General features: G+C 40.7%; 1 protein-coding gene across 3 annotated transcripts; it reads right to left on the bottom strand.

Moving 5' to 3' along the window:
* Positions 1-26,453: 26,453 nt before the first annotated feature.
* NREP (neuronal regeneration related protein) lies at positions 26,454-58,114 on the bottom strand. 3 transcript variants are annotated; one of them, XM_029217937.1, is made up of 5 exons: positions 58,059-58,114; positions 54,982-55,023; positions 53,614-53,682; positions 32,491-32,568; positions 26,454-28,203 (listed from the first exon to the last, which is right to left on the bottom strand). In XM_029217937.1, the coding sequence occupies exons 3-5, from the start codon at positions 53,614-53,616 to the stop codon at positions 28,078-28,080; spliced, it is 207 nt and encodes a 68-aa protein (XP_029073770.1). In that variant the 5' UTR covers positions 53,617-53,682; positions 54,982-55,023; positions 58,059-58,114; the 3' UTR covers positions 26,454-28,077. The 3 variants fall into 3 exon arrangements, with proteins under 3 accessions (XP_029073770.1, XP_029073769.1, XP_029073768.1); XM_029217936.1 differs by lacking the exon at positions 58,059-58,114 and adding an exon at positions 55,422-55,470; XM_029217935.1 differs by lacking the exon at positions 58,059-58,114 and having other exon boundaries at positions 54,982-55,092.
* Positions 58,115-72,089: the final 13,975 nt, after the last annotated feature.

Genomic DNA, 72,089 nt, shown 5'->3' with positions numbered 1-72,089 from the left:
GCTCGTTTAGGCGGTTCTCCGAATCTCCTCTCCTCGCACACCCCAAAACAATTGTCTCTTGCCTCTTAGGCAGGTCCAGAGTTTTTCCCGGACTCCCTCCCGGCTAGCTGTGGCACACTAGCCCCCTTCAGGCTGTGTTCACGCAGCCAACCCCAGTCCTCTCCCTGGGATCTAAGCTCCGAAGCCCGAGCCTCAGCTCCCAGCCCCCACCCGCCCCGGCGGGTGAGCAGACAAGCCTCTCGCGCTGGTGAGTGCCGGTCGGCATCCATCCTCTGTGCGGGAATCTCTCCGCTTTGCCCTCCACACCCTTGCTGCGATCTCCTCCGTGGCTCCGAAGCTTCCCCCGCGCTGTCCCCACCAGTGAAGGGGCTTCCTAGTGTGTGGAAACATTTCCTCTTTCACAGCTCCCTCCCAGAGGTGCAAGTCCCGTCCCTATTCTTTTGTCTCTTTTTTCTTCTGCCCTACCCAGGTACATGGGGAGTTTCTTGCCTTTTGGGAGGTCTGAGGTCTTCTGCAGGCATTCAGTAGGTGTTCTGTAGGAGTTGTTCCACATGTAGATGTACTTTTGATGTATTTGTGGGGAGGAAGGTGATCTCCACGTCTTACTCCTCTGCCATCTTGAAGGTCTCCCCAAACTTATTTTGAGCCAGTGTTTCTCAAACACCAGTGTGCATCAGAATCACCTGGTGAGTTTGTTACAGCACAGCTGGCAGGGCCCAACCCCCAGAGTTTCTGATTCAGTAGGTCAGGAGTGGGGATGAGAATTTGCCTTTCTAACACGTTGCCGGTGAGGCTGATCTGCGGCCTACAAATTGAGAACTACTGCTTTGCACTGCTTCTTGGACTTTGCTGCATCTACCGTAACCTGAGGATCTTGTTAAATGCGGAGCCTGATTCAGTACATCTGGGGTGGAACCCAAGGTTCTGCTTTTCTAACAAGCTCCCACTTTTAGCAGCATGACTGTGGGACTCAGCTCCGAATACCCCTAATTTTTTTTAGAAGAAGAGGGCCACCCCCCTCCTCTATATCAGTGGTGGCCAAACTTGTCTGCACATTAGAATCACACAGAGATCTTCAAAATATACTGGTGCCTATGTCTCATCCCAGAGATTATGGCTGGTCTGAGGTACAGCCTGGCCTTTGGGAGTTTTAAAAGATCCTCAGGTGACTTTAATAATGCCAACAAGCTTCGGAACCGCTGCTCTAAAAACTCAAGCTACTTTCCATCCTCCATTGTATTTTCATCACAGCTATTGTCAGTCTGTTGGCTTCTTTTGTCTTTGCTTTCATCTAATCTGCCCTACCAGCTCATTCACCCCCCTGAAGGCAGAAACAGAGTCTGTTTCCCTAACAGTGTTTGACACACACTAGCGGTGAATAAATATTTGTTGAATAAATAAATGAGTGACAAAAATAGAAATAAAAATGAATTTTAAACGATATTACCCAAGTCACCAGCTCCCAGTAGAGTAGGGTCTGCCAAAAAGCCATTTACCTAAAATAAATTGTCTGACTTTCTCATAATAGACTTACAGGGACTACTGCTCTTCACATGTTCAACCGTCTGACTCGTTTGCGTTATGAATTCCATCAAGAAACTTTTCTGGGGCTACCCTGGTGGCGCAGTGGTTGAGAGTCCGCCTGCCGATGCAGGGGACACGGGTTCGTGCCCCAGTCCGGGAAGATCCCACATGCCGCGGAGCGGCTGGGCCCGTGAGCCATGGCCACTGAGCCTGCACGTCCGGAGCCTGTGCTCCGCAACGGGAAAGGCCACAACAGTGAGAGGCCCCCGTACCGCAAAAAAAAAAAAAAAAAAAAAAAAGAAAGAAACTTTTCTGATACAGCTTTTATCAATATGTCACACAGTTGATTTTTCACTTGCTACTGCAGGCTTGCTAAGGAATCCAGCTCAGCCCTGGGATCTAGAAACTGTCCTGCCTGCTCCTCAGATTTCAAAAGAACAGGAACAGAGCCCACCCCAAGTTTGTGCACTTACCTTCTCCCGCAGGGGAACTCTGTCCCTCTTCTGCACAGGACATGGAGCCTTTTACCCCATCATCAAGGGGTCCTATACAGCAGCCAAATGTCTCTGAAAAGATGGAGTCCATTCTCTTTCCCATCATACTCTTCCCTTTCAGACCTCTCCACAACTGCAAACGTAGAGAAATCAGCTGAGTGGAGGCAGCTGAAGCCTGGATCCCAAGCTCCTGTGTCTCATGATGAAGTGAAGACTCCTGTGGGTTTGTGGAATGAGCATAGTTTCTTAGAGTCCATTGGCTTTGTAGTCACACCTGGAAAGGGCAAAACTTCACTCTGTATTTATTCTCAGAGAACTATTAAGTCTTAAGTCACTCACTGTGCCAGTGGCTCCTATACACGTTTCCAAGTCCTCAGGCTGCTTCTTGATGTTTGGAACAGATTTGTGTCAAGTCCTGACATTGTACCAAAGAACAGTACTGAGGCCCTGCAGCATTACATGAACTAGGAGAGAAGTTAGCTGCTCATATCAAAAAACCAAATCTCCACTAGCTTAAATATGTAGGATTTATCTTCCCCCCCCCACCTTATCTAACAAGACTTTTAACTAATGCTGCAACTCAAAATACAATTAGAGGCAAGCTTCCTCTATTGTCCTTAATAAGAAGACATTATCACCTCCCAGTTACAATATGGCTGCTGTGTCTATTAAGGGTTTTGTGTCCTTAATTCTAGGCAGCAAGAACAAAGAAGAGGGAAGCATCGCCCCTTCCAAAATTTCCAAGAAACTTTGAGCTGATGTCACAAGGCTGCCCTTAGTTGCAAGAGAGTCAGGTAAAGAGTATTTTCAGTTGAGCACAGGGCTGATCAATCCATTAGGCACAGTGCCTAGAGCCCCCCATACTTTTAGGAGCCTACAAAAATGTCTTCAATTTACTTTCTTTTAAAATCAGAAGGGAAAAAGAATATACTGAATATGAATATATAACAATGCATCTAGTCTGGATTACATTTGTCTTTACACCAATGCAGTTGTAAAATTTAATTTTAACTTTTAAACAGAGAAGGGGCCCACAAAGGCCAAAGCATCTAAGGACTATGAAAGTCATAAACCAGCACTGACTGGGATGAACCCACTGGATTCCAGACTGGAATGAAGCCACCCTAGCATGCTACTGTCTTTGTTCCCTCACCCGGAAAGCAGGCCTCATAAGACTAGGAGCATTAAAAAACTAATACACATAAATAATAGCATTGTTCCCACCCGAGAGATAGTGCCCACCACAAGTATTCACTAGTGATTATTAGTTTTTCTGAATGGTATATGAGTATTTTTTTCTCTTTTGAAAAAAAGAGCTATTGTGAAATGCTACATTTCTTGACATCATTTTCCAACCCAAGAAATTTTAGTAGCTTCAACATTTAGCTGCCCGTGGTTTATCATTGCCCAATCCGCTAATTCTTTGCCTCAGTTTTTGCCAGTAAGTTGGGTGTTACTTAGACCAGTGACTGCCACAAGGTATGTGCTTTCTAATTACCTGACTACATGATAGCCTGTCACCTTGGCCCTTCCCCGAAAGACTATTTAAGGAGGAGTCAGGCTTTAGCAGTTACTGTATTTTCATCTGTGGTTAGAAAAGAGTGGGTTTTCCTCTCCTCCACAAATATTTGGCCACCAAGTGCCAAGAGTATCACTTATGAGCCATCTGGAAGAGCTGTTGGTCCTTAATTGTTTCCAGATGACATTTCAAATGGATCATGTGGTGGAATTCGATTCCTACTCTCAGAGTACCAAGGATAAGCTTAGCACCTCAAAGCATGCTACTTGAAGCATTTTACAGAGAGCATGTGCAAACAGCACATGTATAGAGAACTTGTCCCTAAAGAGGAGGCTTTAGTTGACAATGCTAATGTAAAATCCTTGAAGCGGGGATAGCCTCTTGTTCAACTTGGTCCTCTCATGGCTCAGTGGCCACAGTGGCCTTTCTAGCCTCTCACTGAATCTTGGTCCAAATGAATTAAATTACCAACCTAAAAGAAGCTGACCTTAAAACCATTTTCTGTTTCCAAAATCAATTCAGGATATTAGGCTTTCCCAGAAAAAACAAACTGTCATGTATGATCCTGGCTAAGCGGAATGCCAGTATCCAATTAAGTAAGATATCATCAACATCATGTTCTCTTAGACAAAAGGATAACCCTGGAATCAGCTTAGGAAGAACTAAGTAAAGAGAGTAAAGGTTAAAAAAAAAAAAATCTTTCTGAGAGCTGAGATTAATGGGTAACTTGTTTTACTTTCTAAACCCAGTTTCTCCATCTAGAAAACAAGGGTAATATTGCCTACTTCAGAATAAGTTGTGATGAAGATCAATAAAGGTAATGTTTGAAAAGCAATAAGGCAACGCCTCTCACATTTTAAGACCCAAATAGATGGTGTCTGTATTATTATTACTCTTATTGTTGCTGCTATTGTTATTTTTACAGTCAAGTGCAATTACCAGTCTAGCTCAGGAAGTCTATTTCATGGTTGTCATCATTATGGTAGAGGTGTTACGAGATTACAGCTGGGAAAGAAGAATATGAGAAAAGCATATACTTTTGAGTGATGTCTCTCCTTATCCCTAAATGTTCTTCTTTCATGGGGAAAGATTTTTTCTTATTTGTTCACAACTATCAGCCACCATAAAGAAACCCTTTGGGAAAGCAATAATCTGAGGCATGATTCTTTTGCTCTCTACTAAATGCAGAAATGGAATCTCTTACACATCACAGACATCTTGTGATGTTTTAAAATTACTTTTTAATTAATGACTCTCATAAACTGTCTCCTGTGTAACTATTCCCTTTAGTTACACAACTGTGTGCCAGACTTGAGCACAGAATCATGGGATTGCCCTGCTGCATACCCACCCCCTGGGAGTGGGTGTGGGGATGTCCTCTGGAAGGTGAGATTTTCTTCCTCAACCATAGATCCAGGAAGAAACTAAGTCATGCCTTGATCCCACCTTCATAAAGGGGGACTGTTCTCTTTTCTTGGGATTGAGCTGAGGTTGGAGCCCTCAATGCTGGCTAGAGGAGAACAAGCTCAGTTCCATGCACAGAGGTCAGGGGATCCCTTCGTGGCAGGGTATAGGGAGCTCAGGACCAAGGCAGCCTGCAGAAGCCCCTAGGAGGAGATTCCAGGAGACATCCTATCTAGAAGCCAGTTTTAAATTTTCTCTTTCTGTGTTATTATTCCCTCCTCTTACACCTAATACTTCACTAAGCCTATGTTAAACATTGCTGCAGACTCTCTGGTAGTTGGAGGAATTATCCATGTCCATATGGGAGGGTCCAATGTCAGTACTTCAGGAGGAAGCAAGTTATGAGATGGCAAAAGATGAATGACTAGTAGTAGACAAGGAATATCAGTCAGAGGAAGAAAGCCAGCTGAGGGGTGCAGGGGAGAACAAGGTTGTTTAATGGAACATAAAATCATCCCTAAGCAAATTTTCAAAAGTTTACTAGGGGTGATGGGAGGGTAGAGAAGAATGTGAGAAGACCAGATTTCCACATGGCATGGTATAGGATTCCAGACTATCATTGTGTTTGTTTTTCTACTGTCATTGTTTGAATTAAAAGGAAAAATTACCCAAAAAGCTGGAGAGTTTGCGACATTGGGGTTGTCCTCGTTTGCTAGGGCCATCATAACAATATACTACAGACTGCATGACTTAAACAAAATGCATTTTCTAACAGTCTGGAGGCTAGAAGTCTGAAATCAAAGGGTCAGCAGAACTGGTTTCTTCTGAGGCCTCTCTCCTTGGCTTGCAGACGGCCACTTCCCCGCTGTGTCCTCACGAGGCCCTTTCTCGGGCACACACATCCCTGGTGTTTCTCCCTCTCTTATAAGGACACCAGTCCTGTAACTCCTATAAGGACACCCTAACAACCTCACAATCACCTCTTTAAAGACCTCGTGTCCAAATACCGTCATGTTCTGAGGTCCTGGGGGCTAGGGCTTCAACATATGAATTTGGGAGGGACACAATTCAGGGGTTAATACAGATGTCAAAAAGCAATAACATCTAGGCCCTAAAGTCTAGAAAAATAAAAGAAGGAGAGGCAGGTGGCTATCAACGTCAGGGTGACAGCCTTTCTTCTCTTCATTCTGATCCTCTCTTTTGTCTGCAAAACATGGCGTTGTTTTTAACGGATCATCCTTCTGAAAACCCTAGGCTGTCTCCTCGATGCTTTCTCGAAGATTTTAATAAAGAGGTCTCCATTAGGGGTGAGTGGAACGGTGTGGTGGGAAGGACTGCAGGGTAAAAATCAGGAAATGAAGGAAGCCTCCGGTCTCTCGGCCCAGCAGGAAGAGCGTTGGCTGAGACGTGACAGGTTTGCTGCACACAGATCTGCTTTCAGCACTTGACTTCCCCACTGCCTCTGGGGCATCCAGCACTTCATTCAAACACACTCAAGGCAGGGCACTCCAACATTGCTGAACGTTTCTCTGGCAGGTTTCCTGTGCTTCATTCTTTGAGTTAATGGTGGCCGAGAAAATTACACAAGGTGTCCAGGATGTTGACATGCTACTTGCTTCACCGTCTACTTCAAAGTCCCTCAGGGTTCTCTGAATTTTGTTTTCTAGAACAAATATTCTTGACATAAGCATCAAGGATGCCCATGCAGTTATTCTTAATGGTGGCAGAAAGCAAGTTCCGGATTTTCAGGTCAGAAGCAATCTGTCTTTTAGCAATTAAAAATTAATGGCTTCGTAGTAATAAGTTTGGTTGGCACAGGCTTATTTCTTCAATTCACTGATACAATAACAACCATGCATTAAAAATGAACTTATTTCTATTGAGTGATATCACTTTGCTCTTTTACTTGCTCTTATGCTGTAACTTACCTGGCATTGCCCGAGGTTCTCCTTCAGTTTCCTTGATTGAAGATGCCATCTAAGGAGATGAATTTGATTCACCAAATCATAAAGCTAGACGAGACCACAAGAAATTGTTCAGTTAAATCTGCCAGGAAAACTCCAATGCAACAAAACCATCAACACTTTCCAGGGCAGAAAGGCAGTGCTTCCTGTATATTTCACTGTCAGAAGGATTTTCCTATATCAGGTCACTCCCCTAACAGTGTCTGAACTTGAATTAATTCTGTATTACCGAATCCTCTGCCCCATATCTAGTCTCAGGAAGAGGCCTGGTATCCAACGTTTCCAAGAAAATACACAAACTGAATTCTGAAAATGGTGACCCTGGGTTCCCCTTGAAATCTTGATTTCCAGTGTTAGTTACGGCTACAGCTAGAAGAGCACTTAGCCTGTGGCTAATTCAAGAATTTTTGCCCAATGGATGACTTGTATGGTCAACTCCCTTGAAATCTGGAGAGTCATGCTGGTCATAAATGCAAATTTCCAGGGGGAACCCTCTGCAATTTTTTTGAAGCAATTTTTCTTTTTCTTACGATACGTTAGAAATTTGGCTGGTTGCTTATCTTATGCTATTGGCTTATGACTTTGCTGTACTTTTACATGGATGATCAAAGCATACTTTGCTGTGTCCCCCTCCTTCTGTGGTCTCCTATTCTGCTCTCCTTCCCTCAGTCTTCAGCAAGGATTCGCACCTTTGAGAAGACCATCCACCCAACAGTGCCCTCTCCGTTCCATCTGGCAACTTGGCAGTGGGATCAGTCAGGGCTGGCTCTGAACTCCTGCCTTGTGCTATTGGCCAAATAGGAAGGGAGATTTGCTCAGTGACCTGCTATTTGCAAATAAAGAGCCCAAGACACGGTCATTGAGTGACAAGTGGCTGAGGAAAGACTTGGGTTGTCCAATGCTGCATGTTAAAAGCACCTTCACCAGCCCAGAAACCCAGGGTTTCTGGACAAAGAGTCAAAGTGGAAATGCTTCAGGGGTCATCAGCATAGCTGCACTGTATCCCCTACCGCTGCCAAACAGCCCAGCTCATGCCTTTATTTCAAGGGTGAGGAAACTGAGTCCCTGAGACATACGGTCATTTGCCCAAGTTCGTGTAGCTAGCTCATTGCTGTAAAGCTGAGCTCATAACTCAGGTCCCCTGATTTCTAGCTCAGGGTTCATGCTGTTATAGCATGTGGCCCGCAAGGGCTTCTGCACCATCCCATCTATCCCACAGTGCCACCCTAGCCTCCAACCGATAAAATCAGCTCTCTGCATGCCAGACAAAATAAGAGGTCTGAGAACGTGAGCTGTGCAGCCAAAAATCCCGAAGCTACTCTTGTCTCCCTGCCTCAAGAATTGTCCATTTCCCTTACCAGCCAGCCCCTGGAGCAGCTAAAGGGCATGATGTGGCTTTGCACGCTCATTCTGCAGGGAACAAAGGCATACAAAAAGCAACTCATATTACTGGTGTCCTCAAATTCTTTCAGTGTTTCCCTACAGAAGGTCACAATCCTCACTCGGTATTAGAGGCATCCCTTAGCCTGCCCCGAACCTCCCCACTTCCTTTCTCCCCAGCAGCTCCTTACCCTGCCCGTTCTTGTCAGTGCTGGATTCTTGCCTCTTGCTATCCCATTGCCCTCCACCAGAGCACCCCTCCTGCACCCTTCACCTAATGCTAGCCGAGCCGCCAGACCCAAATTCTTTTTCCTAGGCGTTGCTCGAGAGGGATCCCCTCCACCTTTTCTCTGAGGTCATCCAAGTACTTCCTGCACACGGAGCATGTGAGTTCAGGTATTGTTTTCTGTGTGTCTCCCAGGCTCTCCTTCCCTAATGGCTCCCGTGCTTTTTAATATCTATTGGATACACCTTGTACTTTCTCACCTCTGTACCTTTGCCCATGCTGTTCTCTTGCTGAGAATTCCATTTCTCATTTCTGCCTATTAGAATCCTACCTATGCATCAAAGTTCAGCCGAAATATTACCTTCCATTAAACTGTCTCTACTCTGTATTCTAATGCCGTTGTAACAAATTACCACAAACTTAATGGCTGAAAACAACACAGATTTATACCTTTATAATCCTGGAAGTCAGAAGTCTGCAATGGCTTTCACTGGGCTACCATCAAACTATTGGCAGGTCTATGTTCCTTTTGCAGGTTCTAGAGGAGGTTTCCTTGGCTTTCCCAGCTTCTAGAGGCTACCCACACTCCTTGGCTTGTGGCCCCTCTTTCGTCTTCAAAGTCAGCAGGGTCGCATATTTAAATCTCTCTCTGCTTCTGCCATAACTCTGCCTCCTCTCTGTCCCTCCTCTTATAAGAATTCTGTGATTTTATTGGGTCCACCTGAATCCTCCAAGAAACCTCATCTCAAGATCCTTAATCACATTTACAAAGTCGTTTTTACCATGTAAAGTAACATATTCACAGGTTCTGGAGATTCCCCTAATGGAGAATCTATCTTTTTCATTTCTATAACCTCATAACATTGTGTTTGAGTACCTGTAATTCAGAGTTCATCAGAGACTGTCTGTATCCTTATAGCAGGATAAATGTTTTTTTTTTTTTAATTCCAATAAAAGTTTATTTTTGGACACTGGTATTTGAATTTCATATTATTTTCACATGTCACAAAGATTATTTTTTCTTTTTGTATTGAAGTACAGTTGATATATATTACATCAGTTTCACATAGTAAAATCACATAGTGATTCAACATTTATGTACATTATGAGTTGATCACCATGATAAGCCTAGTAGATATCTGTCACCATACAAAGTTATTCCAACATTACTGACTATAGTCCCTGTGCTGCACACTACATCCCCATGACATATATTTTAATTGGAAGTTTGTACCTCTTAATCCCCTTCACCTGTTATGCCCAATCCATACCCCCACTCCCATCTGGTAATCACTAGTTTGTTCTCTGTATCTGTGAGCCTGTTTCTGTTCTGTGTTGGTTTGCTTTGTTCTTTATATTCCACATATGAGTGAAATCATACAGTATTTTTCTTTCTCTGACTTATTTCACTTAGCATAATTCCCTCTAGGCCCATCCATGTTGTCACAAATGGCAAGATTTCATTCTTTTTTATGGCTGAATAATATTCCATTATATATATTTCTCATGAAGACTTCATTTCTTGGAACAGTCTAACCTCCCTTCCCTACTGCAATGTCCACCTATAGGCACAAAGATAATTTACATAAGTATGATCACTGCAGAAATATCTATAGTAATGAATAATTGGAAACAACTTAAAAGTCTATCAGTATGGTACTAGTTAATTAAATTGTGATGTAGTAAAAAAACAGAATATTAAGCAGACATTCAAAACAAGACGAAGATGCATAAACTGGCATGGAAAATGTTCACAATATGTTGTTACGTGAAAAAAAAGCAAGTTGCATGCAGTACGTCTAAAACAATTTGGCTTTTGAAAGCAAATCATAACATATGTGTAATAAGTTATATATGCAAACAAAAGGATCTGGAAAATAAAGAGGTTATCACTTGTCTATGTGATTTTGGAACATTTTCACCCTCTTTGAACATTTGAACTTGATTTTACAGTTATGTTTTGCTTTCATAATTGGAAGAAGGGAAAGAAACCTATTCTGAAAATACAGCAACAGATGTTATGTGAATTCTGGAAACAAGGGAGGTCAGTAATGGGCATTTGGTAAGAGACTAAAACAGAAGACATTCTTCTTTCACAGGAAACTGAAAGCTAACAAGGAGGTCCTACCCTCTTGTTAACCTTTTTGAAATTAACTGCTTTGCATTCACTTTCTTTCCCACAAAGTGACAGCACTCACATAAAAATGTCTCTCAATGACATTAGGATGTCATGATTCCACAGCTCTCTACATCTGACTCTTCCGGTGCTTCTGCAGCTTGACAATAAGCTTAAGGAAATCTCCCAGAATTCCCAGGGTGAAAAGTGAGAAAAAAGCACCCCTTTGTTATTGAATTGGATACAGGATTCCAGGCAATATTAACAAAGGAATATTTTTAAAGTGGATTTAATTAGACTGTTCATGGTATAAATTTCTTTTTATATCGCTCCATTTGTGAATTGAGGAAGACTTTTAAATGTCATCTCTTTTTTCCTTACATTTCTGTGTCACTGTATGTATTTTTTTTCTCCTATACTCCAGAATCTAATCAATTTAGAATCCTTTACATGTGACAATTCTTTGAATTGAGTTTGGCCACCAAAATAGCAGGACGCTATCAAACTTATTTTTGTATATATGATTCCATATGTTTAAAAGTCAACATGCAAATATATGCAAAAATTCTAGAATTAAAAAAAAAAAAAAAAACAACTCCCTGAACTTAAAACCAGGCCTTATGGGTGGTTCCAGGTGTTTCAAAATCGGGTGCCTTGCATGTGTGGGTGGGTGGTGGATGGTGAACACCAACCTTACTTTCTTCCTTGAAGTTGCTAAAAATGAAATTCTCCAGGAGACAAAGGAGATGCATTCAGTGAGTGTTCAACGATGATTTTCTAATTGACAGTTTTTTTGTAGATACTTTTTAAATGAACATAATTCCATTTACGTTAGTCAACGATACTGCCACTGTTATCCCTGGAATGAGAACCACAAGATTATGCCTTTATACTCTGTCTAGTACCATGATTCCTCTATTACAGAATAATAAATCCAGTTATCTGTTTATTCAAAATTTCAACTTAACTCAATAGTATTCAAAAACACAGCAATTATTTTTTCTGAGTCTCATTTCCATTATTGGCAATCTTCTCTGCATAAAATGTCTTCTGCTATGATGAGGCTAGAATTTCAAAACCTTGAAAAATGCCTTGCTTAGTGTCAAAATAAGAATTACGAATTTACAAAAACTTGGCGCTGTTTATTTCTACTTAGAATCACCTCCTTCTCTCTGGAATCATAGAACTCTTATGAGGAATCTGTGTACCAAGCAAAGATTGCAAGCACATGGAAGAAAAGAAAGAAGAAAGGAATTCAAGTGGTTGGGTTATAAGATATAATGGACAAGAGAATTCTAAGAGGTTTGGAGTGCTGCAAATATCTTCCCAGCTCTAGGCAAGCCCAAGCTTGCAGAGTACCACCCACACTCCCACCTCCTAGTCTCCAGCCTCCCACCTCCTATCCACGTACTCTCCTTCCCCCGACCCAGGACCTTCCCTCCTCCTGCCCACTCACCCTCTTACCACCTATCTGGATACTCACCTATAAGGGTGAGCTGGTGACATATAATTCAGGATATGAATGAACATGTTTTGGGGATAATATCTCAACCCATTCTTAATTTCTTGGCGCATTCTAAGATACAAAGTGACCTTCCCCAGGATGGAACACAAATGTGCCCTGTTCATCCCTGGCAGTGCATCAAGTAATTGTGTTTCTGAGGATTAAAATTGCCTTACATTGGGGAAGTAAAGCCAGTTTTTTTGATGTTGAAGATTTGGGCTCATGTTTAAAGTAGAGTCAAGTTTCTTACTGATTGGGCCATTAAAGTCTTTTGTGAGAGGAAATAAAGAAATCTGAGCTTTTGGATAAAGCAGAAGTTGGCATGAAGTTAAGGAGGTTGGGAAGAAAGGGGAGGGAGGGGAGAATGGAGCCCTGAGCCAGGAGGATGTTCCACCATCGCCAAGGCCATACTAGGAAAGGGACCAAGAAAAAGCCCTCCATGAGGAGGTTATCATAGGCATGTTAGCAAATATTTTTCCCAGCTGGAATAAGAGATTTTCAAGGTAGATGGTTGGCCAGGGAGATTTAGAGATGCACACTTCGGACTGGTCAGTCACAGTCACAGTGGGGATTTGGAAAGGATATTCACACAAGAGGTCATGTTCTAGTGACATATATTTTTCCATAAGATAAAATGCATTTCTATTATGAATGTTTAGAATAACTAGAAAAAAATGGATAGTGAGAGTAGATAGTGGCAGGATGGGGCAGAGGGGTGGGTAGCAGTTGTGGGGAAAGGGCCAGGCTTTTGGGAATACCAGAAAATAAGAACACAAAGAGAACAGTAAAATCAACAAAGTTATTTTCAACCATAAGTGCAGAAAGATCATTTTGCCAAAGTGCAATTCAGATAAAAACCAGACAAGTTAGTTTTAAGTAATCAACACAACTAGAGTCATTGTTCTAGAGCCTATTTTTTATGTCTTCATCTTGGAATTCTTTTTGGTATGTTTTTATTTTTTTAAATATATAGCTAGGGCTTCCCTGGTGGCACAGTGGTTGAGAATTTGCCTGCTAATGCAGGGGACATGGGTTCGAGCCCTGGTCTGGGAAGATCCCACATGCCGTGGAGCAACTAGGCTAGGCCTGTGAGCCACAACTACTGAGCCTGCATGTCTGGAGCCTGTGCTCCACAACAAGAGGGGCCACGATAGTGAGAGGCCCGCGCACCACGATGAAGAGTGGCCCCCGCTCAATGCAACTAAAGAAAGCCCTCGCACAGAAACGAAGACCCAACACAGCCAAAACTAAATAAATAAAGCTTATATATATATATATATATATATATATATATATATATATATATATATATATATAGTTTCTTCAGACCTGGAAAATTTACACTCGTGGGTAAAAGAAAGATGACGATAATGTCAGTGATTCATCACAGATAAGTATTGAGAAACTAACAATGTAGACCAAGGACAGAGCTGGAGGATTTGGTGGGCGGGGGGGGGTGGGGCGTGCGTGGTACAGAGAGGGGAAACGACCTAACTTTTTAAAAGGGAGAATAAGGTAGATGCTGAAGACTATTAAATTTAACACCATTCTCGGGATTTTTCCTGAGCACACGATGATGTTGGAGTTAATCTTTTAGAGCCAATCTGTGTTACAAAGGAAAAGTCATGCCAGGCTATGGTTTCCTTGGTGGCTATGATTACTCTACAGGTAGATGGGGGTGCTTTAAATCGAGTGAGTCTAGACTTAAGCAAGTCACTTGACAAGCCTAAGTTCTGTCCTTGTAATCAAGTCAGGGAAAAAGAGGCAGCAGTGATGAAAGCTAATCCTTGGACTACTGCCAAAACAGTTGCTTAAGAGTAGCCTGGGGAGCTTGTTAAATGGTCCAAGATAGTCGACTGTGCCATAGCTCTTTAGGCTCTGGAGTGAATTCCAGAAGTCAGGTTTTGGTAATCTCCCCAGATGACTCCCATGAGCAGACAGGCATAACATCTCTGAAGGAAGCTGACTTACAGACCAAAGACAAGCTGAAGGGAGACACCCCAAAATGCCATGCGGTGTTCCGTTCCAGCCAACACTTTCCTCAGCGTCTCAGATAAGGAGGAGAAGTTTATCACGTTCAAGGATGACATGAAACTGGACAAGATGGCAGAGTTAGCATCTGAAATGATCTCAGCCTAAGTCTGACCAGATAAAAACCAAAGATTAGGTAAAAAAAAAAAGCCCGTCTGTAAAATTTTCACATCACCTATGACTTCAAGTCACAGGGGAGACATCTAATATTCATTTTATAATTTGTAATATTAGAAAGTCAATGAAAAAGAATGCAGGGATCTGGCCATGGTCAAAGGTCTTTCGGCCTGGGCAGGAAGATGATTATGTATAGACCTTGCAAGACAAAGAATCAATCATGTGGTCACTTTGGCACATGAATGGGGAGTTACAGATTTCTGTGAGTAGACTTCAGGAAAAAATAGATAATGTGTATGTCTTGAATCCAAAAATGTAGATCACATGGCATACCTTTCTTAAAGTTATGGAATCAAGTATTAAAAAAGTGTACTGCATCTCATCAAGGTCCAGGCCAAAAACGTTAGTCATCAGTTAACAACGATGGTACTTGCCCTCCTTGAAAGGTAAGCATTTTTCAATCTCAGAATTGAAAATTGAGTAGAGGAATATCTTAGAAAATTAAAACCCAATAATATCAACATTTTTGCATCAAGGAAACTTAAAATTCAATATTTTGCATACTTGTAATGTTTGAGAATTGCATTTGAATGACAGCTTTGTAACTTCAATGTAAAATATTTAAGTAACTGATTCAGACTTCTGGTTTGCAGTGGAATTCTTACTAACTATATGATACAACAGTACCACTTAAGCTAACTCAGGGTTCACAATATTTATAAACTTAATTTATTAGATTTATATGAATTACTTAGTACTTGGGAAAGTTTGCCAATCAGGCAAACAAATTACTCTAAATGGAAATAAAATATATTAAAATTATTAATGCAATGTAAAATATGTGAAAGTGTTTAATTAACTAGTTTTAAATGTGATCAAATGTTGTTCAAAGGCCATTAGAGTGATTGCTAAAATTGCTAAGCATAACTAGAATAACAGGATTTATACATTGAATTTACAGCCTAAGGAAGAATGAGGTTATTAAAAAGCAGTGACTTTAACTAAGTGAGTATCGATTTTTGAGAACAAAATCAACACCTGAATAGTCTTTTCTACATAGACAAGCTATCCTTGAGTGAATCAAAACCTCACATTAGCTTGTCCAAAGTTGGGATGGACCAGCAGCAAGTGTGAAAATGACGAAGGCTGGAGTTTGAGTCCTTAAAGCTCCAGTGGAGGTCTCGTGATGTTGAACATGCCAAGAGCCGCCACGATCTTGGACTGAGCAGAGAGGTCAGTGTCCAGAGAGAGGGAGCCCATCACCTCTCTCCACTCTACACTGATCAGATCCCTTGACATACCATGCTCACTCCTGGAAAACCTGTCTTTAAGACCAATTGTTGCTAACTGTCCTGAGCCAGTTTGATCATTCACTGAGGTTCTTTTTAGTTTGTTTTTGTGAATAATGGCAGATGTTTTAGTAGATAATAGAAATGGGTGAGATTAGTTACCTCCCCACAAAGTCACTACCAAGTTATAATGAAAGCAGGTCTCCAAACAAATTCTGCCACACATCTATCAGACGTTTATTAAGCAAACATCTATTAACAAATAGGCACAAGGGGCTTCCCTGGTGGCACAGTGGTTGAGAGTCCACCTGCCAATGCAGGGGACATGGGTTCATGCCCTGGTCCGGGAAGATCCCACATGCCGCGGAGCGGCTGGGCCCGTGAGCCATGGCCACTGAGCCTGCGCGTCCTGAGCCTGTACTCCGCGAAGGGAGAGGCCACAACAGTGAGAGGCCCACGTACCGCAAAAAAATAAATAAATAGGCACAAAACAGTTCATACAATCTGAAATGCCAGTTCTCTGTCCTTTTATGTCATCTGACCATACTTTTCATGGAGATGTTTCTAGAAGCAGATGTAACAATATTTTGATGGCAGAAATCTGTACCTCTTATGGAGGAGCTGGTTTCCAAAACTTAACAGGGCTCTCACGAGGGCACAGGCTTAGACCTGTAAGGCAGCTTAGCAGAACCTAAAAAAATACTTTAGAAAAAAAGCCTGAATTCAAATATTGGCTGTTCTCATACGTCAACTTGGGAATTTTACATAATCTCTTTTGCCTTCCATTTCTTCATCTGTAAGGCAGGTATGATAAAAATTACCTATTTTTAAGGTTGTTGTGGGAACTAAAGGAAAGAATGCATGTAATGTACATAGTGTCAAATAGCCAGCACTCAGTAAATATAAACTGTTATTGTCATTGTTTTGTGTGATTCCAGAGAGAGAACTACAGTTTATGGGTGAGAGTGAGAAATGGGAAAATAGTGAGTCAACTCAAAGAAGTAATCTTCTGGCAATTAGAGCATTACAAAAATAGATGAAGGTATCTTTTGTTGAAATAAATTCCTATCAAGGTCGGTATCCAAGATGAAACTGTCCTTGGTCTTACCAGGAGTTTATCTAAGGTTTCAGAGGAGATTCCTGCTGAGGGTAGAAGATTAGATGTAGAGAGGTCTCTTTACTTCTCTCCAGCACAGATTCTACAATATTGGCTCCTTTTCTTTCCTGTCAGGTGTAATTTAGATGTGATTATCCATGTGTGGTCACAGGAGGGTCCACTAGTCTTGTACTTTTACAGATTGAGAAGGTTGGTCTAGAGAGATCACTGTTTTCTTCATTTCTAAGTCTGTGTCCTTTTCCTGGAAAACAGTCACAAGGTCTCTGCTACCTCTTTATTCCTGTTATAAGTAGTGTAGATGATTTTCTGCTTTCACGTTTTTTTCAGGTGAGTCCACGATCACCAGTCTGACATTTCCCATTCCCCACTTTACATGCACAGTCACACACATCTTCAAGCAACCCTCACCCCATATTTGTTTTAAAGAATAGACTAGGACCTTGTTTCTGGGATTAAAATTGTACCCTGGGCTACCTCTCTAGCTTTCTGCCATTTGTATTTCTATGCCATTTGATTCTTGCACAATTTTTGTATATTTACCCACCTCTGTGCTCCTTTTCTCCACCGGGAAAGGCTACAAGCAACTCTTTATCTGTGAAGTTCTTGATGTAATACCTCTATCTATACAGAAATCACCTCCTGACTTCTCCTAGGCTTAAATGATGTCTAGACCCCAACTCTGACCTTGCCCTGGTTATGTCTGCTCATCTCCCCATTTCTTGGTTATATTTCACCTGAGGATTTCCTTAACACCCAAACCTGTTACTTTTACTGTATCTTTTAATAAATGGCAATCAATTTTTAACCAGCTCATAATGTTTTCCTGTGCTCATTGCTTCATGCATGAAGAGTCAGAGGAATCCCTTGGTCCTTGATGAACAGACTAATCATAAAATGATATAAATGATTTATAAACATTTTTAAATGTTCATCCTCATTAATATGAAAAAAGAAAAGAAAAGAGACCCAAATAGGAGCAATGAGGTACTATTTTACTCTTACAAAATTAGCAGATTGGAAACCAGGTGAGCACTGCAAGTCTGGTGAGGATGTCGGAGGACAGGTATCTGTGCCTACCCTGTGGATAAGAGTGTAAGTTGGTACAAGCTCTTGGGAAAGCAGTTTGGCAAAATATAATAAGGAAACATGACATACATATATAGCCTTGGCGTCAAAGAGTTTCATCATAGATAAGGTAGTAGGTAAGAAAGTTTGCCATAATTGAATATTTGGCAGCCATTCAATGTTTTTTTCTTCCTCTATTTTAAAAATTAAACTTTCTATTTTGAGATCATTGTAATCTCACATGCAGTTGTAAGAACTAATGCAGAGGGATCTCATGTACTCTTTACGCAGTTTTCCCGGTCATAACATCTTGCAAAACTGTACCACAGTATCACAATCAGAACGCTGACACTGAGACTGTTAAGATGCAGAACGTTTCCATCACTACAAGGATCCTTCATGTTGTGCTTTTTTTTTCTTGTAATAAACTTATTTATTTATTTATGGCTATGTTGGGTCTTTGTTGCCGCGCGTGGGCTTTCTCTAGTTGCGGCGAGCGGGGCCTACTCTTCGTTGTGGTGTGTGTGCGGGCTTCTCATTGTGGTGGCTTCTCTTGTTGTGGAGCATGGGGTCTAGGCATCCGGGCTTCAGTAGTTGTGGCGCACGGGCTTAGTTGCTCCGCAGCATATAGGATCTTCCTGCGTCAGGGCTTGAACCCGTGTCTCTTACATAGGCAGGCAGATTCTTAACCACTGTGCCACCAGGGAAGTGCCATGTTGTGCTTTTAATCACTTGATCCTGCCCACACCCTCTCTTTGGCCCCTAATCTGTTATTTGTACACTTTTGTCATTTAAAAAAAGTTATATAAATGGAATCATACAGTATGTAAGCATTTGGGGATTGGCTTTTTCTCACTCAGCCTAATTCTCTGGAGATTCATCCAGGTTGTTGCATGTATCGATAATTCATTTCTTTTTATTGCTGAGTAGTATTCCATGATATGGGTGTACACAGTTTGTTTAACCAGCCCATTGAAAGACATCTGGGTTGTTTCCAGTTTGAGGGTATTATGAATAAAGCTGCCATAAACATTCAGGCCTAGGCTTTTCCATGAACAGAACTTTTCATTTCTCAGGGATAAATGGCCAGATGTGCAATAGCTGGGTCATACATTAGTTGCATGTTGAATTTTTAAAGAAACTACCGAACTGTTTTCCAAAGGGGCTGAACTTTTTACCTTCCAGCAATGTATGAGCAATGCAGTCTTTCCTCATCCACAGCAGCCCTTGGTGTTGGCGCTATTTTTATTCTAGTTATTCTGATAGGTGTGTAGTAGTATCTCTTTGTGGTTTTCATTTGCATTTCTCTAATGGCTAATGATGTTGAACAATCTTCAAATCTTACTTGCCACATCTGTATATTCTCTAGGTTGAAATGTCTTTTCATGTCTTTTGCCATTTTCTGATTGGATTGGTTTTTTACTGTTGAATTTTTAAAAATTGAGACATAATTAATATATCATAAAACTCATCCTTTTAAGATGTACAATTCAGTAGTTTTAAGTATATTCAAAAGATTGTGTAACCATGACATTTTATGTAAATCCAGAACATGGTAATCACCCATATTCGTTAGCAGTCACTCTCCATTCTCTCCTTCCTCAGCCCCTGGCAACTTCTAATCTACTTTCTATTTCTATGGATTTGCCTATTTTGGACATTTAATATAAATAAGATCATGCGATATATAACTTCATGTGACTGGCTTCTTTCACTAGGCATAAGGTTTTCAAGGTTCATCCACGTTGCAGATGTATCAGTGTTTCATTGCTTTTTTATTGCTGCACAGTATTACATTGTGTGGCTATATCACATTTGTTTAGCTGTTTATCAGTTGATGGACATTTAAGCCATTTCTTCTTTTTGGCTAATATGAATAATGCTGCCATATACATGTGTTTTGTGTACACATATTTTCAGTTCTTTGGCTGTACACCTAGGCATGGAATTGATGAGCAACACGCTAAGTCTACGTTTAACACCGTGTTGCATCCCCAAAAGCCACGTAAGAGTGTGTAGGAAATGTAAAGGTTAAGGAAAAGGCTCTGCCATCTTAGACAAGCTATTCCACTCCGGGCAACTAATTATCCCTCAGCCGAGCTAATGATTCTGACCTGTATCACTGCAGAGGGGCCATATGTGAAGTGATATAAGTGGCAGCTCCTCAAGTGTCCTACACAGACAATGAGCAAGCGGCTATTTTTCACACTTCCCAGGAGCTGCTACCACACTTTTTAAATGTCCCTCTGAGCTAGCCCTCCTCAAGAACTCACATCAACTGCTCCTTCATTATCACATCTGACAAAGCAGATCCTAGCTGTTAATGACAAATTAGAGTATCCCAGTCACCCCTCTCTCCAAGAAAGCCGTGCCCCTTAGCTCTGCAGGGAACATTTGCTTTTCAGAAGCTAGCTTTGGGATTTGAAGGAGCGAGCCAGGGAAGCAGCCTCTGAAGAAGCCTGAGTGGCTACCCTTGCTTGCTCCCCTCTCCCAGTTCTCCAGAACCTTAGGTACAAACAGCCCAGGGAGGCGAGGGAGGAGGAGGTCTAGGGCCTCTGAGAAAAGACGTGACTGTCTTCCTCCTTCTCAGGGGCACTGGGAACGACACTATGGTGAGGGGCGTACGGAGACTTGGCTCGGGACTGGGGCTGCCCCAAGTGTCAGGGAGCAGAGGGCAAGGGGCTCTACAGCAGCTGTAGGGACAGTAACGGGACCCCTGCTCCCTCAGCTTAGCTACGTCACAGGACACCCTGATGGCCAGCGAGCCATATAATGTGTCCCTGGTGTAAGCCTCCGCCCTTGATCCTTCCCAGACCTCGGCTATCATTTTTAAAAAAGAGCTGGGTCAGCCACAAACAAGGGTTCTTGTAAAAGGGCAATAGGGGGTTGAAAGCTCCAGAAAACAGATAACAGGGGAACTGGCTAAAGGAACTAAGGCAGTTCTGCCTGGAGGAGAAAAAGGTGAGGGAGCAGGACACGAAAGGCTGTTGTGTGGAAGAAAGAGCCCACTTAACCTCTGTAGCTCTGAGAACTCAGCTAGGACCAAAGGGTGGGTGGAAAGTAATACAAGTGTTAGGCTCAGAAAGGTTCCAAGTAATAATTAAAGCTGCCCAACTTGAAGGATCAGCAAATTAATGCATTCTTAAGATTCTCTATTCCATGAGGCTTTCACGTTAGCTGCATGGGTCTCCCAGGGAAATAGCTAAGCTATGTGTTAATGGCACTGTGTACTGTGAGAGGGCATAGATCAATTTCACATTATTTCTATGTAGTTATGCTCAGAGGTAAGCCTAATGGACACACACACAATAAAAGAAGATGACCCCCTTTTTCTGCCCTGATGCCCATGCTGCCTGCCGCTCTATGGGCTTTTCTTCAGCAGTGCTGGGGTCCCAAGGACTCAAGGATTGGGAGCCTGCTGTATAACCCCACCCCTCACTGACCTGGGCCCCCTTCTCCTGTGACCACTGACCACCACCCCCACCTTTTGGATATGCTAGATAGAGCTATAACGAAGTGTTTAAAAGAATTTGGAAGAAAAGGATTAGCAGTAAAGAGATTTGACCTTGTAAGGAAATGAAGTAAAGGCTCTGAGAAGAATTACCGACTTACTGAATTCGAAGCCCAGGAAGACTGATCTCTGAGATCTTCCTCCTGCCATTTCCCTGTGCAGTAGGGCCTCGGTGGACCATCCACTGACAGGTAGTCTGGATCTTTCTTTCCCTTCGCCATCAAAATTCATTCCTGCTGTGTTCCCTGGGAGTCTTGTTCCCTGCAGTGCACTAAGTTCATGGCCAGCAAACTTCAAGGCTTCTTCATTCAGAAGAATAATGGGGGAATTCAGGCACCGGGGCTGGGTGAGAAGTATTTCTGGCCAAGAGTGAGTTCCTCAAAGCCCAGTGGATAGGTGGTTATCTAGCTCAGAGATCTTAAAACATTTTTATTCTAAAAAAAGAGAATCTTAATAGAGTATTTCCATCATGCAATTTTTAAGTTAATAGTAAAGTTTTTCATCGTAAATTTAAATACTTTCAAAGGTTATAATTTGGAGTATATTGTAAATGTTTCTGTTTTAACATAAAAGTTGAATTTCTTTCATAAATGTATACAATAAAATCCAAACACCGTGCAATTGATAATCCATAATTTTATTTTTAAAAACAATTCTTTAACTTGCAGAAATTTGACGTTTTCTTTCATGAACTTAAATTTTTATTCCAGTTCCCTCTAAGAATCTTATATTAATAAATATTGATTACCCTATCACATTTATCTGCAATAAAAAATGTATTTAAATTTTAAAACTTTTATCTTCTGTGACCATAAAACTGTAAGCATTAAAGAAATCTGTGTGGATGAATTAGCATTATTAGCAATTCACTACTAATTAAAACTACATGCATATATTATATTAATTATTAAACACAAAAATTGAAATTATAATGAAAATGCACCTCAATGAGACGATGAATTTTTTCGGTTAGTTCTAGTATCCGTGGATGAATGTTACTTATTGCTAAAATGAGACAGGGGTTGTCATCAATTCTATTTCTTTTGTTTGTTTGTTTTTAAGCTATGAACTGTAGGAATTGAAAGTGTTTTATTATAGCAATGTAATTCAACTCTTTGATCTCCTTCCATGTTATATGCCAAAATTCATATAATGATCTATTATAAAAAAATATTTCTAATCTCCTGTCACCTGACAACTTGATTAGGTCCTTCTGCATTTTTCTTACAAGCAACGAATTGGAAAGCACCCTGACTTGCAAAGAGATTTCTTCTCGTCATTAGAATCTAATTCACTTTCTCAATTTCTGGGAAGAAAGATCCTTGCTACGATTTACCAAATGATTGTTAATTATGCTGTAACGCTTTCACCTAGACCCACCTTTTTAAATCCCATGTCTTCAGAAATGAAAGGAAAACCAGATATATTACTAATTTCATTATACTTTTGCCAAAATAATGCTTTTGGATAAAATATTTTGATCTTATTTCTTCCCTTAACCATATTACTGTTACCTTGGAGTTGCAGATTCAGCCCATTTACGGAACATGTCCATCACAAACCTCATTGGCAGAGCCAGTCTTCACTGTTAAACCAATTAGTCAAATCAGATTCACTTTCTGTCAGAAAAAAAAACTTTGACTTCATTTTTCAATTCAAATAGCTATTTTGAGGATTATTATAAAAATCAATGAGCATTAAAAGCATATCTTGTGAAATTGATCACTAAAACCAATCAGAATGAAAATGACATAGAGCTAATATAATTTATTGCATGCTTAAATAAGTTATAAAAACAAAATGATCCATACACTTTCTCAATCAAGAAGAACGATGAAAGGCATGATGTATCTCTAGTAAAACTGTGTGAGGCTACTGAATGCTGCTGACTGACTTTGGAGAATAAGTAAGAAATAGTGTAAAAATCAGAAACACCACAAGTAATAGAAAGGTTCTAGGCTGCTAAGCAGTCTAGCAGCACGTAATATTTTTTGTTGCTATGAAAAAGATATTAAACATTTAATAAGACAGAATATGATGAGAATTGACTATAATTGAAACAAATATTTCATGCTATGCTTTGATACCACAGGTTTTTGATAATTTTATTAACTAATGCACATCAAGTCTGAAAGAATCCATATGAAAAGTTTTTATTCTTGAGTTTTATCCATTTTATCGTGTAAAATTTGAGTATTTTCAAAAGGCATCCTAATTGCATTGAAAATAATCAGCATTGCAAACCTATACTGCTTTAGCTGTTCTAAATTACTTTCCTCCCAGGTAAGAAATATCCTAGGGATAAGTATGGAGAATAGTGGAAAAAAATTGCTTACAATTACATGAACAAGCCATTTTGGGTAGTTGATGTCTCCTACTGATTTTCTCTTTGCTTCACTCTCTCAGGACTCTCCCTCAAGTGCAAGGCATTCTTTGACAAGAGTCAGGAGGAGAAAGAGGAAAAAGCATTAAATAAAAATTGTCATTATTTCCATCACTCCACTTCACCAGTATTATCTGAGTTCTGAAAATCCAAATGAGTCCAAACACCTCACTTCCGTATTTTCTAATCTATCAGTTTGTGTGTGTAAGAAGGGAAAGCCCAGAGCACTATGGATTTATGATTAATCATTAAAGGAACCTTTCTCTTTGTTTGCCACATCTGGGGTTTTTGTGTCATATTAAGGCAATCTGTTATATTAAGAGTTGGGATGTATGAGAGCTGTATCTTTTTTATATAAAGTGGGGAGAGGACTATTGTGAATATAGACTCATTCTCAGCAGAACAATCTTAGGAACACGTCTAGTTTGCCTAGAGGATCTAGAAATGAGTTCCTTAAAACTATCCATGAGCATGTATGTACTCCCTGGAAAGACTTCACATGCTCTGAGTTACACATACCCCGGCTTGAAAACCATGCATTTATCAGACCCGTATGTAGCCTAACCTAACCCAGTCCAAGATGTTATAGCCTGGGGATCTCAGTCACTGGAGGAGAGTAACCGAAAAGTTGAAAAGAGGGCCCAGAGGTGCAGAGGGAACTGCAGCAGCCCCTGTTTGGGGACCAGTAATGAGGAGCCTCTGTTTCCAGTCTGGTGTTCACAGACATGCACGTGCTCCAGCTATCAAACAAAAATTAGAAGATCCCCTGGCTCTTTGTTGGTGCAAATAAGCACATCACTATCTTCTGAAACTAGAAGTTTCATGTTGCAAACTCACAGGCCAACAGAGGGAGGCAGGTGATGTAAACGAACAAAGCAGACGGGGTCTGAGATTAGCGGTGTGAGACTGGGTAATGGAGGGGCCAGGCCTCACCAGAGATGGAGGCTGCTACTCAGCTTCCATTTTTCAAGGGAAGCCAAAAACCTGAATTTTCATGTGAAATCTTCCAATTTGTAAATGTTGGCAATTAAATCAACATTTTTATAAAACACATTGCAGGCCAAACAGAACAAGTCTACAGGTCATATCTGGTCCGTGGTTGTTAGTTACCAATCTCTGTCCGCCCAAAGGCAACTGGGTGATATTTTTACCTCTAGAGAGAGAACAAAGCAGTCTTTAACTAAAGTTTGGGTCTCCCGCTCTGACTCCAGCTACTGCTCCAGTTTCTTAGCTCCAGATCCGCTTCAGCAGTTTATTAACCCTGAACAAGTCGTAGCTGATTCACACGTGGGTCCTGCAAGTTTAGAGTGAAGTGCATGGTCAATTATCTAGTATTTCAAGCTTCATGGGGACAGAGGGAGTTGTCATCATCAAACCCAAGCCATTTAGTTGGATGGACTTTTAAACATCATTTATTTCAGCTTCCCTGTTTTTACAGCTTCCATTAACATTTTCTAAATATTCCTTTCAGGTCTGATAGCACTTGTATTAGTAAATAGTATTATAGTTCCTGGATGCTCTCCTCATTTGCCTTCAGTCTCTGGAGCTTCAAGGACTGTAAAACCTTCTTCAATCAAAGAAATAGCTATAGGTCTGCTCTCATCCGTTCTCACTTCCAGCCCCTGGCCTACAATTACCCTGAGGCTTTAACTTCAGATGGTGTGCTGGTTTTCCAATGTGTCCACAAATTCTTTGATACTCCTCCCTTCAGGAGGTAGAGCTTAATTCCCTCCCTGTGAATGTGAGCTATACTTAGTGACTTGTTTCTAATGAATAGAATATGATGGATGATAGTGATTCTGAGAATAGGTCACAGGCATTATGGCTTGCTCCCAGCTCTCTCTTGAATTACTCACTGCGGGGGAAGCCAGAGGTCATAAGGACACTTAAGTGGCCCTGTGGAGAAGCCCATGCATGGGGGAACTGAGTTCTCCTGCCAAGAGCCATGTGAGCAAGCCATACTGGGAGCAGATTCTCCAGCCCTGTTTAAGCCTTCAGATGACTGCAGCCTGCTCACCTCTTGACTGCAAACCCAGGACAGATCCTGTGCCATAAACACCAGCTCAACTGCTCCTGAATTCCTGACCAATGGAATCTGTGAGACAAGCAAATTTTGTTGTTCCAAGATGTCAAGTATGGCTGTAATTTGCTATGTGGCAATAGATTAACACAGAGGGGCATAAAGCAACCCAGCCTACCGTCCTCCTGGCCTGGCCTCATCACCTTTCCTGTTCCAGTTTAACCAGGGCAAGAAGACAAGATGTAACTCCTCTCAGCTGTGATGTTAGCTTATCATTTGCTAGATTCCAGGTAGCTGGCTATATATGAATTCATAATTTAAAATCCTATCTCAAATTTTTATCCACTTACAAGTGGATAAAGCCTTTTGTCTTATACATTTGTACACTTTTGTGTGTGTGTGTAAATATTCCATGAAGCAGCAAGGTCAGGTATCTTTTGAGATGGGTAAAGAATACCACAGAGTAGGTCTTTATGGCAAGGGGTAAAAAAGAATGTTTTGAGGTGTGTGGGAGTGCCCTGAAAGAGAAAAAATATAGAAATAAAAGGGTCTCGGTTTAATTCTCCTTTGTACCCAGAGGCAGCTCTGCAAATACCATCCTAATGAGCCACTGCCTAGCCCCTAATCTCATAAAACCCTCAGAAGGGAAAATGCATGAAAGGCAGAGCTGATTCTATCTCTTTTGATATTTGTCCTTGGGTCTACTTTTGGGGCTCTGAGAGCACATGAATTAACATGAACAAGTGAAAGCATTCAAAAGTAGGCCTTTCCAATGACGAGCCAAGCCAGTTACCATACAGCTTGCATATTTATTGAATACTACTAAAATAGCTAAAATACATTGGGTACTTGTTGTGAGTGCATCAGTAAAGATCACATTGCTACAAAAGCCTGCATATTCAGCAGTACACAACTGCAACTCTACGGAAATGCCACAGATGCAAAATACTGTTTTCTTGCTCTATTTACACAGCGGATATACCTATTCTAACAAAGGAGGGAGGGGGGTAAATGCACAGGAAACTCAGGCCAATGGGGGAGCGAGAAGAGAACGAAGAAGTGCAGTGCATGCGTCGGTTGATGTGTAACAGTCAGAAGCGGGACAGTTCAGAACAAAGCCTGCCCTGTCAAAGGAAGAGCTAAAAGACAGTTATATAAAAATTAAGGTGGGCTTTCAGACTGGCTAACACAACAACATTCCATGAGTGGATGGTATTGTCTGATTGTATTTTTGTTTATCCATTTCATTGGGAGCAAGGACAAAAATGTAAAATCTACACCTTGCTTATCAGAACTGCCGAAAGAGAGTGCTCTGCCTTTAAAAAAAAAAAAAAAATTTGTAAAAACATTTTTTTCCCACCTAATTTTTGGGAAAGGTCTAATTTTCATGTTCCTACTGAGATGTCAGTTTTTTAGATTTTTTTCAGAGGGCATTTGTTAAAAAAAAAAAGTTTGCCCTTTCTTCCCCAAATATTCTTTCAAATGAAAAGAACCAAAAGAGACACCTAAAAATGCCTGTCAAATTATTGCTTTTCGTTCTCTAAGTGAGGCAGGCGAGGCTATGGAAAGGAAGAGATTTGGTAAGGAAATTACAGTTTTGTGATTGCTCCCGCTACAGTGACTGCGTGTCCAGGAGTGCCAGTCCATGAGACATGGGTCTCTACCGCTCTGTGGTGGCACTCACTCAACCTACAACGCTGAAGAAGAAAGCCACACTGAAGACACAAGGAGAACAAGTCAATCCAGTCTAGAGAACAACATTCGGGGAAACAGAGTACCAACACCTTCTTAGAACATGAAAATAAAAAATAACTCCATCAGAGCTACCTTGCCAAGGAGCATGTTGAAAGTCCAAAATAGCACCATTCATCAGTGTCTCAGGTCCTGTGGCAGCATCTCGGTCACTTACCACAAGGAAACAATGAGTTTCAAACTACTTCTATACATCGAAAGAGTACATGGATAAAATATAGAGATATACAGACAATTGATGAACATAAACTACTAGGCTTGTTACATCTAAATGAAAAAAAAAAAAAAATGGGGACTCTCAGCCTCTGCAAGAAGCAGTCGGGAGCTGTGTGAGTGAAAAGGCAGAAGTGGACCGGTTGTGTGAGAGCAGAGGGGGTTTGAGTTGTGGAAGACATCGTCGTAGCAAACCAGGCCTGAAGGCCCACCTGTAAGGGTTGTAAACGTGGATTCACAGTGTGAAATTCTGAGCGTTTTCACTTGAGTCAGAATGATTAAAAACTGGTTTGATGATACCTATTTGTCCACTGTAAATTCTCTAAAGCAAGGCTCAGAGTCCCATAGTTTCTTCTTATACTTGATGATTTACACAGAAAAAAATCCCATATATGATACCATGACCTCATCAATACCCATACACCATGTGTAATACAAATGGAGGTGATTAAAAAGAGAGGAGGTAACTGATTCCCGGGGAGTGGAGCTCACTGCTGCCAAGTGGATGCAGGGAGGCAGCCTCGGTCTGGCCATCCTTCTTGCGGCTCACTTCCTTTGGGACAGGAAGTCTTCCCTGAAGAGCACACAGACAGACACACACAGAAAAGAGACACACTGAGTCACGCTCCTAAAACCATTTGAAAACTTTTGCTTCTCTCTCCTGCCTTTTATCCCTGAACTCCTGGTGTTTTGCAGAGTTTACATATTAAGCACAGTTCACCTGAATGTAAATATTAGGTCTGTCGGGGCATGAAGTAATTAAACACTAGCCGCCGTGGCTGCAGTGCCATCAAGTGCGTCCCTAATGGCTGGGCCCAGCCATGTAGGAGACAGCATTCCCCGGAGTCAGGTTCCTGAAGACAGTTTCCAGGATCCGATAGGACCCCCGACAAAAGACTGGGTGAGAGGTGTTCCTAGGAGTGCTAACACTTTTTTTAAAAAGAGTTCGGCGGCCGTGGTGGGGATACTTGTTTTCTAATACATAATAAAAATATTTAAAGCATGCCACAACTGCACAAATGTAATTTATGTACAGTTTATTCTAGAAGCAACTGGGACAGTCCCTATGCGCCTTACAGTAAGAACCAGAAGTGGGTACCAAAGGCAGGGGAATGTTTGGGAGGGAAATCATGTGGGCTGGGGGTGGGAAGGTGGCGGCTGCAGAAAAGAGGAGGCTAGTGGGAAACCAAGGCCAGAAGAGAGTGAGATTCAGCTAGATTGGACTGACTGGGGCTTTTCTAGTCTCTCCTCACGATCCTGATGAGTGAGGGTTTCGTGTTTCTGACTAGGAGAATCCAAACGCACTGTGACTGATGATCCTTTGAGTACCCACGGGGAGAAGCTCCCTATCACAACCAAACAGCAAGAGGACAGGACAATGAAGCCCATTTGCCCAAACGATGATGCAAAATAAAGGTCTTATCACAACTAGACTTTATGCCTCATTCAGAAATGAATACAGTGAACATTTGACAAGAGTCTCTTTTAGCCTAACACTTAATTACTGGAGTTGTCTTAAAAAAAATTATCCACTATGGTTTTAAAAGATCTGTTTTTTGTTTTCTTTTCCTTTTTGTTCAGGTCGCATGTTCTAACAGGATAGTTATAATAAGCCAATTTGACTGGATATAAGTACTTGGGTTAAAGTGATAATCTTGCTTTGTGATCTGCAAATTACTTTATTCGAATTTTTTAAATTCAGAAGTCAGGGACTTCCAAGCCAACTTGAAACCAAATAAATGTTTTCAGCAGCCGCCAGAGTGAACTAAATGTAACAGATAATTCAACTTTAAGAAGTCTTATTTACTGTATAGGGTTCCCATATTAAACATCTGTTATACCTAAATATGCTTTAAAAATCTCAGACTTTGAGAGCATGTGACATTGTTAGAATGTATATGAAATCCAGTCAGTACGTACTTTAATGCTCCAGTCTTAGTTTGTGATTTAGAGGTTGTTTTGGTATTATTAAATACCAACAGGACCAAACCAGAAAATTAAATTAAAATATAATTCATCATTTACACACACTTAAGGATCTAGATAAATATCCAAAAGCATTGTATCGGGCAGTTCCCTTCACTTGTGAAAATAATTTCAATCTTGAAATGTTGGCATGCAATCCCACTACTTAAAAGAAGAAATCCACTGTAATCCTGATGTCTTTAATGTCTGTTTCTCCTCCCCTATCAACCAGTTAGCATCATGGTTCAGGATATGACAAGCTTAAGTTTTGGACAAATGAAGAATTCAATGGCTGTTAACTGTCATAGGCCTAGAAAGGGAAATCAAAAGTTCATAACACATTTCACTCAACAGCTATACTCTTTGCATGGCTGGCCTTAACACTGCCTCCTTCAGACTTACTGTGAAGTGAATATATAGAACATCAGTTGGTCCTTATATAAGTCTCAGTTTTACTAATCTCTTATCTCCACAAAAAATATACAACAAAATGAAATAAAGAGCTGGGTGGGATCTGGGTAATGGGTAATTGGGAAAGAAGTCCTTTCAGGAAAAAAAATGTGAAGGAGATTATTTCAGATTTGAATTTATCATGTTTACTATTTTTTTCTCTTTCAAGGACCCAAAATGTTCACGCATGTCTTCCCTTCATTATTCATGTTTTGTGTGCCTACTATATGGATTGAGCACTCTATTGGATTTTAAGTCAACGGAGACAAAAGCAGTCCCTCCAGCCTGAGCTTAATTAACTTGCTGTATGGGAGACACCTAAATAACTGGAGGATAACAAGGCAGTGGTGGTAAACCATGCAGGGAGTTCTGCTATGAGGCACCCTGGGGAGCTCCTGGGGAGATAAAGTTCTGTGTATACTCTCTTTGGAGGCTGGAATTTACTAGATTTCAGTCCCTACCTCCTGTCCTTCATTAACAACAAAAAAAGATATTTCTGCCCCCATTAAAGGAATTTCAAGCTTCTGCAGCAAGGGGAGGAGGTATTTTGAAGAGGAGACACAAAGATGTCTTACTCCCCACAAGTAAGGCCTTGTAAGAATTCATACACACAGTGTCATATCTTCTTCCTCTATCATCCACCATATAATGGTCCCTATAGGACTGAGGAACTTGAGTAATCCAGAAGGCTGGAGGAGGGGATGTGCTCCTAGACGTCCCTTCGCTGATGTACCTCAGGTAGGATGGCCCTCTCTGCTGATGACTGTTAGTACATGAATCCCCCAGTTACTCAATAATGTGCTTTGGGCCAAGTAAGCCAAGATTGTTTTCCATATGATTATGCAAAGACGTGCTTTTCCAGAAGGCAACAGCTAGGAAAAGGACAAATATATTATGCTTGAAATACTACTCATATATTTAGAGAGGAAAGAACTCAAAATAACAGAAGACCTGAATTCCAGGATCCACTATGCCAGCCCGCTGGAGCATACCTCAATGCAGGGAAGGCCTAGGACACAGACTGGCCTTCCAAGAGGAAAGGGAGGCACTGTTGACCTCACTGAGGAACTTGCCCAGTCTTGCCCCTCTGGTCGATGCCACCAGTGTCAAAGAGAGGACCTTTGGATGCCTCAATGGGGCAGGAACTAATGAAAAGACTATACTCTCCCCCTGCTCTTCCATAATCACATCTTCCCCTCAGCTACTCAGGGGAATTATGCCTTGAGGTGGCCCAGTAAAGAATGTCTAGACTATACGGCACCCCCGGTGGTGTGGTCCTGCTGAGGAGGTGGGGTGTGGGTGTGTTTTAAGTAAAGCTCCAGTATTTTAGCGCGGCTCCACTCCAACTCTACAAGATCAGAACAACTCTAGGTCAGGCAGGGCCCAAATCATTTGGTCCACCTACTTTGCTGCCAATGATTTCGACCTTGACCTTCAGAAATTCTCTGGAAGATTAAAAGTGATTTAGAATTGTTTTCTTCCAGTGCAAACTGCCAGTAGACATAATCTCTTTAACTAATGTCTGCCTGTTAATAAAAGATAAGAAATTGCTGAAACCATTAAGGGTAAGGAAGATAGTTTCCCAAAGTTGAAATGACAGTAGTAGCTGGGGAGTCCTCTCCATTGGTCAATTACACTTAAGAAATTTTTAAATGGAAATTTTATTTTCAACGGACTCTATTTTTTTTTTTTAATTGCAAAATCAATAGGTCAGTGGTAAAAAGTACAGTCCTCCTTGCTTAAGGTCAAATTGATATTTACCCTAACAGGAAAGTCCAAAGGTATCTACAGTAAAAACTGGTAAATGTTTTTGTTGTTGTTGTTGCTGTTTTGAAATGCTGCTAAAATCTAAAATGTAAATTTTACAAATTTTCTTAAGGCAGAGAATTGTCACGCCTTAAGATGTCTGAACGATGAAAGCATGTTTATAGAAAATATTTTTAGGCTAAAAATTAGAAGAAAAAATATAACATCTTTTTTATATTCTTTCTGTTTTGTTTCATGGGTAATCTTATCAGATAGTCAGGTATTATTACCAGACAAAACTGTCACCATCTTATACTCTTAAGATACCTTTTAGTTAGATATCTTCATATTTGAGTTTATCCACCCAGGAATGGAACGAACAAATTAAAAACCTGTAAAAGGTACATTTGACAAATTGGTTCCATGATTCTTAAATGAAAATTTGCTTTGGACTTTGGACTTGGCAAGAAAGAAAGATACTATGAACTGTAAGAGTCACAGGACTTTAGGATATTCTTTTTCTTTTTGTAGTATATGTTATTTCCAAGGTCATAATAGTATCAGGTTAATGGATTATTACAGTAGACAATAATGAGTATTAAAATTAGAAATAATTGGGTTTTGAAATTGTTTCTAAATGGAAAAAAACCAAAAACCAAAAACCAAAAAACCTTAACAAAATGTCAGCTAGAGATCTTACCTTAGGAAGCCTTCCCTCCATTTCCTTGTTTGGAAATGGTTCTTGACTGACCCAGACAGAAAGCTCTGGGTAATAAACCTAGAGAGACATAAAAGTACACACATTCAGATTAAAAACTGGATCCGCTCTGAAACCACTTGGGAACAGCTTAATGAGCTCAGTTTTCCTCAATGGTCACTTATTTGCCAATTGCAACTTAGAGTGCTGGGGAAGCCTGTCAGTTCTTCAGACTGTCAGTGTGCTTCTGAATGTACACTGCACTCAGGAGAGTTTTAGCTCAATGTCTTCCAAGACCAAGTCCAGCAGAGCAGAGATATCAATCAGTGCTATCTTTTAGCATGCAAAGTGGTAGCTTCATGGCTTACTGCCTGAGCAAACTAAGGCACTGGGGAGGCCTAATTTTCAAAGCAACCTGTGATAAGCATCCTTGCAAAACTCCATGTTTATGAGATAAATGTATCATGTACCCACCAAACACTGTTAAATCCTGATTCATTTATTAGAAGGCTCAATTATGCACAAAACATATGGAGGAAAGGAAGAAGCAGCCTGCATCCTCCCCAGATCCACACGTCCGCTGACAACATACTCTGCCCAGCTGCCTGAAAGTAGCCAAGTGTCTCAGAGGGGCAGGGCAGGTGGCGTCGCCATGAATGATTCAGAGAACGCTAGCTGTTGCATATGGGGGTGGGGCAGGGGTGGGACGAGGTGGAGAGAGTGAGTCCCACTGAGCAACTCTTCTTTTAATATTAAAAAGGGTTATGACCATCCTAAGAAGGTTGCTGACTAGCTGTTCTCCATCTCTGGTAAAGGCAGGAGAGGGGATAAGGACTTAAATTACAACTACAGATTTAGGTCAGCTGTAAGGAAGAACTTGGCATAAGAATTGTTAAATTACTAAAAGAACTTAGAGAGGAAAACTGTGAAATCTTCTTTAAGAAATTTAGAAACCGAATCCAACAACCATCTGTCAGGGCTAATTTACATTTGATACAGCCCTGCTTGAAGGGAGGGGAGAAAATTAGGTAAGATTCCCTCCAGATCTGATTCTCTAGATGCTGTAAATGAGCTTCACATTTAATAAATAATATTAAGAATTACACCTCATTAATTGGTTAACAGACTTGTATGTCTTTTTTTGTTTATTTTTGAAAGCACTAGATGTGGTAGCCTAATCATCGGGCTGACTGCAATGTTTTCAATGTCCCCATCAGTCACTTTGGTCAGGGGATCTGAGGCACAAAATGTGACGGCTGTGCCTGTTTTGTGGGAGAGTCTAACAGAAACTATCTTTGCTCAACCCCAGGGACGTTTATGGCACATCCCACTGTACGAAGCAATCTTACATGCATTACCTAATTTATCCTGAAGGTAGGTTGCAAATAGGTCTTATCATTACAGAGAAGAGGAAACTGAAACTCAGAAAGGTCACATGACTTGCCCAAAGTCACACAGTGTAGGATAGGACTCAAACTCAAGCCAGGCTCCCAGGTTCTGAAGCTGGGTTCTTTCCGCCATCCTGATGCCCTCGAATTATCCCAGAATGCAAATTGCCTACCACCTCTCTTTCAAAATTACACCAGTCCACAGCCACCACACACATTTAGGTCTTAAATATTTGAGAGCTCATGCTGCAAGAACTGGGCCTGTTTTCTGACTTTGGACTGGGTCTGCTTTCTGGGCCATGCGGTTCCCCCAACCCCAAACTCCTGCCTCTTGCTCAGCTTTCCCTGCTCTGCTCAGCTCCTTCTAGGAGAACACCACCATCTGCCTTGTCTGGGACAAACAGCCACCACTGACATTCCCCTGAACCAGGAATGGGTGAAAAGAACAAAATTGCAATCTTAGATACACAAGCTTTGTTTAAGGCTTAAAAGAAAGTCACAGCACACAGAATCCCACTTTGGGAAATTATAGGAGATCTCAAATTGGGACCTACTGTAAATTCACTTAAATAAATAGATAAAAGACGATGACATCTCTACATTACTGCTTTTCAAGGCATGCTTTAAGTATAATTAAAAACATGACACATATCAGCAAGAAATAATATTCTACTGTAAACCAAAAACATTGATAGAAATACATGTAGAAACATAGTAGGCACATGGATGCAATGAAAAGCAAAATCAAGTAAATGTTGTATCTGTTTTCTTATGCTTTTTTATGATATTCTACTTTAACAAAATGACACTACATTAGCATTTAACTTCTAGGTCTAAAACATGAATACTGAAGCCACCCAAGTCTGATCTGTAGGGAAAAATAGCTTACCCCTCAGAAATTATTATACTTACTGTTACAATACTTATTACAAGTTTTTTTCCAAGAACTTTCCTTTTTTTAAAGAAAAACAGCCAGCAACTGTATGCCAATGAGTATCTGCCGGCAAATCCATGACTAAGGAAACTTCCTTCCCTACTTCAAATTTGTTCTTTTGAAACATATTAATTTAGCTACAGATTGACCAAGGGCATTTCTAATTAGGCATTTTCTTGGTGTGTGAATCATAAAGTAATCAGTGTATATGTTAGGAAAAATAAATGTCACTTTGGCCTTGTGGTAAATTCATCTTGTCTCCTTCTGAGTCAGAATTTTAAGCCAAAAATGGCAGGGACATATAAGAATCTCAATTACATTCTTAACACCTGTCTGGCTGGTCTCTAAGAACTCAGTATATCCCTGGACACAGAATCTAAAGGGGAGTAGTTAAACTTTTATTTTTTGGTTTGGGGAAAAGGTGGTAGATTATTAGAAATATATGCTACCTACATTACAGCTTTGTTCATTCCTATACCTGTGGTGTTTTGAAGACTCTTAACATGAAGGGCCTAAGAGGAAAAAAATCAATGACAATCATTATTCTTACTCTCAAATAACTTAGAATACCTTTGTCCATGTGGGCATTCACCATGAGTTTGTGAAATACCCGCAGCGTGCTGCACACAGATAGACTCTGGATATCACAAGAAGAGAAATACAGTTCCTGACTCCTAGGAACTCAAATCAAGGGGCAGGGGAGGCAAACAGCAGGGGCGATAGATCCTCTAAAAGATCATTTTAAAGCATGTGCTATGGGCTGAACTGTGTTTCCCCCAAAATCCATACGTTGAAGTCCTAACCCCCAATACTTCAGAATGTAACTGTATTTGGAGATAGGGTAATAAAGAGGTAATTAAGTTAAAATGTGGTCATATGGGTGGGCCCTAATCCATTATGACTGGTGTACCTATAAGAGGAGGAAATCAGGACACATCTACACAGAGGGAAGACCATGTGAAGACACAGGGAGAAGACAGCCATCTACAAGTCAAGGTGAGAGGCCTCAGAAGAAACCAACCCTGCTGACACCTTGACCTCAGATCTCGAGACTCCAGAATTGTGAGAAAATAAATTTCTGTTGTTTAAGCCACCTAGTCTGGGGTACTCTGTTTTGACAGCCCTAGGAAACTAACACAGTGTGTTTTAAGTGCAATTTTAAAAAATGTATAGGTTATGTCAACTGTAATAGCGGTTGGAGTATCCATCAACAGATTTAAAAAAACAAACAAAACCAACATTTAGCAAGACATCCACTAGTGCTGTCAAGAAAGGAAGTAAGGGTGGCAGCGAGGGATCTCGGAGGGTATGTGATGGCTGCCAGATGCAAGCCAAGGAAGACAGAAGGCTGAGGGGTAAGGATGTAATGAACTCTGTGGGGGGAGGCGCCTCCACGGCCAGATCTCGCTACAGCTCTCAGTGGCCACAATAGTAACGACACAGATGCAACCCCACAGGCCGCTTCTTACCTAGTTCAGAATATCAGAAGCTGACAATGATCCTGTGATAGAGGCTTCTGAGTGCTGATAATATGTGGGTCAGAAAAGAGGGTAAGTTGATCTATCTTTCCGGAGAGCATCTGTTCTTGCTGGACCCCAAAGCTGTTCATTCTTCTTGGTATTAGTCAACTGATGCTCCGAAAGTGGACACATGGTTTAAATTGTATCCCTTGCATTCAGGTTTCTGGATTCAAGGTTGTGTTTTTCATGAAGACCGGTTAAACTAACTTTTCCTCTCTTAAACTTCACCAAGTTCTCTCTTGGTGGTGGTGGTGTGAGCACCTCAGAAATGTAAGCACATGGGAATCCCTCACAACTGTTGTTTTATTAAACAAGTAAACCAAAGTTTGTCTCAGTCTTCACAAGAGAAGTGTGTTCTCTTAAAACTGTCTTCCATATATAAAATAAACAACTGTTTGTTTTTGCTCAAGGAAAATCCTCAAACCCTCTCGAATACTGCTCTTCCAGATGTCAGGAATCAGAGAAGCAAGCTATAGCCTCAGCAATTAAGAAAACATCAGTATTTGTGAAAATACAGAGGGGATGAAATATTTTAATGTTTTAAATTGGAGAACATGCAAAGGTTTTGCTTGAATTCGGGGGAAGGTTGAGTGTTTATGCTCATTGAATATGTTAGTCAATGCGTCTTTTTTTATAATGCCACATTTATCTCATTGATGACTATGTTTAGAAACAACAGAACATGAAGAATCATGTTGGTTTAAATACACTAATCATGATAGATATGTATTTAGATATCCATGAGCAATTCTTAGTTAAAACCAATATTTTTTGCTTTCAAGTATACTTAATATATTTTAACCCACTAATACAGTTTTATGGAGAAAAGGTACTATTTCTTCCTGATTCCCTTAAATGTATTTGATGGTTGGGCATTTAAGTTTCAATTGTCTATCACTGCATACAAGTTTAGAAGAAAATGCTCATGGTTTTTGCCTTTTGTAATCTTTATTTCCTTCTTTCTTTCCAGGCTTGTTCTATTCTCAGGGCAATGCATAGTGAAAAATAACTTCATTTTTTAAAGTCTATAAGACAATTAGCTTGCAATGATTATTGCCAAATTAGAATTTGTCCAAATTAGAAAAATAAAATGTGGAGGAATCAGAGACCACTCAGGCAAGGTACCCCGGCCCCTCAAAATGCCAACTAGATTATCATTCAAATTATTTTTTCTAACCTCTCAAGCTTTTCATGGCAAAACTTGCTATTTATTTTCCAACAGTATAGTCCGCATACAGAATCAATCTAATTGACATGCTTCCTATCACTTCTACCAAACTGCATGTAAATTTTGAACTATATCTATTTAGTACCTGTTTCTAAATTCGTATTTTCCTCTGCTCATTTACTGTCTTTATCAATATTTCTTTGGGGAGACTGTTATATGAGAACAATCTTCAAAGCAGGGTCATGGCTTTATTCGGAGCCTAAATATACCACAGACATATATGCTGCTTATTTTGCTGGTTAACGTAACTTCTCAGAAACCTGCTATGAAGATGTTGCATGGCTTGCTTGTTAATGACCATAATTATAATATTATTTTCTACCCTTAGTGGGATTCTATGTGCTTAAACAATGGCCTTTTTATGACTCACCAAGGATAGGTGCCCACCCCCAGCAATTAGGAGAGGGAACTAGAGCGGCAGATGTCCAACCTGCATAATTAATTCTTTGAGCAGCAAAGGAGTATATTTTATCATCTCTCTGCCAATGTGTGTGTGTGTGTGTGTGTGTGTGTGTGTGTGTGCGCGCGCGCGCGCGTGGAGCCATGTTCTATTCTGCCTAATTGGCTGGGAGGTTGTGAAACCCAGTACTGTAATACAAGGAGAATTTATGTGCACATACATGCTCTTCATTTCTGCAAATACCCTTTGAAGTGGTGCTATTAAGAATCTCCCTCAAAAGTCAGTCTTCTCCCAGGTGTTACTGGTCATGGGAGAGGGCAGAATGTAAACTGAAACCATAAATGAGTTACAAGGTCATTTTCTCTGAACAGCATTACATCAAAGATTAGATGGTGCCAAAAGATGATGCACTGAGCTGTCTCTCTAGAGACCTACTCTTAGAGATCTGCCTAACCCTGTGAATGCTGCTTGGAGATGGAGTACACAGTGGGGGAAATGACCTGCAATTAGAAGACCAAAAGATAAATATGCAGAACACTGGGTCATTCAGATAGTGTACGTCACCTCTGCAGATTCTGGAAAGTAAAATAAAAGTGTTAGTTGGTCCCTAAGTTGGCCAACATTCTGGTTCGAGAACTAAGTGAAACATGCAGCGACCTAACTTAAATACACACACACACACACACACACACACACACACACACACACACAGGAGCTGGCTGTGGTAACAATGGGTAATCACAGAGAAAGACTTACAAACACCTGACTGTTGCACTCAACCACAAATGCCCTCCTGCTAGAAAGGAAGGCATGGCCTTTTAGGGCACTGCTGTAGTACAACACTTGCTGACACTCCCGGTTTTTCCATGGCTTGGTAAGTTCTTAATCTGTAGAAATGAGGGTGGGAGAGACAACCGGGTTCAGAGCTCACAAACTGGTTAAGCCCACTGGTATTAACTTTGCTTTGGGTGCATATGTTTACTATGGGCACAGAAAATGTCCACATTTTATTACTATTATGCAGCAGATTATGTTACTGCCCGTGATTACAGGTCAGGCAGGCAAAGGATTCATATCTCTTTACTTTGTGAGTTGGGGTGTTTGAAACGAGCTGTGTACAGTTTAATAGTGGAATCCTCTCGATTCCCTCTGCTGGTTGTGAAGCCATCTTGAGAGGCCGCTGATGAATATGTGGGAGCCTGACAGCTGTGGAATTTCATTTCTAGATTTCAACTAGGCAGAGAAAGGAAAAGGAAGTCTCCTCACTGGCAACAAAATGAAAGTGTTTACATGTGAAATTAATCGTCAGCACAAAGAGCTTTCACAGTCACTCTGTTCCACAATATAATATTCTGCTTGTTTGGCTGCTGAGTCTTTTAAAATTTGATTTCTATGAATAAGAACAAAGACTTAGAGGAGCCAGGAATCAAGTCAGGAGCAAGTCACAAAAGGTTAACAACATTACCCAACTCTGCTCTGTCGACCCTCTTTGAAACCATGCGCTGTGAGTTTGGGGGGTTTGGATGGCGTGTGGTTCAAGGCAGGGGTGAAGCAGTAGCTGGCGAACTCAGTGTGCTGAACCCAAGGTCAGTTGCAAACGTTTGTATTGTGCAAACTCCTCTCATCCCAGCCTCATTCCTTTCCAACAGGAACGTGCCTAACACAAAGCAATCCACCTAAAGGCTCCATAAATCCAAAAAAGGGAGTTACTGATCGAGGAATTCTCAGATTTCTGCCAAGGCACCCTCCCCTGGGCTGGAGGTCAGCCTGGTACGGGAATCAGAGCCAAAATGTGGACTGGACTCCGGGAATTAAGTTCAACACTTCAAATCTAGACTTTTAATGGGCGACTTTTCTTTTCAGTGATGAAGACAAAACAAAGTGCAAAAAGCTGATAACAGCCCAAAGTAAACCAGGAGAAAAAGTACAAGAAGAAAGCTTGGAAACAAATCTCATAAGGGATATCTAAGAAGAGATTTTCTGAACAAAGGGAAAAAATAAAGCAGCTTTTAAAAACTCTAGTTTGAGATTAAGCAGTTTGTGAGTGAACAATAAGAAAGTGCAGGCCACAAAACAAGACATTTGCTCTTTTCAGCAGAAAAAAATACTGGCCTTTGTTAACTAGCAAGAAAAAAAAAAGGCCCCTCAGGCATTTAAGCACAGCATAAGCTTCTCCTTGCCCCATGACCTCAACAAATATGTTAATAAAATCTTTACCTCCCTGGAGTGGAACCAGAATAAATATTTACTTAACACGTCTGAGTTCTAAGTCTGGACCACCTTATTCCCTTATATAAATTGGTTTTCATTTGTAACCAAGAAATCAGAAAAACACCACATCTTGCAATGTTTCTCCTACTTTTAAGGTGAAAGAAAAGAAGAAGGAAGGATGAAAGGGAATGAAGGGAGGGAAGAGAGGAAGAAAGAAAGAGAGCAAAAGACTGAAAAACAGGAAAACAAAGGAAGGAAGGACGGAAGGAAGGAAAGAAAGAAAACCATATTAGGCCCCAGTGCACCAAACTGCACTTAGGAATTTTTGAACTGTATTCTCTGCCACAAATGAGAGTCACGCTGTTGATATGCTTTCCAATACTAGACATCTGGAACTAGCAGGACTTTTTCCAAGCACATTCCAAGGTTAATAAGAAACATCTAGACTTGCTTTTATTAGCTGGTTTGAATAATTTTAGGTATGCTGGGTTTCAAACAACTATAAGAAGTCTGATTTCTACTCACCAAGAATACTGATTTTTCTTTCCTCTTGTCCTGAAGTTACTGCACCATCCACTAAGATCTTATAAAACTTTTCACCAACAACATGGAAGAATAAGTCCTCAAAACTCAGATTTCTTTCGCTAAAGCCCTCAATCAAAGGCTAGTGCAATAGGTATTTATTTATCTGGACATAAGGATTTGGGGTTCTTCTTGATCTGGATAAATGATGAGATAGCCAGTTGCTTTTGATGAGCTTGTGGACATTTCAAAGCATTCCTATTGATGACATGAGCAAGACTGACTTTTCCAGAAAGTGTGTATTTTCTCCCAAAGTGCTCATTCCGAAAGAAGTTATTCTTGCTTTCCATCAATGCACCCTCTTCTGCTGGCAGCTGCAAACCGCTCAGCATTTAGCAAAACACATTTCACACTTCAGTGCTTGTCTTGCACCGTCTTGGTCATTCAAAAGACTGATAACTCTTTAACAGCAAACAGCATCATAACAGATCACCAAATTTGGAGGGAAAATGGTTTCTGTTGTGGAGAGGGTGTAATTAAAACTGGTTTAAATCAGAAGCTAGTTGATTATCTTATAAGAAGTTTGGCTTTAAAAAGGGGGAAAATATAGCCAGATACGTATCTGCATGCTTTAAGTGTTTAGGTCACAAACAGGGCACTAAGAGGCTTCCAGTAACCTGTCCTCTATGAAAACTGGCAAAACAGTAAAAGTACAAGAGGAACAGAATAAGGTTAGGATGGATGTGCCCCTGTACACCACCTGGATTTTCAGCCCCACCGAGTACAGCTTGGTCTGATTCAGTAGAAGTCGTCTCCCTGACAAAGGCTCAGTCAGGCAGTACCATGGGAAGCAGAGAAGACCTATGGGGGCGGCCACCAACCCAAATAGACAAGGTGTTTCGGTACTGGGAGTCACCCCCAAAATACTTCAAGAGTTGTGAAGATAACTGCAAAAGGAATGCCAAATTAGGAGGCTAAATTCCCTGGGAAAGGGATCACATATTCCAACTGACGCGAAAAAGCCAGCTTTGGAAACTCAGAACTTCATTCCAAGTCCTGACTGCATTCTGCGACAACAGAATACATTGACATTGACATCTTCTGGGCTTTTCCCCCTCAGTCCTTCTTCCATTGCAAACCAATCAGCAAAACTATACTACTCCAAAGGAAGAGAACTGTGAGCAATGCATGAGGGTTGTTGGAACCCACACGGGCAGAGTATGTAAATTTGGAGACCCACAGTTTTCCATGGCAATGCATACTAGAGTTCATTGTAATTTTTTTTTTTTTTTAATTTTAGGCATGTTTTCCAGGCACACTCATTTAATCCTCAGGGTGCTGTTGCAAGGACGAAGTGCATCAATACCCGTAAAGCCCTGGCAACAGGGTCCAGCACACAAGGACTAAGTGGATCTGGGGTAGCTGTTATTATCATCACCCTCACAGTCTGACAGATGAGAATGCTGAGGGGGAGCAGTCAGGGAGCCTGCTCAAGATCACACACCCAAGAAATGGAAAAGACAGGATGCAAACCCAGTCTCTCTTCTCAGAGAACACGGTCTCTCAATATTGATCTTCTCTGCTATTTCCCCAGAGCTACCTGCAGTGGCGTCATGAGGCTCCTGAGAGCTGGGGCCTGTTTTCAACCCCCAAGTAGGTGCTGAGCATCTCCACTTAGTGCCCTTGTGATGAAATTTAGATAGATTTCTGACACCTACTATCAAGAGTAGTTTTCTCAGAAATATCTGTTACTCTGCCAGCTGTGTTTCTGATAAATAGCTGCCCTCAGAAATAACTTACCTAAAAAAATCAGCACTGTCTGAGGGCACAGAGGGTGTGCTCGTCCACATGTCACTACAGTAGTTGGGGAAAGACTACTCTTAGAGCAGCAACTCTCGCTTGGCTACATGAGGGCTGCGGATCTAATTAAACCCCAGCAACACCCATCACCACAGTTTTGTCTTTTTCAGTTTTCCCTGCAAGGAAATGTTCAGCACAATATAAATAACTAGCAAACACTGCAGCTAATTACAAAGGGCATTTGCTGAGAAACCAAATGGTTTTCATATGACCCATAAATGAACTCTCAAACGATTTCTTCTCTGATGGCCTAGTAACGGACAGTCTAATCCAGAATATTTTTCTTTCATCAGATGCCTTTGAAATCATGTTCACTGTAACTTTGCTTTTCAAAATTTCAATTTCAGAACAAACTGTTTAGTCAAAGGAGAATTAAACTCTTATCTTTACCAATGATATACAGATATACAAACCATACACTACATATAAAGTAATCCTAGTTGAAGAGGAAAAAAATAAACACTTATTATACCAGAGAGGCAGTGTGGAAACTACTAAGAATGGTAATTCAGAAAGAAAAAAAAATTTAACCTGATTCCATTTGGAAACTTTTAATTAATGTAGTAGAAATGCAGTCAGTACTAAAGACAGAAAAATGGAAAAATAGAGATCAGGGAACAAGCCAATTATTAGTTATTTCTATCATGAAGGTAACAAATAGAAAATAACAAGAAAAGTAGTATCTGATCCTCAGACTACAGGCAGAGTACTGTATTCAATCAGTCAAAGACATAGTGCCCCTCTGGGTTTGTCTGAACAACGTAAGAATACTGATCAATTTGGTAAAAATTCACATTAACTATCAGATGAATTGTTTATATGATGCCAAAGAAACAAATTTAATTGAATTTCTGATTGAATTGATTGTGACAGTGTAGACAATTAATTCTGTAAAAGAAAATTAAAGTTTCAAAAGGAGTCCTCATGAAAAAAAAAGCATAGGCTTAATGAAGATGAAATGAAAAGATATGGAGACTTGACTCCCAGACCTTGATAACAAGATCAGAACAATTTGAGATTCTATTATCAAGAAATGAACAAAATATCCAAAGGCCAGAGGCATTCTGTGATGTATAATTAGACCTAAGTCTCCACAGGGCACATGAAATGGAGCCTTAGTTGCGGTCCAGAGCACCTAGGCTTTGGAAACAGTCAAATCCAGGTGACTAAGGATCAAAATTACAAAGATGAGAAGGGCTCCAAGAAGATATAGGCAGAATTTTTGATGCTCTATTAACTGAATTGGTTGAGTAGATATATTAATTGATTATCCAATCAATAAATCAAGAAATAGTTACCAAGTACTTACTTTCTGTGAAGCATTTAATATTTAGTAGGTAGCTTTCAGCTCTAGAGAATGAACATATTATCAAAGAAAATGTCCCATGACCTTGGGCTGGAAGTGCCAAAGTAGCAAAGAAAACCCTTTTTTTTTTTCTCAAAAAAGTTTTTCAGAGCTAAGCCACCAAATCCTGGATATCTATTCAGGAAAGGAGAGGGCTAGTTAATGAATTCATCTTTTCAAATTCTAATTCTCTTAGCCATGCAACCACAGAAAGTACATGAGATCGCATCTTTCAAACAGTGGGTCCGTTCCCTGACCAGTATTCATTCTCTCAGCCAGTGTTAACTGAGTCCCTACAACGCAGCAGGCACTAGGCTAAATGTTCAACCATGTGCTGCCAACAGTGCACGCAGGTTCAGCAACCACCTGGCAAAGGTGCACAAGAACAGACTCTCCCCTCATGGTCTCAGTAAGCCTTTTGGTAACTTTCACTATGACGACAATGAAGGACATGAAACAGTCCTTCTTAGTAAAGTACTTGATAACAATCCCTTACTTGGGTCGTGTTTATAAGTATCTTAGTCAATTAAGTTTTATTCATCTAACTACAGACGCTAGTTTTTCCTTGACAGTTCTTAACGCTGGCTGCCAAACACGCAGTATCTTCTAATTTCTACTCTTTCCTGTCCAAGAATGGGTTCTATATCTGACACTGACTTTATCCAATAAAAGTGACCTCAAAATGCCTGGACCCATTTTAAACACAACTTTTGTAGATTTCTCCCTGTTCAGCCACTGGACTGCAGTATTTTTCCCTGCTGGAATTGTATCAAATACAATTCAGACAGGAAGGCTGTTACCTGCCCCAGTAATCAAAGGACACTGGTGTGTGATGGTGATCTGAGTAAGGGCTGGAGTGGAGAAGGGAGAAGAGCTAGAACCGGGCAACGACACCAAAACTTCTGTGCACGTTATGAATCTCCCTCTTGTTTTAATTGCCTATTGGTATGAGTCTCTGGCTCATATTTTCACTGGCAACAACTATTCAGCCATTCTCCCTTTCTTTCCAGTCAATGGCTCTGGTTCCCAATTTCAGCTTAAAAGGGGCAAAGAGGCCTTCCTTTCATCAAGCACATTCTCTTAAATATCTTCTCCTTCTCCTTTTCAAACACGAATTATGTTTGTATTTTAGTCTATGAAAGTGAGGATAAACAAGGATAGTGTAAAATCAAGGGTTTAAAAATACTTCCAGCTAGATAATCCTAACACTTTTCAGGCACAAAGCTTAGACTGGAAACCATTCTAAGGTAATAAGAGGCAATCATGTCACTTATGAAGATTTCATTACCTCGTGAAACCAGGGCAGATGATGCTCTACCGTCATGAATGCCTTAGTCAGACCGCTGAGAGGCAAACTGGGACCACTGGCAAAACACCACTGATAACCTGGAGCACAACGGCACCCCACAGCCAGTGTTCTGGATGGATGTGTGACTCCACCCTGAAGATGAGAGTCCTCTTCCAGCAGACCACACTGAACTAACCTTCTGGACACTCTCAGGGCCTCTTCTGTCTAAAGAAGTGTAGAGGAAGGGAGCACAGAACTACAGAGCTGGTTTTGTATTGTGCTTAGACTTCACTTAACTCTCCCCTTTTACCTCCCTAACAAACACTGAGCCTTCTTTATTCAGTGAGAGGGGTTTTCAGCAGCAAATTCATCACCCGTCCATGGTGATCTCATTTCCTGGGTCATACATTCTACAATCTGCACTGTCGCGACCCTGCAAAGCGTTGGGCTATTACTAGTTGTAAATCTCAAGGTGAACCACCCGGTTCTGCCCAGAAATAACAGATCTCCACGTATCCCTGAGCTCTGATTCATTCATTTATTCCACAGACATTTATCGATTACTAAGAGTGTGCCAGTTCCTACACAGGTACTGGAGCAGTGGTCAGAGTGGTTCATGGAGGTGCAATCTATTCTAAGGTCCATGAAGGTTAGGGGTTCCTTCTACTTTGTAGGAAAAGAATGCCAATCAACTTCACTAGCTGTTCTAGAGTTCCCTCTCAATGATGAAACTTTCCCACATCTGAACTCACCATCCTGGTAGAGGAAAAGGAAAAAAATGAGGCATCACAGCCTCAACTGCTATCATAAAAAGAGGCCTGATGTTCACTTACTAGTGGTCAGTGTTCGTGTTTCAAGTTTACAATCTTGGAGGGTAGAAAAGCATGCAGAAAGAAGCCAGCTACAAGTCGACTGTTGTGTGATGAGTGTACAGAGGAGCATGAGATCATTCCTGCTGGATGTCCTGGGGTGAGTTTCATGGAGGAGTTGTCATTTAAATTCAGTCTGGAAGAAGAGCTTTATTTTGTCAGGAGGAGCATTCTTTCTAGGACTGAGTAAGCAAAGGCACAGAGGGAGGGCCTCCTGGGGCATGTTCAGAATAACAAGTGGCCTGGTCCCTCTAAGAAAATATATGCTATAGTAGCTAGAAATAAAAGATGAGTTCACATAGTTCCTGGCATGGCTGCCCAGCCACAGAAATTAAACTTATGAAGGTTTAAACACCGAAGTTGAAAAAAAAATACTTGAAAGTATGAGGTGGGAGTAGGCTTAAGGAATTCAAGGAACAGTGCTTACCTATGTCACTTACTGAGAGACTTAGGGGATGAGTCCAACCTCATCTGAAGGGGCCAAAGGAGCCGGTAAAATCGTTTCATATTGAAAACCTTGCAGCTGATGCCTTCTGAGTCTGTGCTGTTTCCAGAAGAGGTTCCAGAAAAATCCTTCTTGGTCTTGGCTTTCCCCAACTTTTGTGTATCATGTGACAAGATTCCCTTATGATGGTCACTAGACTACTGACTAAATTAGTAACAGCCTGTAGGCTTCAAATTGTAAACAATTTTATTATGGTGATGTAAGTGTTGGCTTGAACTCTGAATACGTACATCTGGCTAATCAGGAAGAAGTAGAGAGAGAGAACCAGCTGGGTGTGTGTGGTTACAACTGATTAGCACATGGCTACACCCAGTTAGCCTCACAGAAGGGACGCATGGGGCCTCCTTTCATGCAGCTGGCACGGCAGCAACACCCTCTCTGGCCAAGTGGACACTGACGAACCCTCTGGCATTTACCAGTGGAAGTGTTGCCACCTTCTCCCAAGAAAGAGGTTAAGCGTATGCTCCCTTCCCAATTCCTTCCAGCTAGGGACCTTCTTTCTTTTCCACCACTCCACCCTGACCCAAAGAGAGTGAGCAGTAAATTAAGCTTAAAATCAATCAGAAGGTGTATGTGAGTGTGTGTGCCCTTTTCTGTTGGGCACAATCAAAATGCAAAGAACCTGAGACAGGCTGGAACCTCAGTGAGAGCCTCGGGCCATCTCCAAGATGCCCGCTCAGTGGCTTCCTCTGGCTCAGCACATCAAGTCCTCATCCTCTAGGTCGAGTGTGTGAGGTCTGTCTTTGAGAGCATAGAGGCCCTAAACAGGGAGGAGGACATTCCCTACTGTAGTAAAAACGCATTATGCTCACTCCTGTAAACATACTTTTCTTTTATGAGAAATATGCTTTTCTCTCAACTAAATCTACCGGAATATTCTTAATTCTTCATTCACTCAATACTTATTAAGGATTGATGCTAAGCCCTAAAAATCTTAAGAAGGCATAGTACCTGCTCTCAAGGAGCTTCTAAGTTTCAAATTTTGTGCCGACTCCAATCAGTTGTTAACAGAACAAGATTGTGAGGATTGGGAAATCATATTCAGGGTGAATAATAATAATGAGCGTCAAGACACTGATTAGCAATGTCTGCCACAGGTATATAGCAGGAGTCAGTGGTGGCACACATACCATACATTTGTCATCTCTGGGTCTAGCTGAATTTCTACCTCCTTAAAAAAAAGTTTTTGCCTATAATCCCCAGTCCCCAATAATACCACTCTTCTGCATTTTACAATTTAGCACTAGATTATACTGCAAGACAATGTTTAAGTTTGTCATGCATATTAGTCTTCTTGCCACAACTAAAATATAAATCCACTGAGGCCACTGGCCAACTGTGCACTTTCCATAATGCAAAGAACTAAGCATAAAGAAAGTGCTCAACAACAACAATAACAACAAAAACTTGTTCAGCTGACATGGGAATATATGCATAACCCTACTGCTAACTCTTCTCATTTTCTTTTTTTTTCACTCTTCTCATTTTCTTCAGTACTTTCAGACATGGCATCTTTGTTTTCTTGGGACCACTTTCATAATATCACAGAATGAGATTATCCTGGAAATAAGTAAAGGCTTTAAAGTTCCAAAACTGGGAGCAAAGGTCCTCCTGGATCCCAGAGGGGATTTTTAGGACTGCAGGAGAAGCTGCTGTGAGTTTTGAGTACCACAGCTAGATCAAACCTGGAGAGCTAGCATCGTACCAGGTTGTTCAGAGTGTGGTTCTAAATGCTGGTAAAGGTGAGCAATTGCAAGCCATTCTTTTTGGGCAAGTGGGTTTATGGCTTAAGCACATTTTTTTTCTCCTGTTAATAAATAATGGATGACTTCCCTGGTGGTGCAGTGGTTAAGAATCCGCCTGCTAATGCAGGGGACACGGGTTCAAGCCCCAGTCTGGGAAGATCCCACATGCCGCGGAGCAACTAAGCCCATGCGCCACAACTACTGAGCCTGCGTTCTAGAGCCCACAAGCCACAACTACTGAGCCTGTGTACCACAACTACTGAAGCTCGCGTGCCTAGAGCCCATGCTCCGCAACAAGAGAAGCCACTGCAGTGAGAAGCCTGCGCACCGCAACAAAGAGTAGCCCCCGCTCACTGCAACTAGAGAAAGCCCACCTGCAGCAACGAAGACCCAACGTGGCCAAAAAAATAAAATAAAACAAATTTATTAAAAACAATCAATATGCCATTGAGGTACATTAAAAAAGAAAAGGGGGGGGAAGGAAAATAATTTGCTGTGGAAACTAAAATTACACTCACTTCAACTTCCTAGCTCTTTAGAGGAATGGAAGGATACAAATTACTTCTAGTCCACGAAAACTAAACAAGATTAAGTCATTAACGATGAATTTTTTGAAAGTCCAACTTAATAGGTATTAGCATGTATAGACCAAATATTTACTGAGCTTCTAACATATATTTAATACTTTATTAAGCACTATATAGGAAGTTTATAAACCCTCTGGGAGCCTATAATTTAGCTGGTCAGTGAAAGAAATGTATGTGATCCAACTAACAAATAATGCAAGAGAGTATAATCTAGTGTTACACTAGGTTAATACCATGTCACTGCTACTAATAACTGAATTGATATTTAGAATTTAGTTGAGAGCCATGCTAATGCTTAAGTCCCAAACCATTAGAGCTGCTAATACTGTCATGTGCTAATAGATCAGTTTCAGGATCACTGCTGTTTTTTAAACCACTGAGATGAGAGATTCTTGAAGCTGTCCTCAGGTGCAAAACATGTCCAGAAATACCCATTTCAGATAAATTTAGAACCAATAAGTAATATTTTTAGTAACCATAATTTCCACAGCTGTGGGCTGAGATTTATGGTTAACCTGTTTTCCAGTACAAAGCAAAGGAGTGGTTTAAAATTAGAATTTTTTAAATGTATCTTGATCAACTAAGATGACACAGTCCATGTACATGCAATATATTTTCTGGTATACTCAAATTGGATTTGCTGGTAAGATTTCCTTATTGCTAGTTTTTTCCTGTATAAGAAAGGAATTATTCAGATAATTCAGGCAAATCCCTCCCACTCCTACCTCACTCCAGCAACATTTTGAATAGCCAAGATGAATCAGACAAAAATCAACTTTTTTTTTTGTTTTAAGCATAATTATTCAGACAATTATCTCAACCCTCCATTTCACTTTGGTTGTGAGAATAAGACCTTAAAAGACTTTCCAGCCAGAAACAGCATTTAAAAAAATATGTGCAAGAGCAAGGAGGCCACAGTACTTCACTCCAAGGCTCCCAGTCGGTCCAATGTAAGTGAACAGGATGTATTAAGACTCATAATCTGGAGGTTACTCATTTGGCTTACTAAAGTATTCATATTTTAGAAGTGTATTTTCTGATTTCAAAGTATTCATCTTAGGGTTTAAAATAAAGTGAATTCCTTCAGTGTATTTATGAAGATCTGATTTACATGCCAGTTTTTAAGGATTGCATCAGGTTAAAACAGAAGAAACAAACAAACAAAAAAAATAGAATGGTGCTTTAAATAACTGTTTATTCCAAGATTTCTGCTTAAATGTCTTCTCCTGCCTGAAATATCTATTTAGTTCAAGAGGAAGCAGGACTGGGGCTAAACCCAGATAGACCATCCCTACTGTCCTCATTCCCTAAACAATTCCCAATTCTCCCCTCACAGTGTGCTAGAAGGCCTGGTGAAAGAGAAGACAGTACCATCTAAAATTACCCTCCTAGGTACTTTTCAGCATCTCCACAATCAAGAATCACTAAGCAACTTGTAAATTTACATTCCAAAACCCAACGGCACAGCTACCAACAGGACCTCATCCCTCCGCAATCTTTGTATTTTTCTTCAAACAAGGAAACCTTATGTTAATGGAGAGATTATTGAAAGAGTCTCCTTGTAAGCCCATGAATGCCACTTCACAGACTGTACAGAAAGCAGAGCTCTATGAATGGTACAATGGAGTCAACTCATCTTTTTGAAAAGCTCAGCATCGGTCTTAGAGAGAATCTAAAATTGTTCCAATTCCTAGGTCTCTGTTAAAACATAATGAGCCCATGCTTATGCCACTGTGAATCCATGGCACATCCATACTTGGAGGCAGGTTTACAGCACAGAGGGTAGTCATGTTGAAAATAAGGACTTACTCTTGACATTGAATTAAATAATTTAGTTTTTCAAACTATTCAATAAGACCCATCTGCTCATTCTGAAGTATTTTCTTCTCAGTGATGTACCTGAAGCAAGTACCTTTACAATAAAACAGCTAAGTAAAAACCAAGGACCCATATAAAATATAATCTTAGAAATTAAATTTAACAAAAAGCCAAATATAAATTAAAGAAATGCTGAAGATTTCTGCAGACTCACAATATCTTGTTAATTGCAAAGAAGGGGGTGGGGTGGGGACTAGAAAAACGTATGTTTACTAGAAAACTGAAAAAGCTGAGGGATGAGTTATTAAAAAAAAATTCTAGAAAACTAAGATAAGGCAAACCACACTCAAAATTAAAACTTTTAACAGTCCTCCTAAAATGCACAACCCCAGATGAACTGTAGTCTATGTAAATGGTGCCCCCTGGAGTTGTGCCCAAAGGGTCCCCTACACAGAATACAATGTGATTAAAGCCTTGTAGTGTTAACAAAGCAGTTGTATTTTTTTGGTAATGCAAAAGGCACATTAGTATTCTTTAGTGCCTTCAAATTATCGTTGTGAAACATCACTTTAGGGTATGTCAAATGTCTAAATATTGAATCACTCTGTTTTGAATTCTGGAGTCTACTAGTTAATTTCTTACTCTGGAACGAGCTGACTATAAATTTGTATTTGGAATAGGCCCTTTACTAAGCAGCTCAAATACACTGAAATTAGATCCTCTTTAATGTTTTAAATTATGTAAATGGAAATACACATTTAACAGAAAAGGCATGTTTGTATATTCTCTAGAGGTGGCCAGGTGTTAACTCTATTGCTTCCCTAGTACTAGTTTCTACTGTATACAGGCTAAGTCTTTAAAAAGCCAGTTACAGAGATCAGCAAAGTAATCTGTTTTAATCAAGGAAAGAAAATAACTTCATTTTTCCAAAAAGGAGAAAAGGAGGTATAAGACCCCTCTAATATCAGTTTTAAAAAAAACACAATCGAAACTTTTTTTTTTACATTAGAATGTGAAAAGACTTTGAAGACCTCAGACCTCCTGGAATAAGAGAATTGCTAGAAAGTTACTTGGAATCACCCACAGACAATAACTGTCGGTGGTTTCATTTCAGGCAATGGGCTTGTGCCAAAAGGGACTGACATCTTGATGAAAGGATCACCAAAAAGTTGTGAGAATTTTTCCATGACTCAAAATCCTTCCAAGAGCAACAAATTGTGATTTCTCATTCTGCCACCATACATAAACGACAACTGTGAGAAATTGACAACATGTAGTAATAACTCGAATTTGCTCTTCGGCATGCAAATCGTTCCAACTTTCATTCTCGGCTTTGGCACACATGCTTGCCTTCCACAAAGCTCACTCCGCTCACTACTATGGAAACATGATATTTACTCTTTGAGTCTGATCTATAGGGCTAGTTTTGGCAGAGTCAGTGGTCAAATTGATGTTCAACCAAACTGGTCACCTGACATATCACAACACACACGAATCTTCATGGTCTATCTATGGTGACACAAAGGGTAAGGTTCTGGGATAAAGAGCTATAAGACATGATGATGTGGCCAGTCACAGTAAAAGATAATTAAATAAACAAAAATACTTTGCAGCAGTTTATTTTATTACCATCCTAGAACTCTATGACAATGGCTAGTTAGGAATTTAATATGGAGTTAGGAACCATTTGCACAAAACCTACTGATTAGTTTAATTTTCTGTTCATCCCTTTTGCCTCCAACCTTAAGTTCCTTAATTTGGTCATTATCAATCTATGTCCAAACAAGATCTATTTGATTAGGTGCTTTGACACCCACCTGTTGAAATTACAGGTGAGGCACATACAAAAAATAAGAGCTTACTTATTAACAGAATTCAAACAGAATTCACTTAACTGCTTCTGATTCATTTTTCTCGTTGGAAGCTTATACTTGGATTGTTCTCAAAGAAAACATCAAGTACATCGGATTCAATTTTGATTCATTAAATTCCTCCCTCGTTTAAAAGAAAAAATGAAAACTAAATTTGGAAATCACACACTCTAAGTGGCAAAGAGGTGTTTTAAAGAGCATAAACATCTCCAGGAGGACATGCTGTACTTCAGTGAAAAGTTTCATGACATTTCTGTTCTATTTTTCAGTTCAACTTTATTTCCATAGAGGAAATTTTTCAAAGAAAATTAATACACTTATTCAACTGTTTATAACGTGTATTTCATCTATTTCTTTAATCAGTCATCAAACACTTAACTTCCTCCTCTGTGGATCATAACGCTTGTCAGAAATAGTTACACTTTCATTTAGAGGATAACATGCTTATCTTCTAAAACTGAGCAGATATCTCTCATAAATGAAGTTATAAATCAACAACAACAAAAAAACACTAATTATGTTTGAGATACAATAGACAGTGTATTAATATAAAAGTCCATGCTCTATGTATATATTGCTTTTAAAGACAGCAGATTCTATAGCTGTTGGATTAGCTGGACACAGACTCCTATTTTGGGGGATAAGTTCTGGCTATCTCTAATAGAAGACTCATTGCTTTGTTTGAGCCCTACTGCTGCCACCTCTTCCACGCATGTCACAACATATCACTCTTCTTAAAGAACAGAATGGTTTCTGTTGTTGGAGTTAAATAAATCGCCACTTCTGAAAGAGGAATTTCAGTTTTCTATTCAAAATGATTGAAAATCAAAAGACCTAATCCCTAATTCACCACATCCAGTTCATATAAATTGCTGTACTGCAAAGCTCCCCAGGCTAGAGACAGAACCTTTGAAAGGTCAGATGGGGTAGGAACAATGGAGGGTTCAAGCAGGATGAAGGTGGGTGGTTGATATTTATATGGAATAAAGACTGATAAGAAGCAACTGAGAATCTCCTCTGATGACCAATGCTTACCATTTTGAGAATCCTTAACAGTCTTGGCCTTGCACCCTCCCTCTCTTCAGTCCAAGGAGACCAACCAACCTGCAAAACATGTTTAAATACAGTAGACAAATTGCCACACCACAGGTCAGCAAATGAGAAAGCCTGTTTAGAGGCTACAGACAAATAACCATTTTCTGTGGTTAAGCTAAGTTACATGCAAATTATTGTAACCACTGGGGCTTCTGAAAGAGCTTTTCAATCGGTCTGTAGGCTTAAATAGGGGACAAAGGAATCCCTGGTACCTAGCTTCCCAGAGTCCTGGGCTATTCTTATTGTTGGGTTCATCTTTAAATTGCAGGAGTTCAAACTTAAAAGTAGAACCAAGTGATAAAAATAGATTGTTTTCTGGCTGCTCTTTGTTCCCAGACATACTACTGGCAGTATATTTGCAATCAAGACAGCAGAATAGGAATCAGCCTTCCACCGCGTAGTGTAATGCCTCAGAGTGGATATTTTTGGAAATGGCACTGCATTACATAACCTTCCGTGCTTAAAAAAAAAAAAAAAAAAACTACACTGAGGGGGAAAAGTCAGGAATATACACCATTATGCCCTTCTCCCTAAACCAAATAAACATTAATGTACATGCTGCAGTGATTTTCCTCTCAACCTTTGTGTCATCAGAACACAGTTCTTTTGTTAACATAAGTTAAGACAAAAATTAAGATGAATGGAGAAACTAAAAGTTCTCTAACAGGGTATCTTAAGCTCTTCGAGTTTTCCTATAATGGTATTACAGATACATATAAATGCAAATGAGATTATTATCATCATCAAGCAAAAAGCAGTCAGTTATTTTTAAGCCCTCCCTCCCCTGAAGTTCAACTGCTTTATAAGAAAATGCAGGAAAAAAAAGTGTTGCAAGATCGAATGCCTGGAAAGACCCCAGGAGGCGACAGCAGCTTTGAAAGAGTAATAAAGTCTAAGGATGGAGGGACACAAATTCATTTTATAAAAGGCGCGGGGGGGGGGCGAGGCTTGCATGCACCAAAGTGCATCTCATGAAAAGAAACAAAACAGTTCCTAACAATGCTTTATGAGCAAGAAGAACAAAAATTAACCACACCAACAAGCAAAAAACCCCACCCCTTCGCAAAAGAATTCTCCCTCTTAACTTGTGCATTTTTTTTAAAAAAGCCCAAGTTAAATTCCAGCCTTAATGCAGTAGGACCCAAAATGCCAGAATTTCTCCAAGTACACGCTTCAGCTCTTTAGAATTAAGAGGGAAGAAGCATGAACTCTGCAGGGTTGAAGGGTCCAGCTAAGAGCAACGGCAAGAAATCGACACAAAAGAGAAAGCAGCGCTCCCGGCCGGGGATGGGAATGGCATATACTTACAGACAAAAGCCCCGCTCCCTGTTCACTCTCTCCTCTCTACACCTGAAACACAAATGTGGATGAAAAAGGGTATCATGCTAGAAAGACAGCTGGGGGATGGGGAGAGGGGGCAGGGGGAGGGAAAAGGGGTGGAGGAAGAGGAGGGAGGAGGGGGAAGGGAAACAAAACCCAAACCAGCTTCACTTCCAAGAAGTGCAGCCTTGGAAAAAGGAGGGGAAGGTCTCCCTGCCTCGCGCTCTCTCTCTCTCCAAGAGTGTGTCTCTTTCTCTAAGAGTCAGTTTCTTTCTCTCTCTTTCTCTCTCTCTCTCTCTCTCTCTCTCTCTCCCTCTCTCTGCTGCTAGTGTGCTAGTGAACAATGAGCTAATTCTGATGGGCTGGTGCGGCGCCAGCGCCCCAGCCTTGCTGCCACTGTGCTGCCGCGGCGGAGCCAGACTGCTTACTCGGCAGGAATCGGCGACTCGGGGCCCGGTCGGCGAGCGGCCAACGAGCGCGCGCCCCGGCCCTCGGCACCCCGGGCACCCCGCTGCCCCCACTGCGCTGGCCCGGGCCTGGGGGACAAAGGGGCCCGCAGACAGGCGCGCCGCCCCGGCCCCGCCCCCCGCAGCGCGGCGCGCACTCACGCCGGCCCGGCCTCTGTTGCCCCGGCGGGCCTCTTCGCCTCGACGTGCGGTTGCTTTTCAGACAAATAAGGAGGCGGAGGAGGCGGTTTGGGGGCGAGCCAAGCGTGAAGGCGGCCAGGGCGCTGCATAGCCCGGCGGCTGGCCAAGGCCGCGGGGAGAGGCGGCGCGGCCCGTACTGTAATAATAAACCTGCAGCAGAGGGCATCTGAGGGAAAGAGGACGGCGACGGGCGGCAGCCGCCTTCCCTTTTATGTGCCTGTCCCGAGCCGAGTAGAAAATGGTGCCCGCGGCGGCGCGGAGCCACACAGACACACAAAGAGCCGGCGTTGCATGCGTTTGCGCACGACCCGGGTCTGCCCAGCCGGGGACGCGCGCCCCGCTCCCGGCCGCGAGGAAGCCCGCGGCCCGAGCACCCCAGCGGCCCTGTGGCCGCGCGCGCGCACACACGCAGGCACACACATACACACACACGCGTGCGTGCACACAGTCACACGCGTGCACAGGCAGCAAGAGCTGAGCTCTGATGTGATCAGCACCCTCCCCAGGTGCTCCCTTCTCCTTCCCGGAAGGATTTGGTAGGTTCCCCACTCTCAGCCCCACTGAAATCATACTTCTGAAAATTGGAGATTGCGTTTTAAAAGCGGTTATTTGCATTTCTGATTTTTTTTTAAACCTCATCTTTCTAATTTAAAATCTGACTGTCTTTTCACAGTAATGTAAAAGCTCAAAATTTTGCTACAAATTCGAACAAACTGGTTTCGTTGCCAACCAAGTGGGATATAATTTTATGGTAATTGTCAGATGTTAGAGGACAAGATTATTTCCTAATTAAATTGCTTTGCCAAGAGAAAAAAGATATAAAGGATCGTAATGTCTTTTAAATTTGCCATCAACATTTTACTTCTAATCACTGAAAGCAATGTTTTCCATTATAACAATCAAAAGGAAAGGGGGGGTGGACTTACAAAACTAAGTTATTAAACATATATTTATAGACTGTCTTGTTTTTTAGTCTTAAGTTTTTTTGAGTAAGAAAAGCACACCTTAAAAAGCAATGTTTTACACTCAATTATAAAGAATAAATTCTCTGTAAGCTTATTGCCAGGACTATAGATGTCCTTGCACACTACCAAAGCAGCAAGTACTGATTAGGCTGCCAGTGGGTGCCATGTTTAAGGGGTCCACTAGGAGCTTCCCTGAATTAATCTAAAACATCACAGTCGTTTTCCTGCCAAAAAAACTTACCTTGGAACCATTACTAGGAACAAAGGGAAAAAACAAGTCTCAGTGAACTTCCCTAATGCCTTCAGGCCAGTGTTCACCAGCCAGGAAAGTGATGGAAGGCAGGTCTGCCGAGTAAATGGGGCAGTGGGATAGGGCAGAAGCCTGGGGGCTGCCTCTGCAGGTCTGCAGCCCCAGGAAGCTGGTAAAGGGTACCCCAACATTGAGATCTTGGGCATTCACCTCAGAGTCAGACTCGAAACCCAACAGGGCACGGCTACATGTACCAAAAATCTATCCCAGGAAAGTATGTTCAAAAGGTACTTCTACAAGAAAACATTTCTACACACACACACACACACACACACACACACACACACACACATACACACAAGCTGCCTTTAGTGTTTATGCAAAATTTACCTAAGATGATGTCCTTTCAAAACACAGGGAAATTTGGAATTTATTAAACGTTATTTTTTCTCCACGTGTAATCACAGACATCTAGGTGACACAGATTTTTTAAGTAATAAGAACACTGGGTCAGAATCATAATCTATTTATTGTGTTCCAGAAAACAGTTGCAAACCAACTATTCAAGAAACATTCTTGAGTCCCTCTGGGTGTAGGAGACTACACTAACCACTAGGGACCTAAATAGGACCACCCACCATGTCACCTCACTCAGGAAATGTAACAATAGCTGTCTCAGGGGCTCCTGGCTGTCATGCTCCGTCCCACTCCCATCTATCCTGCGGGTGACATGGTAGACCTACTCTCCTGAAATACTTTTCAATCATGGTACTTACTCCCTGCTCCATTACAGTACAAAGACCATACTTAGTCTTCCACTTAAAATTCGCCACAATGTAACCACAATCCAGCTTTCCAGCTTTATCATCCCATCTTTTTCCCATTCATGGTATATCAGTCCCTTGCATCCGTATGGTTCATATTCATCCCTAGACCATTAACGATCAGGAAACAAAGTCACACAAACACTGACTTAAACCAGAGTGCCTCAACCTCAGTAGTATTTTGTTGTTTGGGGCCAGATGACTCTTTGATGGGGACAAGGGGCCCAGTGGGGAGGGGATAGGGGGCCGCCCAGTTCATTGTAGGATGTTTAGCAGCATCTCTGGCCTCTACCAAGTGGATGCCTGTAGCAAGGCTTGGCTGTGCCAACCAAATATATGTCCACACATTGTCAAATGTTCCTTGGAGGGGAAAACTTACCTCTGGTTGAGAATCACTGGCTTAAACAACCAGATCCATTCGTGAGAGGAAAGAGGTAGCCTTTCTTGAGCTATGTGGACCACATGCAGGAGAGACAGAGACCTGAACAAAACTGAGGTTTTCTTAGGAAAGAGGAAAAAGAAGAACGCAATGTCCTTATCTTAGACTTTACAGACTGCAGTGAGGGGGTAGGGAAACAACCAAAGCCAAAGTTACAGTGCATTGTGATAAGGACAGTTGTAGAGTTCTACACAGGGTACACTGTGAACACAAAGCCTCCTTTCTTAACCAGACCAGGGGTTCAGAGAAAGTTTCCTAAAGGAAGTGATGCTTAAACTGAATCTGTGAAGAATGAACAAAAGGCAGCAAATTGAAGAAGGGGGAAAGACATTCCAGCAGAGACGGGGGCAGATCATGAGCTAAGAAATGTGATCGCTGACTGGTGACAGCCAGGTGACAGAAGAACCCTGCGTCAGAAACTGACCGTTGTGTTCTATCCCTGACATGTATGCCAAAGAATAGTCCATCAGAGGACTTGGTCAAAAAGAGAAGTTGTACTTTAGAAACAGGGTTTTCCTTCAATCTCTCTTAGATATCTGGTTCTCAAATATATCCAAATGTATATTCCTACAATTCTATTTGTTTTCAGCCTATGTCATTGCTTGAGGTAACAAGTTTCATGAGGTTGAAAAGTTGTGTATAAAAGTGGTTAGAGCCAGGTCTATATGACCCTGTATAAGTTCTTTAGCCTTTTAGTCTGAGTTTCTTCATCTATCGGTTGGGGTTTACATTCTAACCCCAGAGTGCTGTATTAAGTGGAATTGCATACCGTGTTTGGCCTTTAGTTAGCAGTACATACACAGTAGCTTTATACAATACAACAGAAGTATTATCGGAAACTTTATAGAATAAAACTTATATGACATATATAGTTCCTCTCTGGTCAACCCAAATGATGTGTGGCTCCCCAGTGACTCTTGCATGACTCTTGGGCCTTTTCACTTGCTGTTCCTGCTGCCACAATGCCTCTTTCCTCTTCTTCAGTGTGTTAACTCTTGCTCATTTTTCACAAATTGGGTTGTGTATCACCTCCTTTAGGAAACTTTCTTTGAAGCCCTGGTCTAATTTACAAAGGAGCCTTCATGCTTACTGTGCACCCTGCGCAAAACTCTACAATTGTCCTTATCACACTGCACTGTAACTTTGCCTTTATTTTTCTGTCTTCACCACTAGGCTGCGAATTCCGTGAAGGAACAGACTGAAGACATTACTGGTTACCTGCCTGACACCCACTGTCTCTTTCCTCCTCCACATTCTTAGGGAAACCCTGATTTTGTCCTGGGCCCCATCTTTCCCCCATCCAGCCCATGATTCCAGGGAAGATGACCCTAAGGAGTAGATCCTAATTATTTTAGCCAATCAGCATATTGGATTGCCTGGGCCTAATAATGCTCACCCAGAAATAAGCATGTGACCATCAGACTGAAGGGAAAGAATTATATTGCATGTTAGAGCTAAGAAATTTGAATTCTATGCTTAAAGCAATGTGGAACCATTAAAGAAATTCAATCTGAAAGTGACATGACCAGATTTTTTTTTCCTAGAAAGACTACTCTTAGAGTAGTTTGGAGGATGAATTTTAGTAGGGAGAAAGGGCAGAATTGAGGAAATAAGATGAATTAGGGGATTATTACAGTAATCCAGGTGAGTAATTATAAGTAGCCCAAATTAAGGTAGAGACCATGGGAAAGGAGATGAGGGAAGGAGTGAAGATACATTCCAAGGTAGACTTGCAGGACTCATTAGGGGTTTAATAGAGTAATAGGGATTAGCTGGAGAAGAGAGCCCAAGAGGATTCCAGGTTTCTGGCTCTGTGACTGCTTAGATGACGATGGTCCCTCCTGAAACAGAAAACACAAGAAGACTGGATTTGGGAGGAGAAGGAGGTGATGATAAGTTCAGTTCTGTACCTGTTGAGTGTAGAACTCATACACTCAATACTCCAACAGCAAGCTTTGAGTAATTTTCTTATCACTACCTCCCTTTTCCTCCTGCTTCCTTCCTATGATAGGCTGAATTGTGTCCCCTCCAAAATTCATATATTCAAGTCCTGACCCCCAGTATTTCAGAATGTGACTATATTTGGAGATAGGGTCTTTAAAGAGATGATTAAGGGAAGATGACTCATGAGGGTAGGCCCTAATCCAATGTGACTGGTGTCCTTATAAGAAGGAGATTAAGACACAGGCACACACAAAGGAAAGACCCTGTGAAGATGATGGGAGAAGATGGATATCTACCAGCCAAGGAGATAAGCTTGAAAGAAACCAACTCTGCTGACACCCCAATCTCCAGATTTGTGAGAAAATAAATTTCTGTTGTTTAAGCCACCCAGTCTGTGGTATTTTGTTATGGGAACCCCAGTAGGCTAATACACCTGCCTTACCCCAAACATCCAGAAGACTAAAGGATCTGTAATGTTTCTGTTTGTCATGAGTTTTAGGATATTGTAAAATAAAAAGTCCAAGAAGGAGCCTAAGCCTAAAGAAGTAACATGTCCACTAAGGGCAAGGCTTTGTCCAAACCCAGAAAGTAATATTAAATATGTATATGAAAGTTGTAGCGATGGAAACTCATCTGAAATTCAGGGTTCATGGTTCTTAGAACAGCATTCCAAAACACATAAGGAAACCAATTTACAATCAACGCTGTCCACTTGCAAGTTTCCAGCTGTATTTACACAGCTGCTGAAGGCAGCACAGATGAGGATTCTCTACTCCACCACTGAGAAACCCACACTGAGAATATGTTCAGAAAAGTGTCTTCATATCTGAGAATTCAGTAAGTCTCAGGAAGTAACACAAAACATCAAGAACTGAGCCATTGATGTTGGGGACATTGGCAATGAAAGGAGGAAAAATAGGTTTATATTTAGCAAACTGTGAAATCTGAACATAAAAGTGAATATAGGATAACTTCCAACTTACGTCACTCTATCAAACATAATGATGAACATAGCATTTGAAAGATAAAGGACAAATGTAAGAGATGAGGAACTTTTGAAAATCATGGTGATCTCAGTCTTGTATTTTGCCCAACATCTAGAAATAATTGAAAGTCCCTGGAAAAGTCAAGTTAGCCCTCCTGTAGGTGAAGAACAAGCTGGCTGTTGTAGAAACAAAGAGATAAATGGAAGGAATGTCTCAAAGGAAGATTTATTCAGATGATCCTACTATGCAAAACAGACCCATATGAAACGTATTTTAAAATTAGCCTTCTGCTTGCCTTAAAACTTATCTGAATGGTGATGCAAAACTTTAAAAATAATACGAGTGGTAAATGCTGTTCCAAAACAAGTATAAGGAATTTAAAAATCCCATTGTGTGTGTGCCCATGTATGTGTGTGTGTGTGTGTTACCTAATTGGTCTTAACAAAGAAGAAGGGGAAATTGTGAATTTTTAAAAACTGATTAAAGTAATCAATGAATATTCTCCATAACACTGGGAAAATGCAGAAACATGCTCTAAGAAGCTGACAGAACGTACACCATTCTATTATATGAAGGTAGTGCTCACCTTATTGAGGACATGGAGTAACAAAAAAAGTCTCCAGATTTAAACATCCCTTGATACTGTGCCATGGTTAAAACAAAATTTTATACATACTAAATCTATTTTTGAAATTAACTCAAGCACCTTGACAGCTGAGCTAAGTTCTGTCCCCTTACAGTGGGATTTGTCATCCTCAGACTTCAGGATTTAATAGATAGATACCTGAGATACCCAGGGTTATAGTTTGGGGAACCCTCGTTAGGCACTTTCCTCACCTCATCACCCTTCTCATCTGACCACTTAGTCGAGAATGGAGATGGAAGGAGGAGGCTGACCAAAGAGAGAAACAGCTGATTGGAAGCCAGAAGGCTTTTTGCCTTTAGTATGAAGTTCTCCTTTTAAAAAATTGAAGTGATTTACTTCCTCTCCTTGTGGAGATACTCAAGAAGGTAAACCCTTGCCAGAAACTTCAAACATCAGATGTTGTAGTTCCCTGGAATTCATGGGAATACACATGTAAAGAATGATGAAAGTGTTTGAATTTAAAAATAATAATACTTTCACATATTTTTGTTGTACTTTCTTTTTATCTTGTAAAAATCTTTCAGTATATATCTCATAAGCTTCAAGAAACAGATTTTATTATTTTATTTAACAAATGAGGAAAAAGGCAAAAAAATTAAAAGAAGTCACTTAGGATCACAACTCTAGCTAGTAACACTGATTGGACTATCTAAACCATGACTAGACTGCATTAATTTTCACCAAAAGCCCTCAATTCCTCAGAAAATAGCATTTGAAACAAGCATTCTGGGACTTCCCTGGTGGCGCAGTGGTTAAAAATCCGCCTGCCGGGCTTCCCTGGTGGCGCAGTGGTTGAGAGTCCGCCTGCCAATGCAGGGGACACGGGTTCGTGCCCCGGTCCGGGAAGGCCCCACATGCCGCGGAGCGGCTAGGCCCGTGAGCCATGGCTGCTGAGCCTGCGCGTCCGGAGCCTGTGCTCTGCAACCAGAGAGGCCACTACTGTGAGAAGCCCGCGTACTGCAAAAAAAAAAAAAAAAAAAAAAAAAAAAAGAATCCGCCTGCCAATGCAGGGGACACAAGTTCAATCCCTGGTCCGGGAAGATCCCACATGCTGCAGAGCAACTAAGCCCGTGCGCCACAACTACTGAGACTGCACTCTACAGCACACAACTACTGAGCCCATGTGCCACAACTACTGAAGCCCGTGCGCCTAGAGCCCATGCTCCGCAACAAGAGAAGCCACCCCAATGAGAAGCCCGTGCACTACAATGAAGAGTAGCCCCCCACTTGCCACAACTAGAGAAAGCCCGCGTGCAGCAACAGAGACCCAACCCAACCAAAATTAATAAATAAATTTTATTTATTAAATAAATAAAATAAATAAATTTATTTAAAAGAAAGAAAAGAAACAAGAATTCCTCCTGGGCTGAAAGTTAGCTTATAGAGTCCTTGTATCAGTTCTGTTACAACTGTATCCTCATTTCACAGATGGAAAACTGAGGTGAAGAGAAAGCCACTCAATTACTTCATACAGCGTAAAGAGTGGAGCTGAGACTTGAACTCAGGAAGTCTGACTCCAGAATCCTGTCTCTTAATCATCATGCTGTTGTACCCACACTGCTGTGCCCTAAGGCCTAGAAATTCCCAGATCCAATGGACACTGGTTAGTCCTTCACTCCTTGACCCCCCTTAATTTCTTAGCCTTTACTCTCTGGCTTCTTTGACCTTTTCACCGACTCATCTTCCGTCTTCTACCCCATAAATTCTGGCAATTTACAGAAAAGAGATGGTTCTGCAGGCGGAACAGTTTGTAAACTTGAGATTCTTTGAAGAGATTAACTTATTTCACAAATGGTTTTGAACGACACCATGTGCCAGTTATTCCACCAAATACCGGTAATGACGTATTGTCAGAAAACAGAACTGAAAAACTAAGGTTCTCTTCCCCGCCCCGCGCACCACACATATATATTCATCTACATACCTATCCTTACGGTTCCTTTTAAAAGGGCAAAGATTTCATAACCTCAGGTTCATCTTAGTTTTGGAGTTGCGTGCTTTTGGCGTTGGCCCTAAATTAAACATCTTTCTAGAGTTGAAAAATGTGTCCTAAGCATTTTTTAAGAGAGGGTAAAGTTTTATTTTTGTTGATTCTCAAAGGCATCATAATAAAACAGTGAGAATTTGACTCTGTGATTGGAAAGTCCCATGAGACTTTCCTGAGAATGCTGAGAATGTGCACATTAAGAAGCTGAAATCAGAAGAGTCCAAGAAAAACTGCCAGGTCTTCATTTGCATGGATTTGCCTCATTTTGCACCAAAAGATCAGAGCCTTAAAGCATCCAGCTGTAATCCCTTAACTATGCCCTGAAAAGGTTAAACACTGCTCCTTAGTAGAGAGAAAATTCTTAGGTTTAGACAATCAAGATCACAAGTGCAGAGGGTGCTGCAAGGTGGTTCTCCATTACGCATCTTCAGTCACCTCCTACACACTGAGTCCACCCGGATGGACATCTGAAAGCTTCTCTCCTTGAGTCTCCCTCCCTTCCATTGTCTACTAGGCATTCTTAGCCCTTTGCCTCCCCCACTCCTCTTTTCATCCTCCCTGGAGTTCTGTTGCTTCCTCCTCACAATCTCAAGTTCAAATTAGCAGCCCATTGATTTCTCCTCCAGGGAGTTGGGTGTCCTTCCGGTTCTGGTGGGAGAAGGGCTGAAGGCCCAGGAGAGGGGTTGGTGAGAGCTTTTTCCCCGGAAGAGCTGGACAAGAGGAGAAAATTTCTGTCGTAAATCATACGAATGGTAATTTTTCATTGGTTGCTAAGTTCAGAACCTTCTTTGTTCCTTCTGTCAACAAATTTATTTTTTATAGTTTTGCAGTTTAAAATGTCCTGAGTTCTTTTTCATAAGTTGCAATTTACTTTAACTTCTCCCCCATCCCAGGGATTTAAGGACACACATGAACAAAGCCTAAATTGGTGATATCTAAATGGAATCCATGCAGTCAATGCTTCAACTTGAGTTAGGCTAAACTGAGATTAGACAAAGGTGTATTTTGGGGACATATATGAAGGAAGATTTTATGAGATAAATTAATGAGATAAACAAAATTTAAGCTTTTAAAGTCTAGCTTTATGTTTCAAAGCCTGGCTTCAGCACATTTTCAGTAATTTTCACAAAATGTGCTGCAAATTAAAAAAAAAAAATTATTAAAGCAGTCCCTGAAGGATCTATGCTTAGGAGTAGTTCACTGGCAACTCTCCTAAGTGGCTTTACAAGGTAAAAAAGTAGTGGAAATCTCTGTCTCCAAGACAGACCTTTTTCCCTTTGTCTAAGTGTCCATGACACATCCCTACCTGAATGACTCACAGGCATCATAAACTCACCTTATCCAAAACTGAAGTTATCATCTCCCTTGGAAGTATGGGGCCATCTTCTGTTCTCTGTTTATGCAAATCGTCACACTTCCACATATTCATATATGGTGGAAACCTTCCTTAAATCCTTCTAAACAGTCTGCAGTTTGGGTATTAATCCCATATCTCAAATATGGTCCTTCAAGCCTCAAGTTCAGCATTACCCTCTGTGTGAAGTTTTCCTGATGGCCCCAGTTACTCCTCATGGCACCATTCATTCAATTCAACAAATATTTATTGAGCATCTGCTTACTGTGTGCAAGGCAAAGGGCTAGACACTGGAGATAGAGCCATGAACACGATAGATCCACGCACTATCTTAATGGAACGTAATTCTACAATTACAATCACATATTCAAGATACAAGTAAAAAATTAGTAAGCAAGGGCTTCCCTGGTGGCGCAGTGGTTGAGAGTCTACCTGCCGATGCAGGGGACGCAGGTTCGTGCCCCGGTCTGGGAAGATCCCACATGCCGCGGAGCGGCTGGCCCGTGAGCCATGGCCGCTGAGCCTGCGCGTCCGGAGCCTGTGCTCCGCAACGGGAGAGGCCACAAGAGTGAGAGGCCCGCGTAACGCAAAAAAAAAAAAAAAAGAAAAAAATAATTAGTAAACAAGGCATTTTTAGATAAAGAATTTTTTAAAATGATGTGGCAAAGATTGACCCAGGGCAAGATGAGGGAAGGGGTATTCAGGGATGGCCTCTTTGAGTTGACACTTGAGCTAAGACCTGAATAATGAGATGGAGCCAGCAATTGAAAGATATGGGGGATAAGCATCCCTATCAGAGGGAGGGGGGAAAGCAAGTACAAAGGTACTGAGGCACGAATCAGTGGGGGTGTTCAAGGATAGGAAAAGTGTGATTGAGATAATGTGACTAGAGTGTAATGAGGAAGAGAAAAGAGTACCAAGGATGAGATCAGAAAGGTAGCATTCTTCTAGTTTAGGATGTGTTATGTTGTATTGTAAGACTTCACTGTGTCTGCTTGTCTTATCACCAGACTTTGGGATTACTTTTGATTTTTGGATCCCTGATGTCTGACATAAAACCTGGCACTAAGTAGATAAAATATCTGCTTAATGTATAAGTATAAAAGAACAAGTTTTTCTTCAAAAATAGTTTTAAGTGGTCAAATGGTTCAAGATAATGAAGTTTTATGAAATGTTTAATAAATTATCAATATTCAACTTCAAATATGCACAGAACTTGTGGAGGATTATAAAAGCAAACTATAGTTTCTCTCTTTAGGCTGTAAAGGCAGCTCTTAGCTTTAGAATTCATTTGAGGTGTTAAAATTATTTTTCTTAATGCTTAACCACATCAAGCTCAAGTTTGATTTAGTGCCAAAGTTGAAATGAAGTTGATGCTAACTGGACTAGACTTCAGGAAGGAAAAATAACAAGTTATTCCCAATTGTTCCCTCTCCCTGGGTAAGCAAGAGAAAAAAGCGCTACATCGTGATTTGAATGAGTAGTTTCAAAGTATTTTCCAAAGCTCATGCATGGAACCTTTTTTTCTCCCAGGAAAGAAACGTTCAATATAGAAAATTCTGCTTTCACCTAAAGAACAAAAGTGTTTACATTTATTTTTCTCATCCATGTTAATGTTAAAAAATTTTTTTCCTACAGCTATTAGGAGAATAGTAGTAATACTTCATTTACAAATAATGAAATGATGCAGAATGTGTTTAAGTAGTAGGTAAAGACAGATGAGTACTGGTGGAAGGAAGGAATGAAAGAAGAAGCTATTGAGCTGATATGGGTTTTTGTAAAATTTTTAAAAATTTATTTATTTATTTTATTTTTGGCTGCGTTGGGTCTTGGTTGCTACATGCGGGCTTTCTCTAGTTGTGGCGAGCGGGGGCTACTCTTCGTTGTGGTGCAGGGGCTTCTCATTGCGGTGGCTTCTCTTGTTGCAGAGCACAGGCTCTAGGAGCGTGGGCTTCAGTAGTTGCAGCACGTGGGCTCAGTAGCTGTGGCTCACGGGCTCTAGAGCGCAGGCTCAGTAGTTGTGGCGTGCGGGCTTAGTTGCTCCGCTGTATGTGGGATCTTCCTGGACCAGGGTTCAAAGCTGTGTCCCCTGCCTTGGCAGGTAGATTCTTAACCACTGTGCCACCAAGGAAGCCCTGAGCTGATGTGTTTTGAGATGTATTGTGTTAGGCACATTCATCTGCATAATCCCCCTTAAACTTCACAAAATTCTTTGAGTTAGGCATTTTTAAACTCATTTTAACAGATCAGGGATTACTGAGTAAATAATTGCCTGAGATCACACACAGTTACTAAATGACAGAGATAGCATTTGAAAGCAGGACTCTCTGACTAGATGCTTCATATTCTTTTATGTGTATATGTAATACATACATATTTATATATATAAAACAATTGAACATGCATTCCATATATATTACACATCCAATAGAAAACTTAGAGGCAGGATTTTATTGCACCATCAAAATTTAGTATTTCCCTATCCTTCTAATATAAACCAAAAATTATATCAAAATCCCTAAGAACATTCTTCATGACCACAGATTTAGCTAAAAAACTGAAGCAAAAGAATCGTGATTACAGAATGATTTAAAAATATATATCAGCTGTTAAAATAGCTTAGTTTATAGGTTGTTATAAATGCCACTATAAAAAACTGTAATTAGAAAAAGTTTTAGAGGAAATTGACTTACTGGAATTCCATGATCTATAAGACAAGGGAACAGGACTGGAAATTTCTCCAAATCCCTTCCAGTTCTAACACTCTAAAATCCTTTGACTTTAAAGCTTAGAATGGAATTATTATATGAAAATCTCTAAGTGCGGTCTTCTGTTTAAATGAAATTCTTTAGCTGCCCTCAAACTGTGATGACTTGTAAAATTATTTCAGTCACACTCTATTTGCTCACTTCCTCACGTTTGCATTCCTGATAAGCAATCAGAAATGACAGGATGGAGGGTTTTTTTTTTTTAATTTTTCAGTAGTTTTGAAATACTCTTCCTTTGTCAGTGCTTGTTTCACTATATTTTAGAAATGATTCTGAGATGTCCATCATTAATATGCAAAGCTTTATTTTAAAGGGCAATCTCATTTCTACCTAAGAACTATTCTAGTTTCTGAAAGTCTGGAAGTTCAGCTGCCATAAGCAAATCATCATTTGGTTTGGGAGAACTTCTTTATGCACTTGGTGAGCATACTTAGTCTGGTCCCACATAGAGGAACAGGCGTAAGGCGTGAGAGCTGCAAAACCAACTCGTCTCATCCAGCTTCTCACTAAACACTAACACGGATGCCTCTGGTTCTTTATGGGAACTATAATCATACCCTCTGAGTAGGGGGTTGCTTTGTTTCCCATGAAGAACGTAACTGGAATAACTTTTGACTCAACTTGAAAGATGTTATTTTCCTGAAATGTTCCTTTTCATGAATCTTTCTTATTACATATTATTAATCATGGAGGTATAATACAAATGATGTTGAGTTTCATAGCATGGCAGTTTTGGATTAGGTAATGTTATCTTGTTACTAATGGTTACTGCTGCTTAGTTTCTCTTCGGTAGCGGAGTAATGATATTCAGATGATCTATTTTAGGTTCCATGTTTATCTGTATTCAACTAAAGTCAACATAGTATTGATAATTCCAGAATTTTACTGCACATAAACACATTTTCTTTCAACTATTAATTATGTTTATACATCATCCATATGTCTCTGGTTGAGGGATCCAACAGATCCAACTGTGCAAGTTACAGTGCAAATAACTTTCATTTGATTCTCTGAGCCTTTATTTTTTAAAAATTAAGGAACTATTATATGCTCAACACTGTACTATGTCCTTGGATTAAAGATGAATCCTTTGCTCAAGGAAGGTGCAGCCTAAGGGGAGACTGAGTTGTAAACATACATAAAAACTCTAGTAAATATCTAACTCTCTAAAACAAATATAATAAGTAGTATTTGAAGGTAACTAATTAGTCCTTGACCATTGCAAAAAAACAATAATGATATAGTGCTTTTATTTCACTCAAACCAAGCCATCGGAGCTAAAGTATTAGTCAAAATCTCTTTGCTCAAGAAATTTGGAGATGTTTATTCCACTGAGAATATTTAACCATAAGGATTTATCTTTAGTGAAATTTGCTGGGGAACGGTGAGAATTTGTCTTTCTCAGTTGTCTCTGGGTAGATTGTGATCAAAATTCTCATGCAAAGATGTCTCTGCTTTCTGCCAAGAAGAGCCCAGAACCAAAGATAAGGTTACAGTGATCTAAAGTTCTTCCTCTACCACAGTATTTCTTTGTTCCAAAACAGATTGCCTTCTCTCGAGTGCCTAATATTCTTCTCTGTTTTTCTAAAAACCCCAGCGAGTCCAAATTTGGCTTGTGTTAACACAGAGTTTTACCTGTTCTGTCCCCAGAGCCCTGCATGCATGGCACAGTAGCCCTGAGGTGCTTAGGACAACCCCAAGTGTTTGCTCAGACTAAGAAACACAAAGCCACACTCTTGGACCAGACAGACCCTTCATCCGAGGTTGCAGGAGAAAGGTGATGAGAAGCCTCCTGCGTTTTTTCTACTCTGATCTTCTGGCGGTTCATAAACCACCCGACAAAGTCTGGATTAAATATACATTCTGAGAATTTAGACTAAAGCCTCAAGATGAAGAACTCTAAAAAGATCATTCAACTCATCAATGTTCATTCTCCTTACATTACAAACTCAGCATTGTGCCAGATGCTGTGAATAAAGAAGAAAGAGGAGGAAAGAGAGAAATAAAGAGGGAAGGAGGGAGAGAGGAAGAAAAAAAAAATAGGTACAGTAGGCATCTTAATGGCCTCCCAAAGATGCCTGTGTCCTACCCCCAAAATCTCTGAATATGTGAACTTATGGGGCAAAAGGGACTTTGCAGACATAATTAAAGTTACAGACCTTAAAAGGGAAGATGATTTTAGATTATCCAGTTGTGTCCAGCTAGTCACATAGGCCTTTAAAAGCAGAGAACCTCTTTTAGTTGCAGCAAGATGTCACAGAAGGGGAAATTCAGAGAGATTCCAAATGTGAGAATGAGCCGATGCTGTGCTGAGGGTTTGAAAACGGGGCGGTGTGCAGTGGCAATAAAACAGGAAGGCAGGTGGCCTTAAGGAGCTGAGAGGAGCTCCTGGCCGACAGCCAGCAAGGAAACAGGAACCTCAGCTCTACAGTCTCAAGGAACTGAATTCTGCCAGCCACCTGAATGAGCTTGGAAACTGATTCACGTCCAGAGCCTCTGGAAAAAAACACAGCCCTGCTGACCCCCTGATTTCTGTCTTACAACACTAAGCAGAGGATTCAGCCAAGCTATGGTGACCTGGGCTTTTAAACTGCAGAACTATGAGATTTTTAAAAATGGGTGTTGTTTTAATTGCTAAATGTGTGGCAGTTTGTTATGGAGGCAATAGGAAGCAGATACAAATAATACGTGGTACTTGGCCGCAAAGAATCTAACGGAGAAGAAAGTGACTGAATGTTAGGTTATAACCCTATGATTTTAATGGAGGAGGTCAGTGCGTGAGGAGAAATCATCTTGAAGAATGAGACTGACTGTTTTAAGCATCTCAGTGATATCGCTATTTAGAATACGCCTCATTTTGAGGGCATTTCGTGAGATACTCCAAGTTGACCAAGGATTTGGGAACAGTGTGCCGTGCCTGCCAATCTCTCTCTGACTTGTGGACTGCCCTAGGGAAGCATGAGGCATCTGATTACCCATATAAACACTTTTCCAAGCTGAACAAATAACCCTAACACAGAATCTTACGAAGAATGCAAATTGTCTTTTGCTTTCTTGAGAAAATTGTTAAGTTAGCAGCCATGCTCACGTTCTGTGTGTCTGCCAATTGCTTTTTTATAAGCAGGCTTACTTTCAATTCTCTGGAGTGTGCATTAGGGCAAGATTATTTCTAATAATCCAGAGAATGCATTTAGAGCATACATGAGAATAAACTTTTTACTCACTAATAATATCAAGACCCATCTTGTGGGTGGCGGAAGAAAGGGCAGACTAAGGCTTTGTAAAATATGCTTTAGAAACCTGATGTAAAGGATATTTCAAATTACTCTTTCAATTATTAACAGAGGTAGTAGACGAGCAACAAGCTGGGGAAGAATATTTGGAACACATAACACAGAGAAAGGACTAATTTCTTTAATGTAAAGAGAGCTCCCCTAAATCAATAAAAGACCAACAACCCCAAATGGTAAAGTATGTTTTAAAAGGAGTCGCAGATGAGGAAATACTAATGCTTTTTAAACTTATAAAAGATACTCAATATCACTTATCATAAGAGACATTCAAATTAAAACCACAAATAAATATAATTTATACCTGTTGGACAGAGAAGTTCAAAACATTTTATGATATACTGTGTCTGGAGTATGAGGTGAGACAGTGTCCAATAGCTGAAACAATTTGGAGAAAATTTGTTCATATTTACTAAAATTAAAAATGCGCAAATCCTTGAATCCAGCAAATTCACCTCTTACACTTTTTCCTATAGATAAACTTGTATTTGTAAAAATGATTTATATAAAAGGACAATATTTGAAACACATTTTGTAATAGCAAATGTTTGGAAACAACTTATATTTCTATTAAGAATGAGCTAGTTTAAAGACATCATGGAAAAATCATATAATATTATTCATCTGTTAAAAAGAATGAAGTTGGAACAACCACTTTGTTAAACTGTTTGGTAATGTTTACTAAAGCTAAACATAGGGCTACCTTATGACCCAGTCTTCTCCCAGGTATATCCCCAAGAGAAATGAGTGCATGTAGCCACCAAAAGACATGTGTAAGTCTGTCCCTAGCAGGTGTATTCAAAATGTCCCCAAACTGGAAACAACCCAGATGTCCATCAACAGGCAAATCTATTCATAAAATGGAATAATACTGGGCAATAAAAATAATAGCTGCTATACACAACAACATGGAAAATCTCTCTGATGTGTTGAAGGAAAGAAGGAAAATACAAATACGGTTTCATTTATATGAAGTTTCAAAACAGGCAGAGCTAA

This window comes from Monodon monoceros, unplaced genomic scaffold (assembly GCF_005190385.1).
Source record: "Monodon monoceros isolate NGI ecotype Baffin Bay Population unplaced genomic scaffold, NGI_Narwhal_1 Super_Scaffold_12, whole genome shotgun sequence".
Classification (NCBI taxonomy): Eukaryota; Metazoa; Chordata; class Mammalia; order Artiodactyla; family Monodontidae; genus Monodon; species Monodon monoceros.
The sequence above is the reverse complement of the archived record's forward strand: the minus strand, read 5'-3'. Positions and strand labels throughout refer to the sequence as shown.

Excerpts from the sequence above, each read along its gene's own strand:
- NREP (XM_029217937.1), bottom strand. Across the intron at positions 28,204-32,490 it reads TGGAGGGAAGGCTTCCTAAG|GGAAGACTTCCTGTCCCAAA; the intron begins GTAAGATCTCTA and ends TGTGCTCTTCAG.